The sequence below is a fragment of the Octopus bimaculoides genome, unplaced genomic scaffold (genome assembly GCF_046866305.1).
Source record: "Octopus bimaculoides isolate indiv1 unplaced genomic scaffold, ASM4686630v1 contig133, whole genome shotgun sequence".
In the NCBI taxonomy this organism is placed as follows: Eukaryota; Metazoa; Mollusca; class Cephalopoda; order Octopoda; family Octopodidae; genus Octopus; species Octopus bimaculoides.
In genome coordinates, this window is record NW_028315383.1 from 1 (window position 1) to 71379 (window position 71379).

The following is a 71379-nucleotide window of genomic DNA, read 5'->3' on the forward strand; positions in this document are numbered from 1 at the left end:
CGCTGTCCCCTTGTAGGAAATACAAAATTGGCGAAATGCTTAGCGGTATTTCGCCTGTCTTTCTGTTCCGGGTACAAATTCCCATGAGGCCGAATTTGCCTTTCATCCTTTCGGGGTCGCATTGAGGTCGATCTAATCGACTTAATCCCTTCCCCCAAAGTCGAGCACTTGTGCTTCCGGTAGAATGGATTATCATCGTCATTGTTTCATTCTCTCGGCGGCAAGCTGAAATAAGACCAGACCGAATTTACCTTTCATCCTTTTCGAGAAATACTCAGTTCCCTTTAATCGACTTCCCACTCCAACGAAACATTGCTGGCCCTGGGCCAAAATATGAAACCACAATCATCATTAATGTTATTTCGGCAATCTTTGTCAACTGACCGTTTTATCAGTGGCTTATAAAGAACAGGACAATACATATTAATGTTGTATTCTTCAATCGGTTTCCTCTCATTCTACTAATTAATTACGCCGTTTTTCTCTCATTTTACCAATTAATTTCCTTTATATCACATCTGACTATCGATCATCAGTTTTCATAAACAACATATAAACATTACATTTTCCAAGTTATTTAAGACCAGCAAATATATTTTCCTAATTATGTCTTCGCTTCGAAAAATAATTACTGTAACAACGAGAGGTTGGCATAATTCTATTGCTTACGTCATTTTTAGTCGTATTACTATCACCATTACGACCTGGAAGAAAATATTTCCTCAACTTACCACATTCGGATATAAACAGTCGAGTCAGTGATAACGCCCTTAATTAAGAAATTAATTGGACCTTCGTTCAAGTATTGTACAAATTATTTCCCTTGATGCGATTGTATTTCTTCAATTCTCGACTGTTTGGATCCATTCCAGTTTTTGTATTTATCCTGTTCTGTCAAGAACTTGCCTTCCACTTAATTCCAATTTTCACCAGATTATTCTAGCAAAGTCTATTAATATATTCTACTGGCAGCTTCTTCAGACTCGCATCGCTCCAATTAAATGAAATGCAATGAATAAAAAACTTTCTTCATCTCATTTTTTTATTCCTGTCGTCATTTCATTAATCTCTACACTTCTTTTTCCCCCTTTTTGACTCTTTTACTCATTTCAGTCATTTGACTGCGGCCATGCTGGAGCACCGCCTTTAGTCGTGCAGATTGACCCCAGGACTTATTCTTTGTAAGCCTAGTACTAATTCTATCGGTTAATTTTGCTGAACAGCTAAGTTACGGGGACGTAAACAAACAAGCATCGGTTGTGAAGTGATGTTGGGGGGACAAACACAGACACACAATCACATACATATACATATATACGACGGGCTTCTTTCAGTTTCCGTCTACCAAATCCACTCACAAGGCTTTGGTTGGCTTGAGGCTATAGTAGAAGACACTTGCCTAAGGTGCCACGCAGTGGGACTGAACCCGGAACCATGTGGTTCGTGAGCATATGCATGCATGTATGTGTGTGTATATATTTGTGTGTCTGTCACCCCAGCATCGCTTGACAAACAATGGTTGTGTGTTTTCCTCCCCAGGAAACACCATTTCCACTTGGCTATGGTGACACATCTGATGCTTCCCATGCCCAACTTTTCTCTCAGGGCGCTCACACTCTGTCATGTCTGCACACTGACATTACACATGCAGCAGAGCATAATGGGTGACTAGACTATAGTCGACACTGCCAGATATCTTAAGCATCTCTGCGGTGACTCCTGATGGGTCGGGGGCCTTCCCTGTCTTCACACCCTGAACTGCTTTATCTACCAAGGTGCTGTCAATTTGAATAGCTGGTCCCTCTGTTGGGGACCAGCGATGACAGTTACTTGTCGATATATGCATAACTGGAAGAACAAATCCCTTTTTGGCTTTAGTTAATATGTATATATCCGTGTACACTGTGGGTACCCACAGTGTACACGGATATAAACGAGGTAGGACCACTAAGGTTAAAGGAAGATGATGATGAAAACACAAGAAAGACCAAATCAATGTCACTTAAAATTTTTATTCATTATTCCCATTCTTTTCTTCTCTCCCAACAAATTCCTCAAATGTCCAGCACAATCCTCTTCAAAAATTCAAAGTCATTGCTGTGTTGATATATTTGGATATATACATAATACTAAAGTTGATATTCATAATATATTTTCATATTGATTCTGTTACACCTGTATGAATAATCAAATGTCTACTTAAGTGACCTTTTTCAGAGAATGATTTACCGCAGATATCACAATGATATGGCTTTTCTCCTGTATGAATACGTATATGACAAGTCAAATAACTACTTGAAGAGAAAGATTTACAATGATATGGCTTCTCTCTTGTATGTGTAAGATGGTGTTTAGTTAAGTCATTGCTTGCAAAGAATGATTTACCACAAATATCTCAATGATATGGCTTCTCTCCTGTATGAACACGTTTGGGAATAGTCAACTGACTATTCCAACTGTATGATTTAGAACAGATATTACAATGATATGGCTTCTCTCTTGTATAAGGTTTTTTTTGGTGTAGTTAAATGATTCATCATGAGAGAATAATTCGTCATACACATCACAATGATAGCATTTTCTTCATTTCTATGGATATATTTTTGTTCAGTTGAGTCTCTATTTTCAGGGAATAATTTAATGTTGTTTCTTTTATCTGAGATCTTGTTTAATATGTAAATCAGGATGTGAAAACTGTCCACTCCTTTGTAAAGTTATCCAAGCTTAAGTAACCGGCAAAGCAATCACCTCCTCTATATTCCAGACAGCAAAGACTTGAAATTGTTGCTGTGAATTCCATCGTCCAGAAGAAATATTTCGCAGTATTTTGTCATAGACTTTCTTCAGATAAAGAGGTTGATGTATTGATGAATGCTCCTTATAAATATATCGTCTTCCTTTAGTCAATAAAAGTTGATGAAAATATCAAAGGCACATCTGAATGAAGAAATTTCTTTTCTGTCAACAGGATGTGATATTCTGAAACAGAAAAAGAAACTAAGATAAAGAAGACAGTTAAATGACATAACAAATCAAGATTGTAAACATTCTTTTCTACTCTAATAACAAGGCCCAAAATTTGTGGGGAGGGGCGAGACAATTAGATCGACTCCTGTATGAAACTGGTACTCAGTTTATCGACCTCGTAAAGATGAAACACAAAACTCGTAAAGATGTACATAAAGACAGACGACACTGTCATTTATTTGATGTGGATTACATAAGAATGAAAAATCAAAGAACTTTCAAAACAATAATAAACGAAGTGGTAACGCTGTCTGGACAAAAAACATTTTAGTCAATGTGTATTAAAACAATATCTTTTACATACCTACTAAAATGACTGGATATATAGATCACAGGATGTATAAGACCTCCGCTGCAAAACAGTTTTGTTCTTTAGCAATTTTTCACACCAAAATTTTAAGTGCTTAACAAGTAGACTTCGATTTCTTGTGGAGAGAGAGCAGGAGAGAGTGAATGAGCAAAGGTATGTTTTGTCTTCACACCCTGAACTGCTTTATCTACCAACGTACTGTCAATTTGAATAGCTGGTCCCTCTGTTGGGGACCAGCGATGACAGTTACTTGTCGATATATGCATAACTGGAAGGACAAATCCCTTTTTGGCTTTAGTTAATATGTATATATCCGTGTACACTGTGGGTACATAAATGAGCTATCCATGGCTCCAATTGATGTTTTACTATTTAAACAAGGTAGGACCACTAAGGATAAAGGAAGATAATGATGAAAACACAAGAAAGACCAAATCAATGTCACTTAAAATTTTTATTCATTATTCCCATTCTTTTCTTCTCTCCCAACAAATTCCTCAAAAGTCCAGCACAATCCCTCTCTCTCTTTCGGAGAGGCACAAGCACATACACAGACATGTACACACATGGCATTAACTTCCGCCTACCAAATTCAATCACAAAGCTTCGGTCGGCCCGGGGTTATAGCAAAATACACTCGCCCAAGATGCCACGCGATGCGACTGAACCTGAAACCATGTAGCTGGGAAGCAAGCTTCCTAACCACACAGCCATCTCTTCAAAAATCAAAGTCATCGCTGTGTTGATATATTTGGATATATACATGATACTAAAGTTGATATTCATGAATTTCATGTTGACGTTCATGAAACTGAAGTTGTTAACATCAAGCTTGAGGAGGAATAAAGCCTGTGTTTTAGCAGACAAAATATTCATACTTGTTGCTATTTTGTAATAAATTTTTATATTGATTCTGTTACACCTGTGTATGAATAGTCAAATGTCTACTTAAGTTACCTTTTTGAGGGAATGATTTACCACAGTTGTTACAATGATATGGCTTCTCTCCTGTATGGACACGTTTGTGAATAGTCAACTGACTATGTCCAGAGAATGATTTACTGCAGATATCGCAATGATATGGCTTCTCTCATGTATGTGTAAGTTTGTGCTTAGTTAAGTAATTGCTATCAAAGAATGATTTACCACAAATATCGCAATGATATGGTGTTTCTCCAGTATGAATACGTTTGTGTCTAGTTAAGTCACTACTTTCAAAGTATGATTTACCACAGATGTCACAATGATATGGCTTCTCTCCTGTATGAACACGTTTGTGAATAGTCAACTGACTATTACAAATGTATGATTTACCACAGATTTCACAATGGTATGGCTTCTCTCCTGTATGTGTATCTTTGTGTGCTGTCAAGGCACCACTATGACAGAATGATGGTTTGTCACCTGTATCCGGGTTTTTCTCTTGAGTTAAATCATTCATCATGGGAGGGGAATTTCTCATACATATCACAAAGATAGTGCTTATTTCATATCTACGATCTTGTCAATTTTCGGATTTTGTGTATTATCGGATCTTGTGAAATTTCCGAAGTCCTTTCCCCACCCTCTCATTGCTTTGTGTACCTTTCCTTTTTTTTCATATTCATTTCCTACACATTGTTTTAAACCCATTTCCGTATATTTTTTGGATTTTCATTTCCGGGTCACACAGAGGCAAGAACAGGAACGGACACACAGACACAGAGACAAGAACAAGCACACACGCACACGCAGACACAGAGGCAAGAACAAGCACGCACACAGACACAGAGGCAAAAAGCGGTACGGACACACAGACACAGAGGCAAAAGCTGCACGGACGCGGAGGCTAGATTAAGCACACACGCACACGCAGACACAGAAGCAAGAACAAGCACGCACACAGACACAGCGTCATAAAGCAGCACGGACACACAGACACAGAAGCTAGGTTAAGCACACACGCACACGCAGACGCAGAAGCAAGAACAAGCACGCACACAGACACAGAGGCAAAAAGCAGCACGGACACACAGACACAGAGGCTAGATTAAGCACACACGCACACGCAGCCGCAGAAGCAAGAACAAGCACGCACACAGACACAGAGGCAAAAAGCAGCACGGACACACAGACACAGAGGCTAGATTAAGCACACACGCACACGCAGACGCAGAAGCAAGAACAAGCACGCACACAGACACAGAGGCAAAAAGCAGGACGGACACACAGACACAGAGGCTAGATTAAACACACACGCACACGCAGACGCAGAAGCAAGAACAAGCACGCACACAGACACAGAGGCAAAAAGCAGGACGGACACACAGACACAGAGGCTAGATTAAGCACACACGCACACGCAGACACAGATGCAAGAACAAGAACGGACACACAGACACAGAGGCAAGAACCAGTACGCCCTCACACAGACAAGAACAGGCACGCACACACAACCCGATAGCTTTCTTCTCCTCCACCCGTTTTAGCAGCCGTAACGAAGGTCACGGAGATATCCGAAGTGAACCGTCGAGTCATCACGGAAACAACCGTTCGTCTTCCACACGCAAATGCTGCTTATTACGTGCCATCGGCACAGTTTCGTGTCAGGCAGTAAATCTTTCCATGCTTCAATGGATTCTGACCACTGGAAACATTGACATTAAATAAATGACAGTCTCCGCTGTCTTTATGTTCATCTTTACGAGGTCGGCTTGGGGCTATAGCAGAAGACACTCGCCCAAGGTGCCACGTGATGGGACTGAACTTGAAACCATGTAGTCATTGCTGTGTTGATATATTTGGATATATATATGATACTAAACTTGATATTCATGAATTTCATGTTGATGTTCATGAAATAAAGCCTGTCTTTTAGCAGACAAAATATTCATAATTGTTCCTATGTTCTAATAAATTTTGATACTGATTATGTTACACCTGTATGAATAGTCAAATGTCTACTTAAGTGACCTTTTGTAGAAAATGATTTACCACAGGTGTCACAATGATATGGCTTCTCTCCTGTATGTGTATGTGTGTGTGATGTCAAAGGACTACTATTAGAGAGTGATTTACCACAGGTATCGCAATGATATGGCTTCTCACCTGTATGAATACGCTTGTGACTGTTCAAGACACAACTTTCAGAGAAACATTTACCACAGATATCACTACTATTTAAACGAGGTAGGACCATTAAGGTTAAAGGATGATGATGATGAAAACACAAGAAAGACCAAATCAACGTCACTTAAACTTTTTATTCATTATTCCCATTCTTTTCTTCTCTCCCAACAAATTCCTCAAAAGTCCAGCACAATCATCCTCAGAAATCAAAGTCATTGCTGTGTTGATATATTTGGATATATATATGATACTAAACTTGATATTCATGAATTTCATGTTGACATCCATGAAATAAAGCCTGTCTTTTAGCAGACAAAATATTCATAATTGTTGCTATGTTGTAATAAATTTTGATACTGATTATGCTACACATGTATGAATAGTCAAATGTCTACTTAAGTGACCTTTTTCAGAGAATGATTTACCGCAGATATCACAATGATATGGCTTCTCTCCTGTATGGACACGTTTGTGAATAGTCAAGAGATTATTCCAAATGTATGATTTACCACAGATATCACTGGGATATGGCTTTTCTCCTGTATGAATACGCTTGTGACTATTCCAGACACCACTTTGAGAGAAAGATTTACCACAGATATCACAATGATATGGCTTCACTCCTGTATGTATACGTTTGTGTTCAGGCAAGTCACAACTTCTAGAGAATGATTTACCACATATGTCACAATGATATGGCTTCTCTCCTGTATGAACACGTTTGTGAATAGTCAACTGACTATTCCAAGTGTATGATTTACCACAGATATTACGATGATATGGCTTCTCTCTTGTATAAAGGTTTTTTGGTGTAGTTAAATGATTCATCGTGAGAGAATAATTCGTCATACATATCACAAAGATAGCATTTTTTTCATTTCTATGAATATATTTTTGTTCAGTTGAGTCTCTATTTTCAGGGAATAATTTAATGTTGTTTCTTTTATCTGAGATCTTGTTTAATATGTAAATCAGGATGTGAAAACTGTCCACTCCTTTGTAAAGTTATCCAAGCTTAAGTAACCGGCAAAGCAATCACCTCCTCTATATTCCAGACAGCAAAGACTTGAAATTGTTGCTGTGAATTCCATCGTCCAGAAGAAATATTTCGCAGTATTTTGTCATAGACTTTCTTCAGATAAAGAGGTTGATGTATTGATGAATGCTCCTTATAAATATATCGTCTTCCTTTAGTCAATAAAAGTTGATGAAAATATCAAAGGCACGTCTGAATGAAGAAATTTCTTTTCTGTCAACAGGATGTGATATTCTGAAACAGAAAAAGAAACTAAGATAAAGAAGACAGTTAAATGACATAACAAATCAAGATTGCAAACATTCTTTTCTACTCTAATAACAAGGCCCAAAATTTGTGGGGAGGGGCGAGACAATTAGATCGACTCCTGTATGAAACTGGTACTCAGTTTATCGACCTCGTAAAGATGAAACACAAAACTCGTAAAGATGTACATAAAGACAGACGACACTGTCATTTATTTAATGTGGATTACATAAGAATGAAAAATCAAAGAACTTTCAAAACAATAATAAACGAAGTGGTAACGCTGTCTGGACAAAAAACATTTTAGTCAATGTGTATTAAAACAATATCTTTTACATACCTACTAAAATGACGGGATATATAGATCACAGGATGTATAAGACCTCCGCTGCAAAACAGTTTTGTTCTTTAGCAATTTTTCACACCAAAATTTTAAGTGCTTAACAAGTAGACTTCGATTTCTTGTGGAGAGAGAGCAGGAGAGAGTGAATGAGCAAAGGTATGTTTTGTCTTCACACCCTGAACTGCTTTATCTACCAACGTACTGTCAATTTGAATAGCTGGTCCCTCTGTTGGGGACCAGCGATAACAGTTACTTGTCGATATATGCATAACTGGAAGGACAAATCCCTTTTTGGCTTTAGTTAATATGTATATATCCGTGTACACTGTGGGTACATAAATGAGCTATCCATGGCTCCAATTGATGTTTTACTATTTAAACGAGGTAGGACCACTAAGGATAAAGGAAGATAATGATGAAAACACAAGAAAGACCAAATCAATGTCACTTAAAATTTTTATTCATTATTCCCATTCTTTTCTTCTCTCCCAACAAATTCCTCAAAAGTCCAGCACAATCCCTCTCTCTCTTTCGGAGAGGCACAAGCACATACACAGACATGTACACACATGGCATTAACTTCCGCCTACCAAATTCAATCACAAAGCTTCGGTCGGCCCGGGGTTATAGCAAAAGACACTCGCCCAAGATGCCACGCGATGCGACTGAACCTGAAACCATGTAGCTGGGAAGCAAGCTTCCTAACCACACAGCCATCTCTTCAAAAATCAAAGTCATCGCTGTGTTGATATATTTGGATATATACATGATACTAAAGTTGATATTCATGAATTTCATGTTGACGTTCATGAAACTGAAGTTGTTAACATCAAGCTTGAGGAGGAATAAAGCCTGTGTTTTAGCAGACAAAATATTCATACTTGTTGCTATTTTGTAATAAATTTTTATATTGATTCTGTTACACCTGTGTATGAATAGTCAAATGTCTACTTAAGTTACCTTTTTGAGGGAATGATTTACCACAGTTGTTACAATGATATGGCTTCTCTCCTGTATGGACACGTTTGTGAATAGTCAACTGACTATGTCCAGAGAATGATTTACTGCAGATATCGCAATGATATGGCTTCTCTCATGTATGTGTAAGTTTGTGCTTAGTTAAGTAATTGCTATCAAAGAATGATTTACCACAAATATCGCAATGATATGGTGTTTCTCCAGTATGAATACGTTTGTGTCTAGTTAAGTCACTACTTTCAAAGTATGATTTACCACAGATGTCACAATGATATGGCTTCTCTCCTGTATGAACACGTTTGTGAATAGTCAACTGACTATTACAAATGTATGATTTACCACAGATTTCACAATGGTATGGCTTCTCTCCTGTATGTGTATCTTTGTGTGCTGTCAAGGCACCACTATGACAGAATGATGGTTTGTCACCTGTATCCGGGTTTTTCTCTTGAGTTAAATCATTCATCATGGGAGGGGAATTTCTCATACATATCACAAAGATAGTGCTTATTTCATATCTACGATCTTGTCAATTTTCGGATTTTGTGTATTATCGGATCTTGTGAAATTTCCGAAGTCCTTTCCCCACCCTCTGATTGCTTTGTGTACCTTTCCTTTTTTTTCATATTCATTTCCTACACATTGTTTTAAACCCATTTCCGTATATTTTTTGGATTTTCATTTCCGGGTCACACAGAGGCAAGAACAGGAACGGACACACAGACACAGAGACAAGAACAAGCACACACGCACACGCAGACACAGAGGCAAGAACAAGCACGCACACAGACACAGAGGCAAAAAGCGGTACGGACACACAGACACAGAGGCAAAAGCTGCACGGACGCGGAGGCTAGATTAAGCACACACGCACACGCAGACACAGAAGCAAGAACAAGCACGCACACAGACACAGCGTCAAAAAGCAGCACGGACACACAGACACAGAAGCTAGGTTAAGCACACACGCACACGCAGACGCAGAAGCAAGAACGAGCACGCACACAGACACAGAGGCAAAAAGCAGCACGGACACACAGACACAGAGGCTAGATTAAGCACACACGCACACGCAGACGCAGAAGCAAGAACAAGCACGCACACAGACACAGAGGCAAAAAGCAGCACGGACACACAGACACAGAGGCTAGATTAAGCACACACGCACACGCAGACGCAGAAGCAAGAACAAGCACGCACACAGACACAGAGGCAAAAAGCAGCACGGACACACAGACACAGAGGCTAGATTAAGCACACACGCACACGCAGACGCAGAAGCAAGAACAAGCACGCACACAGACACAGAGGCAAAAAGCAGGACGGACACACAGACACAGAGGCTAGATTAAGCACACACGCACACGCAGACGCAGAAGCAAGAACAAGCACGCACACAGACACAGAGGCAAAAAGCAGCACGGACACACAGACACAGAGGCTAGATTAAGCACACACGCACACGCAGACGCAGAAGCAAGAACAAGCACGCACACAGACACAGAGGCAAAAAGCAGCACGGACACACAGACACAGAGGCTAGATTAAGCACACACGCACACGCAGACGCAGAAGCAAGAACAAGCACGCACACAGACACAGAGGCAAAAAGCAGCACGGACACACAGACACAGAGGCTAGATTAAGCACACACGCACACGCAGACACAGATGCAAGAACAAGAACGGACACACAGACACAGAGGCAAGAACCAGTACGCCCTCACACAGACAAGAACAGGCACGCACACACAACCCGATAGCTTTCTTCTCCTCCACCCGTTTTAGCAGCCGTAACGAAGGTCACGGAGATATCCGAAGTGAACCGTCGAGTCATCACGGAAACAACCGTTCGTCTTCCACACGCAAATGCTGCTTATTACGTGCCATCGGCACAGTTTCGTGTCAGGCAGTAAATCTTTCCATGCTTCAATGGATTCTGACCACTGGAAACATTGACATTAAATAAATGACAGTCTCCGCTGTCTTTATGTTCATCTTTACGAGGTCGGCTTGGGGCTATAGCAGAAGACACTCGCCCAAGGTGCCACGTGATGGGACTGAACTTGAAACCATGTAGTCATTGCTGTGTTGATATATTTGGATATATATATGATACTAAACTTGATATTCATGAATTTCATGTTGATGTTCATGAAATAAAGCCTGTCTTTTAGCAGACAAAATATTCATAATTGTTCCTATGTTCTAATAAATTTTGATACTGATTATGTTACACCTGTATGAATAGTCAAATGTCTACTTAAGTGACCTTTTGTAGAAAATGATTTACCACAGGTGTCACAATGATATGGCTTCTCTCCTGTATGTGTATGTGTGTGTGATGTCAAAGGACTACTATTAGAGAGTGATTTACCACAGGTATCGCAATGATATGGCTTCTCACCTGTATGAATACGCTTGTGACTGTTCAAGACACAACTTTGAGAGAAACATTTACCACAGATATCACTACTATTTAAACGAGGTAGGACCATTAAGGTTAAAGGATGATGATGATGAAAACACAAGAAAGACCAAATCAACGTCACTTAAACTTTTTATTCATTATTCCCATTCTTTTCTTCTCTCCCAACAAATTCCTCAAAAGTCCAGCACAATCATCCTCAGAAATCAAAGTCATTGCTGTGTTGATATATTTGGATATATATATGATACTAAACTTGATATTCATGAATTTCATGTTGACATCCATGAAATAAAGCCTGTCTTTTAGCAGACAAAATATTCATAATTGTTGCTATGTTGTAATAAATTTTGATACTGATTATGCTACACATGTATGAATAGTCAAATGTCTACTTAAGTGACCTTTTTCAGAGAATGATTTACCGCAGATATCACAATGATATGGCTTCTCTCCTGTATGGACACGTTTGTGAATAGTCAAGAGATTATTCCAAATGTATGATTTACCACAGATATCACTGGGATATGGCTTTTCTCCTGTATGAATACGCTTGTGACTATTCCAGACACCACTTTGAGAGAAAGATTTACCACAGATATCACAATGATATGGCTTCTCTCCTGTATGTATACGTTTGTGTTCAGGCAAGTCACAACTTCTAGAGAATGATTTACCACATATGTCACAATGATATGGCTTCTCTCCTGTATGAACACGTTTGTGAATAGTCAACTGACTATTCCAAGTGTATGATTTACCACAGATATTACGATGATATGGCTTCTCTCTTGTATAAAGGTTTTTTGGTGTAGTTAAATGATTCATCGTGAGAGAATAATTCGTCATACATATCACAAAGATAGCATTTTTTTCATTTCTATGAATATATTTTTGTTCAGTTGAGTCTCTATTTTCAGGGAATAATTTAATGTTGTTTCTTTTATCTGAGATCTTGTTTAATATGTAAATCAGGATGTGAAAACTGTCCACTCCTTTGTAAAGTTATCCAAGCTTAAGTAACCGGCAAAGCAATCACCTCCTCTATATTCCAGACAGCAAAGACTTGAAATTGTTGCTGTGAATTCCATCGTCCAGAAGAAATATTTCGCAGTATTTTGTCATAGACTTTCTTCAGATAAAGAGGTTGATGTATTGATGAATGCTCCTTATAAATATATCGTCTTCCTTTAGTCAATAAAAGTTGATGAAAATATCAAAGGCACGTCTGAATGAAGAAATTTCTTTTCTGTCAACAGGATGTGATATTCTGAAACAGAAAAAGAAACTAAGATAAAGAAGACAGTTAAATGACATAACAAATCAAGATTGCAAACATTCTTTTCTACTCTAATAACAAGGCCCAAAATTTGTGGGGAGGGGCGAGACAATTAGATCGACTCCTGTATGAAACTGGTACTCAGTTTATCGACCTCGTAAAGATGAAACACAAAACTCGTAAAGATGTACATAAAGACAGACGACACTGTCATTTATTTAATGTGGATTACATAAGAATGAAAAATCAAAGAACTTTCAAAACAATAATAAACGAAGTGGTAACGCTGTCTGGACAAAAAACATTTTAGTCAATGTGTATTAAAACAATATCTTTTACATACCTACTAAAATGACTGGATATATAGATCACAGGATGTATAAGACCTACGCTGCAAAACAGTTTTGTTCTTTAGCAATTTTTCACACCAAAATTTTAAGTGCTTAACAAGTAGACTTCGATTTCTTGTGGAGAGAGAGCAGGAGAGAGTGAATGAGCAAAGGTATGTTTTGTCTTCACACCCTGAACTGCTTTATCTACCAACGTACTGTCAATTTGAATAGCTGGTCCCTCTGTTGGGGACCAGCGATGACAGTTACTTGTAGATATATGCATAACTGGAAGGACAAATCCCTTTTTGGCTTTAGTTAATATGTATATATCCGTGTACACTGTGGGTACATAAATGAGCTATCCATGGCTCCAATTGATGTTTTACTATTTAAACGAGGTAGGACCACTAAGGATAAAGGAAGATAATGATGAAAACACAAGAAAGACCAAATCAACGTCACTTAAAATTTTTATTCATTATTCCCATTCTTTTCTTCTCTCCCAACAAATTCCTCAAAAGTCCAGCACAATCCCTCTCTCTCTTTCGGAGAGGCACAAGCACATACACAGACATGTACACACATGGCATTAACTTCCGCCTACCAAATTCAATCACAAAGCTTCGGTTGGCCCAGGGTTATAGCAAAAGACACTCGCCCAAAATGCCACGCGATGGGACTGAACCTGAAACCATGTAGCTGGGAAGCAAGCTTCCTAACCACACAGCCATCTCTTCAAAAATCAAAGTCATCGCTGTGTTGATATATTTGGATATATACATGATACTAAAGTTGATATTCATGAATTTCATGTTGACGTTCATGAAACTGAAGTTGTTAACATCAAGCTTGAGGAGGAATAAAGCCTGTGTTTTAGCAGACAAAATATTCATACTTGTTGCTATTTTGTAATAAATTTTTATATTGATTCTGTTACACCTGTGTATGAATAGTCAAATGTCTACTTAAGTTACCTTTTTGAGGGAATGATTTACCACAGTTGTTACAATGATATGGCTTCTCTCCTGTATGGACACGTTTGTGAATAGTCAACTGACTATGTCCAGACAATGATTTACTGCAGATATCGCAATGATATGGCTTCTCTCATGTATGTGTAAGTTTGTGCTTAGTTAAGTAATTGCTATCAAAGAATGATTTACCACAAATATCGCAATGATATGGTGTTTCTCCAGTATGAATACGTTTGTGTCTAGTTAAGTCACTACTTTCAAAGTATGATTTACCACAGATGTCACAATGATATGGCTTCTCTCCTGTATGAACACGTTTGTGAATAGTCAACTGACTATTACAAATGTATGATTTACCACAGATTTCACAATGGTATGGCTTCTCTCCTGTATGTGTATCTTTGTGTGCTGTCAAGGCACCACTATGACAGAATGATGGTTTGTCACCTGTATCCGGGTTTTTCTCTTGAGTTAAATCATTCATCATGGGAGGGGAATTTCTCATACATATCACAAAGATAGTGCTTATTTCATATCTACGATCTTGTCAATTTTCGGATTTTGTGTATTATCGGATCTTGTGAAATTTCCGAAGTCCTTTCCCCACCCTCTCATTGCTTTGTGCACCTTTTCTTTTTTTTCATATTCATTTCCTACACATTGTTTTAAACCCATTTCCGTATATTTTTTGGATTTTCATTTCCGGGTCACACAGAGGCAAGAACAGGAACGGACACACAGACACAGAGACAAGAACAAGCACACACGCACACGCAGACACAGAGGCAAGAACAAGCACGCACACAGACACAGGGACAAAAAGTGGCACGGACACACAGACACAGAAGCAAAAAGCAGCACGGACACAGAAGCTAGATTAAGCACACACGCACACGCAGACACAGAGGCAAGAACAAGCACACACACAGACACAGAGGCAAAAAGCGGTACGGACACACAGACACAGAGGCAAAAGATGCACGGACGCGGAGGCTAGATTAAGCACACACGCACACGCAGACACAGAAGCAAGAACAAGCACGCACACAGACACAGCGGCAAAAAGCAGCACGAACACACAGACACAGAAGCTAGATTAAGCACACACGCACACGCACACGCAGAAGCAAGAACAAGCACGCACACAGACACAGAGGCAAAAAGCAGCACGGACACACAGACACAGAGGCTAGATTAAGCACACACGCACACGCAGACGCAGAAGCAAGAACAAGCACGCACACAGACACAGAGGCAAAAAGCAGCACGGACACACAGACACAGAGGCAAGATTAAGCACACACGCACACGCAGACACAGATGCAAGAACAAGAACGGACACACAGACACAGAGGCAAGAACAAGTACGCCCACACACAGACAAGAACAGGCACGCACACACAACCCGTTAGCTTTCTTCTCCTCCTCCCGTTTTAGCAGCCGTAACGAAGGTCACGGAGATATCCGAAGTGAACCGTCGAGTCGTCACGGAAACAACCGTTCGTCTTCTGCTGCCTAGTCAACCACACTCAAATGCTGCTTATTACGTGCCATCGGCACAGTTTCGTGTCAGGCAGTAAATCTTTCCATGCTTCAATGGATTCTGATCACTGGAAACATTGACATTAAATAAATGACAGTCTCCGCTGTCTTTATGTTCATCTTTACGAGGTCGGCTTGGGGCTATAGCAGAAGACACTCGCCCAAGGTGCCACGTGATGGGACTGAACTTGAAACCATGTAGTCATTGCTGTGTTGATATATTTGGATATATATATGATACTAAACTTGATATTCATGAATTTCATGTTGATGTTCATGAAATAAAGCCTGTCTTTTAGCAGACAAAATATTCATAATTGTTCCTATGTTCTAATAAATTTTGATACTGATTATGTTACACCTGTATGAATAGTCAAATGTCTACTTAAGTGACCTTTTGTAGAAAATGATTTACCACAGGTGTCACAATGATATGGCTTCTCTCCTGTATGTGTATGTGTGTGTGATGTCAAAGGACTACTATTAGAGAGTGATTTACCACAGGTATCGCAATGATATGGCTTCTCACCTGTATGAATACGCTTGTGACTGTTCAAGACACAACTTTGAGAGAAACATTTACCACAGATATCACTACTATTTAAACGAGGTAGGACCATTAAGGTTAAAGGATGATGATGATGAAAACACAAGAAAGACCAAATCAACGTCACTTAAACTTTTTATTCATTATTCCCATTCTTTTCTTCTCTCCCAACAAATTCCTCAAAAGTCCAGCACAATCATCCTCAGAAATCAAAGTCATTGCTGTGTTGATATATTTGGATATATATATGATACTAAACTTGATATTCATGAATTTCATGTTGACATCCATGAAATAAAGCCTGTCTTTTAGCAGACAAAATATTCATAATTGTTGCTATGTTGTAATAAATTTTGATACTGATTATGCTACACATGTATGAATAGTCAAATGTCTACTTAAGTGACCTTTTTCAGAGAATGATTTACCGCAGATATCACAATGATATGGCTTCTCTCCTGTATGGACACGTTTGTGAATAGTCAAGAGATTATTCCAAATGTATGATTTACCACAGATATCACTGGGATATGGCTTTTCTCCTGTATGAATACGCTTGTGACTATTCCAGACACCACTTTGAGAGAAAGATTTACCACAGATATCACAATGATATGGCTTCTCTCCTGTATGTATACGTTTGTGTTCAGGCAAGTCACAACTTCTAGAGAATGATTTACCACATATGTCACAATGATATGGCTTCTCTCCTGTATGTATACGTTTGTGATTAGTCATGGCACCACTCTGAGAGAACGATTTACCACAGATATCACAATGATATGGCTTCTCTCCTGTATGTATACGTTTGTGTTCAGGCAAGTCACAACTTCTAGAGAATGATTTACCACATATGTCACAATGATATGGCTTCTCTCCTGTATGAACACGTTTGTGAATAGTCAACTGACTATTCCAAGTGTATGATTTACCACAGATATTACGATGATATGGCTTCTCGCTTGTATAATGGTTTTTTGGTGTAGTTAAATGATTCATCGTGAGAGAATAATTCGTCATACATATCACAAAGATAGCATTTTTTTCATTTCTATGAATATATTTTTGTTCAGTTGAGTCTCTATTTTCAGGGAATAATTTAATGTTGTTTCTTTTATCTGAGATCTTGTTTAATATGTAAATCAGGATGTGAAAACTGTCCACTCCTTTGTAAAGTTATCCAAGCTTAAGTAACCGGCAAAGCAATCACCTCCTCTATATTCCAGACAGCAAAGACTTGAAATTGTTGCTGTGAATTCCATCGTCCAGAAGAAATATTTCGCAGTATTTTGTCATAGACTTTCTTCAGATAAAGAGGTTGATGTATTGATGAATGCTCCTTATAAATATATCGTCTTCCTTTAGTCAATAAAAGTTGATGAAAATATCAAAGGCACATCTGAATGAAGAAATTTCTTTTCTGTCAACAGGATGTGATATTCTGAAACAGAAAAAGAAACTAAGATAAAGAAGACAGTTAAATGACATAACAAATCAAGATTGCAAACATTCTTTTCTACTCTAATAACAAGGCCCAAAATTTGTGGGGAGGGGCGAGACAATTAGATCGACTCCTGTATGAAACTGGTACTCAGTTTATCGACCTCGTAAAGATGAAACACAAAACTCGTAAAGATGTACATAAAGACAGACGACACTGTCATTTATTTAATGTGGATTACATAAGAATGAAAAATCAAAGAACTTTCAAAACAATAATAAACGAAGTGGTAACGCTGTCTGGACAAAAAACATTTTAGTCAATGTGTATTAAAACAATATCTTTTACATACCTACTAAAATGACGGGATATATAGATCACATGATGTATAAGACCTCCGCTGTAAAACAGTTTTGTTCTTTAGCAATTTTTCACACCAAAATTTTAAATGCTTAACAAGTAGACTTCGATTTCTTGTGGAGAGAGAGCAGGAGAGAGTGAATGAGCAAAGGTATGTTTTGTCTTCACACCCTGAACTGCTTTATCTACCAACGTACTGTCAATTTGAATAGCTGGTCCCTCTGTTGGGGACCAGCGATAACAGTTACTTGTCGATATATGCATAACTGGAAGGACAAATCCCTTTTTGGCTTTAGTTAATATGTATATATCCGTGTACACTGTGGGTACATAAATGAGCTATCCATGGCTCCAATTGATGTTTTACTATTTAAACGAGGTAGGACCACTAAGGATAAAGGAAGATAATGATGAAAACACAAGAAAGACCAAATCAATGTCACTTAAAATTTTTATTCATTATTCCCATTCTTTTCTTCTCTCCCAACAAATTCCTCAAAAGTCCAGCACAATTCCTCTCTCTCTTTCGGAGAGGCACAAGCACATACACAGACATGTACACACATGGCATTAACTTCCGCCTACCAAATTCAATCACAAAGCTTCGGTCGGCCCGGGGTTATAGCAAAAGACACTCGCCCAAGATGCCACGCGATGCGACTGAACCTGAAACCATGTAGCTGGGAAGCAAGCTTCCTAACCACACAGCCATCTCTTCAAAAATCAAAGTCATCGCTGTGTTGATATATTTGGATATATACATGATACTAAAGTTGATATTCATGAATTTCATGTTGACGTTCATGAAACTGAAGTTGTTAACATCAAGCTTGAGGAGGAATAAAGCCTGTGTTTTAGCAGACAAAATATTCATACTTGTTGCAATTTTGTAATAAATTTTTATATTGATTCTGTTACACCTGTGTATGAATAGTCAAATGTCTACTTAAGTTACCTTTTTGAGGGAATGATTTACCACAGTTGTTACAATGATATGGCTTCTCTCCTGTATGGACACGTTTGTGAATAGTCAACTGACTATGTCCAGAGAATGATTTACCGCAGATATCACAATGATATGGCTTCTCTCCTGTATGTGTACGTTTGTGCTTAGTTAAGTAATTACTATCAAAGAATGATTTACCACAGATATCACAATGGTATGGTCTTTCTCCAGTATGAATACGTTTGTGACGAGTCAAATGACTACTTTCAGAATATGATTTACCACAGATGTCACAATGATACTGTTTCTCTCCTGTATGAGTAAGTTTGTGTCTTGTCAACGTATAACTTTGAGAGAATGATTTACCACAGATGTCGCAATGATATGGCTTCTCTCCTGTATGTGTAAGTGTGTGTTTAGTCAAATGACCATTTTGAGAGAATGATTTACCACAAATATCACAACGATATGGCTTCTCTCCTGTATGAACACCTTTGTGAATAGTCAACTGACTATTATAAGAATATGATAAACCACAGATATTACAATGATATTGCTTCTCTCCTGTATGCGTAAGATTGTGTTTAGCCAAATGACCACTTTGAGAGAATGATTTACCACAGATATTACAACGATATGGCTTCTCTCCTGTATGTGTAAATTTTTGTTTAGTCAAGGTGCTAGTTAGAGAGAATGATTTACCACATATATCACAATGATATGGCTTCTCTCCTGTATGTCTACGTCTGTGCTTAGTTAAGTCACTACTTTCAAAGAATGATTTACCACAGATATCACAATGATATGGCTTATCTCCTCTATGTCTACGTTTGTGCTTAGTTAAGTAAATACTATCACAGAATGATTTACCACAAATATCACAACGATATGGCTTCTCTGCTGTATGTCTAAGCTTGTGTCTAGTCAACGTATAACTCTCAGAGAATGATTTACCACAAATGTCACAATGATATGGCTTCTCTCCTGTATGAACACCTTTGTGAATAGTCAACTGACTATTACAATTGTATGATTTACCACAGATTTCACAATGGTATGGCTTCTCACCTGTATGTGTAAGTTTGTGTTTAGTCAAGTTACTAGTTAGAGAGAATGATTTACCACATATATCACAATGATAGGGCTTCACTCCTGCATGCGTAACTTTGTGTTTAGTCAAGGTACTAGTTAGAGAGAATGATTTACCACATATATCACAATGGTAGGGCTTCTCTCCCGTATGTGTGCGAATGTGCTTAGTTAAGTAACTACTATGAGAGAATGATTTATCACAGATGTCACAATGATATGGCTTCTCTCCTGTATGAACGCGTTTGTGAATAGTTAGCTGAGTATTTCCAGAGAATGATTTACCGCAGATATCACAATGATATGGCTTCTCTCCTGTATGTGTACGTTTGTGTTTAGTTAAGTTACTACTTTGAGGGAATGTTTTACCACAGTTATTGCAATGATATGGTCTTTCTTCAGTATGAATACGTTTGTGGCCAGTCAAATGACGACTTTCAGAGAATGATTTATCACAAAGATCACAATGATATGGCTTCTCACCTGTATGTCTACGTTTGTGCTTAGTTAAGTAACTACTACGAGAGAATGATTTACCACAGACATCGCAATGATACGACTTCTCTCCTGTATGTGTATCTTTGTGTGTTGTCACGGCACCACTATGACAGAATGACGGTTTCTCACCTGTATTGGGGTTTTTCCCTTGAGTTAAATCATTCATCATGGGAGGGGAATTTCTCATACATATCACAAAGATAGTGCTTATTTCATTTCTAAGAGTTTGTTTGTGTTCAGTTGTGTCGCTATTTTCAGGGAATAATTGAATGCCGTTTCTTTCCTCTGAGATTTTGTTTAATATGTAAGTCAGGAGGTGAAGACTATCCACGCCTTTGTAAAGTTATCCAAGCATAATTAACCTGTAAAGCAATCACCTCCTCTATATTCCAGACAGCAAAGACTTGAAATTGTTGCTGCTAATTCCATCGTCCAGAAGAAATATTTCGCAGTATTTTGTCATAGACTTTCTTCAGATAAAGAGGTTGATGTATTGATGAATGCTCCTTATAAATATATCGTCTTCGTTTAGTCAATAAAAGTTGATGAAAATATCAAAGGCACATCTGAATGAAGAAATTTCTTTTCTGTCAACAGGATGTGATATTCTGAAATAGAAAAAGAAACTAAGATAAAGAAGACAGTTAAATGACATAACAAATCAAGATTGCAAACATTCTTTTCTACTCTACTAACAAGGCCCAAAATTTGTGGGGAGGGGGGAGACAATTAGATCGACCGCAGTATGCACCTGGTACTCAATTTATCGACCTCGTAAAGATGAACATAAAGACAGCCGACACTGTCATTTATTTAATGTCAATGTTTCCAGTGGTCAGAATCCATTGAAGCATGGAAAGATTTACTGCCTGACACGAAACTGTGCCGATGGCACGTAATAAGCAGCATTTGAGTGTGGTTGCCTAGGCAGCAGAAGATGAACGGTTGTTTCCGTGACGACTCGACGGTTCACTTCGGATATCTCCGTGACCTTAGTTACAGCTGCTAAAACGGGAGGAGGAGAAGAAAGCTAACGGGTTGTGTGTGCGTGCCTGTTCTTGTCTGTGTGTGGGCGTACTTCTTCTTGCCTCTGTGTCTGTGTGTCCGTTCCTGTTCTTACCTCTGTGTCTGTGTCAGTGCTTGTTCTTGCCTCTGTGTCTGCGTGTGCGTGTGTGCTTAATCTAGCCTCTGCGTCCGTGCTGCATTTTGCCACTGTGTCTGTGTGTCCGTACCGCTTTTTGCCTCTGTGTCTGCGTGCGTGCTTGTTCTTGATTCTGTGTCTGCGTGTGCGTGTGTGCTTAATCTAGCATCTGTGTCCGTGCTGCTTTTTGCCTCTGTGTCTGTGTGTCCGTTCCTGTTCTTACCTCTGTGTGTGTGTACGTACTTGTTCTTGCCTCTGTGTCTGCGTGTGCGTGTGTGCTTCTTCTTAACTCTGTGTCTGCGTGTGCGTGTGTGCTTCTTCTTAACTCTGTGTCTGCGTGTGCGTGTGTGCTTGTTCTTGCCTCTGTGTGACCCGGAAATGAAAATCCAAAAAATATACGGAAATGGGTTTAAAACAATGTGTAGGAAATGATTATGAAAAAAAAAAAAGGTGCACAAAGCAATAAGAGGGTGGGGAAAGGACTTCGGAAAATTCACAAGATCCGAATTTCGTGGGTCAAGATGTAGGGGTTAATGTTTAGTTTGGAGAAGGTTATGTATTTAACGTTATATTGTAAGCATGCAAGGTAAAAAGAAAAGTTCATTTCGACCTGTAAGTGTGTACACGTTCTCGTAGTAGTAACCCACAGATAAAGATAGAATGATGTTATAAGAGAAAAGAAATTCAGTTAATAAAAGTTATAGAATCGAGGGATTTTTGTGTCTCATAACTTTCTTTCTCCTTTTGTCCCCTAATGGTTTCTGTCACTGCGTTTTCACCTACTCCCTTCTTCGATAATAGAATTCGTTGGAAGTCTGTGATATCTATTCTAGCTATTGCTGAAATGGAAGAGGTTAGAAGGGTCAAGTGGCGAAGGCATTCTATTGCTTAGCTAAGGCATCTGGCAAATTTAACTGCTGTCACAGAAAAACTATTGTTTTCACATAAGAAAAGATCTTTTGAAGTGTTAATTGAAATTTGGCTATCACAATGATATGGCTTCTCTCCTGTATGTGTATATTTGTGTCTAGTCAAGTCCCCACTCTTAAAGAATGATTTACCACAGATATCACAACGATATGGGTTCTCCCCTGTATGTGTATGCTTGAGACTATTCAAGACGCCAATTTGAGAGAATGATTTACCACGGATATCACAATGATATGGCTTCTCTCCAGTATGTGTAAAGTTCTGTTTAGTCAAGGTACTACTATCAGAGAATGATTTTCCACAGGTAATGCAAACATATGGCTTCTCTCCTGTATGTGTACGCTTGTGTATAGTCAAGTGACTACTATGAAAGAATGATTTACCACAGATATCACAATGATATGGTCTTTCTCCAGTATGAATACGTTTGTGACAAGTCAAATAACTACTTGAAGAGAATGATTTACCACAGATATCACAATGATATGGCTTCTCTCCTGTATGTGTACGTTTGTGTATAGTGAAAACACTACTTTTAGAGAATGATTTACTGCAGATATCACAATGATATAGCTTCTCTCCTGTATGCATAAGTTTGTGTTGAGTTGAGGCAACACTTTGAGAGAATGATTTACTGCAGACATTACAATGATAAGGTTTCTCTCTTGTATGTGTGCGGATGTGCTTATTTAAGTCACTACTAGAAGAGACTGATTTACCACAGATTTTGCAATGATATGGCTTCTCTCCTGTATGAACGCATGTGTGAATAGACAAGTGACCTTTACAAGTGTATGATTTACCACAGATATCACAATGATATGGCTTCTCTCCTGTATGTGTACGCTTGTGACTATTCAAGACGCCACTTTGAGAGAAAGATTTACCACAGATATCACAATGATATGGTCTTTCTCCAGTATGAATACGTATGTGACTAGTCAAATGAACACTTTCAGAGAATGATTTCTGGCCTGTATGTGTAACAGTGTGTCTAGTCAAGTGACCGTTCTGAGTACTCAGTTTATCGACCTCGTAAAGATGAAACACAAAACTCGTAAAGATGTACATAAAGACAGACGACACTGTCATTTATTGAATGTGGATTACATAAGAATGAAAAATCAAAGAACTTTCAAAACAATAATAAACGAAGTGGTAACGATGTCTGGACAAAAAACATTTTAGTCAATGTGTATTAAAACAATATCATTTACATACCTACTAAAATGACTGGATATATAGATCACAGGATGTATAAGACCTACGCTGCAAAACAGTTTTGTTCTTTAGCAATTTTTCACACCAACATTTTAAGTGCTTAACAAGTAGACTTCGATTTCTTGTGGAGAGAGAGAAGGAGAGAGTGAATGAGCAAAGGTATGTTTTGTCTTCACACCCTGAACTGCTTTATCTACCAACGTACTGTCAATTTGAATAGCTGGTCCCTCTGTTGGGGACCAGCGATGACAGTTACTTGTGGATATATGCATAACTGGAAGGACAAATCCCTTTTTGGCTTTAGTTAATATGTTTATATCTGTGTACACTGTGGGTACATAGGTGAGCTATCCATGGCTCCAATTGATGTTTTACTATTTAAATGAGATAGGACCACTAAGGTTAAAGGAAGATGATGAGGAAAACACAAGAAAGACCAAATCAATGTCACTTAAAATTTTTATTCATTATTCCCATTCTTTTCTTCTCTCCCAACAAATTCCTCAAAAGTCCAGAACAATCTCTCTCTCTCTCTTTCGGAGAGGCACAAGCACATACACAGACATGTACACACACGGCAGTAACTTCCGCCTACCAAATTCAATCACAAAGCTTAGGTCGGCTTGCGGCTATAGCAGAAGACACTCGCCCAAGGTTCCACACAGTGGAACTGAACCTGAAACCATGTAGTCATTGCTGTGTTGATATATTTGGATATTTATATGATACTAAAGTTGACATTCATGAATTTCATGTTCATAGCAGACAAAATATTCATAATTGTTCTTATGTTGTAATAAATTTTGATATTGATTCTATTACACCTGTATGAATAGTCAAATGTCTACTTAAGTGACTATTTCAGAGAATGATTTACCAGATATCACAATGATATGGCTTCTCTCTTGTATGCTTAAGTCTGTGTCTAGTTAAGCCACTACTTCCAGAGAATAATTTACCACAGATATCACAATGATATGGCTTCTCTCCTGTATGTACACGTTTGTGTTCAGTCAAGTTACTACTCTGAGAGAATGATTTTCCACATGTATTGCAAAGATATGGCTTCTCTCCTGTATGAATACGTTTGTGCCTACTGAAGGTACCACTATCAGAGAATGATTTACCACAGATATTACAATCATATGGCTTCTCTCCTGTATGCGTACGCTTGTATTTAGTCAAGTGACTACTTCCAAAGAATGATTTACCACTTATATCACAATGATATGGCTTCTCTCCGGTATGTGTAAGTTTGTGTTTAGTCAAGGTACTACGATCAGAGAATGATTTTCCACAGATATCACAATGATATGGCTTCTCTCCTGTATGTGTATATTTGTGTGTAGTCAAGTCCCCACTCTTAAAGAATGATTTACCACAGATATCACAACGATATGGGTTCTCCCCTGTATGTGTACGCTTGAGACTATTCAAGACGCCAATTTGAGAGAATGATTTACCACGGATATCACAATGATATGGCTTCTCTCCAGTATGTGTAAAGTTCTGTTTAGTCAAGGTACTACTATCAGAGAATGATTTTCCACAAGTAATGCAAATATATGGCTTCTCTCCTGTATGTGTACGCTTGTGTATAGTCAAGTGACTACTATGAAAGAATGATTTACCACAGATATCACAATGATATGGTCTTTCTCCAGTATGACTACGTTTGTGACAAGTCAAATAACTACTTGAAGAGAATGATTTACCACAGATATCACAATGATATGGCTTCTCTCCGGTATGTGTACGTTTGTGTATAGTGAAAGCACTACTTTTAGAGAATGATTTACTGCAGATATCACAATGATATAGCTTCTCTCCTGTATGCATAAGTTTGTGTTGAGTTAGGGCAACACTTTGAGAGAATGATTTACTGCAGACATTACAATGATAAGGTTTCTCTCTTGTATGTGTGCGGATGTGCTTATTTAAGTCACTACTAGAAGAGACTGATTTACCACAGATTTTGCAATGATATGGCTTCTCTCCTGTATGAACGCGTGTGTGAATAGACAAGTGACCTTTACAAGTGTATGATTTACCACAGACATCACAATGATATGGCTTCTCTCCTGTATGTGTACGCTTGTGACTATTCAAGACGCCACTTTGAGAGAAAGATTTACCACAGATATCACAATGATATGGTCTTTCTCCAGTATGAATACGTATGTGACTAGTCAAATGAACACTTTCAGAGAATGATTTCTGGCCTGTATGTGTAACAGTGTGTCTAGTCAAGTGACCGTTCTGAGTACTCAGTTTATCGACCTCGTAAAGATGAAACACAAAACTCGTAAAGATGTACATAAAGACAGACGACACTGTCATTTATTGAATGTGGATTACATAAGAATGAAAAATCAAAGAACTTTCAAAACAATAATATCCGGGTTTTTCTCTTGAGTTAAATCATTCATCATGGGAGGGGAATTTCTCATACATATCACAAAGATAGTGCTTATTTCATATCTACGATCTTGTCAATTTTCGGATTTTGTGTATTATCGGATCTTGTGAAATTTCCGAAGTCCTTTCCCCACCCTCTCATTGCTTTGTGCACCTTTTCTTTTTTTTCATATTCATTTCCTACACATTGTTTTAAACCCATTTCCGTATATTTTTTGGATTTTCATTTCCGGGTCACACAGAGGCAAGAACAGGAACGGACACACAGACACAGAGACAAGAACAAGCACACGCAGACACAGAGGCAAGAACAAGCACGCACACAGACACAGGGACAAAAAGTGGCACGGACACACAGACACAGAAGCTAGATTAAGCACACATGCACACGCAGACGCAGAAGCAAGAACAAGCACGCACACAGACACAGAGGCAAAAAGCAGCACGGACACACAGACACAGAGGCTAGATTAAGCACACACGCACACGCAGACGCAGAAGCAAGAACAAGCACGCACACAGACACAGAGGCAAAAAGCAGCACGGACACACAGACACAGAGGCTAGATTAAGCACACACGCACACGCAGACACAGATGCAAGAACAAGAACGGACACACAGACACAGAGGCAAGAACAAGTACGCCCACACACAGACAAGAACAGGCACGCACACACAACCCGTTAGCTTTCTTCTCCTCCTCCCGTTTTAGCAGCCGTAACGAAGGTCACGGAGATATCCGAAGTGAACCGTCGAGTCGTCACGGAAACAACCGTTCGTCTTCTGCTGCCTAGTCAACCACACTCAAATGCTGCTTATTACGTGCCATCGGCACAGTTTCGTGTCAGGCAGTAAATCTTTCCATGCTTCAATGGATTCTGACCACTGGAAACATTGACATTAAATAAATGACAGTCTCCGCTGTCTTTATGTTCATCTTTACGAGGTCGGCTTGGGGCTATAGCAGAAGACACTCGCCCAAGGTGCCACGTGATGGGACTGAACTTGAAACCATGTAGTCATTGCTGTGTTGATATATTTGGATATATATATGATACTAAACTTGATATTCATGAATTTCATGTTGATGTTCATGAAATAAAGCCTGTCTTTTAGCAGACAAAATATTCATAATTGTTCCTATGTTCTAATAAATTTTGATACTGATTATGTTACACCTGTATGAATAGTCAAATGTCTACTTAAGTGACCTTTTGTAGAAAATGATTTACCACAGGTGTCACAATGATATGGCTTCTCTCCTGTATGTGTATGTGTGTGTGATGTCAAAGGACTACTATTAGAGAGTGATTTACCACAGGTATCGCAATGATATGGCTTCTCACCTGTATGAATACGCTTGTGACTGTTCAAGACACAACTTTGAGAGAAACATTTACCACAGATATCACTACTATTTAAACGAGGTAGGACCATTAAGGTTAAAGGATGATGATGATGAAAACACAAGAAAGACCAAATCAACGTCACTTAAACTTTTTATTCATTATTCCCATTCTTTTCTTCTCTCCCAACAAATTCCTCAAAAGTCCAGCACAATCATCCTCAGAAATCAAAGTCATTGCTGTGTTGATATATTTGGATATATATATGATACTAAACTTGATATTCATGAATTTCATGTTGACATCCATGAAATAAAGCCTGTCTTTTAGCAGACAAAATATTCATAATTGTTGCTATGTTGTAATAAATTTTGATACTGATTATGCTACACATGTATGAATAGTCAAATGTCTACTTAAGTGACCTTTTTCAGAGAATGATTTACCGCAGATATCACAATGATATGGCTTCTCTCCTGTATGGACACGTTTGTGAATAGTCAAGAGATTATTCCAAATGTATGATTTACCACAGATATCACTGGGATATGGCTTTTCTCCTGTATGAATACGCTTGTGACTATTCCAGACACCACTTTGAGAGAAAGATTTACCACAATGATATGGCTTCTCTCCTGTATGTATACGTTTGTGTTCAGGCAAGTCACAACTTCTAGAGAATGATTTACCACATATGTCACAATGATATGGCTTCTCTCCTGTATGAACACGTTTGTGAATAGTCAACTGACTATTCCAAGTGTATGATTTACCACAGATATTACGATGATATGGCTTCTCTCTTGTATAAAGGTTTTTTGGTGTAGTTAAATGATTCATCGTGAGAGAATAATTCGTCATACATATCACAAAGATAGCATTTTTTTCATTTCTATGAATATATTTTTGTTCAGTTGAGTCTCTATTTTCAGGGAATAATTTAATGTTGTTTCTTTTATCTGAGATCTTGTTTAATATGTAAATCAGGATGTGAAAACTGTCCACTCCTTTGTAAAGTTATCCAAGCTTAAGTAACTGGCAAAGCAATCACCTCCTCTATATTCCAGACAGCAAAGACTTGAAATTGTTGCTGTGAATTCCATCGTCCAGAAGAAATATTTCGCAGTATTTTGTCATAGACTTTCTTCAGATAAAGAGGTTGATGTATTGATGAATGCTCCTTATAAATATATCGTCTTCCTTTAGTCAATAAAAGTTGATGAAAATATCAAAGGCACGTCTGAATGAAGAAATTTCTTTTCTGTCAACAGGATGTGATATTCTGAAACAGAAAAAGAAACTAAGATAAAGAAGACAGTTAAATGACATAACAAATCAAGATTGCAAACATTCTTTTCTACTCTAATAACAAGGCCCAAAATTTGTGGGGAGGGGCGAGACAATTAGATCGACTCCTGTATGAAACTGGTACTCAGTTTATCGACCTCGTAAAGATGAAACACAAAACTCGTAAAGATGTACATAAAGACAGACGACACTGTCATTTATTTAATGTGGATTACATAAGAATGAAAAATCAAAGAACTTTCAAAACAATAATAAACGAAGTGGTAACGCTGTCTGGACAAAAAACATTTTAGTCAATGTGTATTAAAACAATATCTTTTACATACCTACTAAAATGACGGGATATATAGATCACAGGATGTATAAGACCTCCGCTGCAAAACAGTTTTGTTCTTTAGCAATTTTTCACACCAAAATTTTAAGTGCTTAACAAGTAGACTTCGATTTCTTGTGGAGAGAGAGCAGGAGAGAGTGAATGAGCAAAGGTATGTTTTGTCTTCACACCCTGAACTGCTTTATCTACCAACGTACTGTCAATTTGAATAGCTGGTCCCTCTGTTGGGGACCAGCGATAACAGTTACTTGTCGATATATGCATAACTGGAAGGACAAATCCCTTTTTGGCTTTAGTTAATATGTATATATCCGTGTACACTGTGGGTACATAAATGAGCTATCCATGGCTCCAATTGATGTTTTACTATTTAAACGAGGTAGGACCACTAAGGATAAAGGAAGATAATGATGAAAACACAAGAAAGACCAAATCAATGTCACTTAAAATTTTTATTCATTATTCCCATTCTTTTCTTCTCTCCCAACAAATTCCTCAAAAGTCCAGCACAATTCCTCTCTCTCTTTCGGAGAGGCACAAGCACATACACAGACATGTACACACATGGCATTAACTTCCGCCTACCAAATTCAATCACAAAGCTTCGGTCGGCCCGGGGTTATAGCAAAAGACACTCGCCCAAGATGCCACGCGATGCGACTGAACCTGAAACCATGTAGCTGGGAAGCAAGCTTCCTAACCACACAGCCATCTCTTCAAAAATCAAAGTCATCGCTGTGTTGATATATTTGGATATATACATGATACTAAAGTTGATATTCATGAATTTCATGTTGACGTTCATGAAACTGAAGTTGTTAACATCAAGCTTGAGGAGGAATAAAGCCTGTGTTTTAGCAGACAAAATATTCATACTTGTTGCTATTTTGTAATAAATTTTTATATTGATTCTGTTACACCTGTGTATGAATAGTCAAATGTCTACTTAAGTTACCTTTTTGAGGGAATGATTTACCACAGTTGTTACAATGATATGGCTTCTCTCCTGTATGGACACGTTTGTGAATAGTCAACTGACTATGTCCAGAGAATGATTTACTGCAGATATCGCAATGATATGGCTTCTCTCATGTATGTGTAAGTTTGTGCTTAGTTAAGTAATTGCTATCAAAGAATGATTTACCACAAATATCGCAATGATATGGTGTTTCTCCAGTATGAATACGTTTATGTCTAGTTAAGTCACTACTTTCAAAGTATGATTTACCACAGATGTCACAATGATATGGCTTCTCTCCTGTATGAACACGTTTGTGAATAGTCAACTGACTATTACAAATGTATGATTTACCACAGATTTCACAATGGTATGGCTTCTCTCCTGTATGTGTATCTTTGTGTGCTGTCAAGGCACCACTATGACAGAATGATGGTTTGTCACCTGTATCCGGGTTTTTCTCTTGAGTTAAATCATTCATCATGGGAGGGGAATTTCTCATACATATCACAAAGATAGTGCTTATTTCATATCTACGATCTTGTCAATTTTCGGATTTTGTGTATTATCGGATCTTGTGAAATTTCCGAAGTCCTTTCCCCACCCTCTGATTGCTTTGTGTACCTTTCCTTTTTTTTCATATTCATTTCCTACACATTGTTTTAAACCCATTTCCGTATATTTTTTGGATTTTCATTTCCGGGTCACACAGAGGCAAGAACAGGAACGGACACACAGACACAGAGACAAGAACAAGCACACACGCACACGCAGACACAGAGGCAAGAACAAGCACGCACACAGACACAGAGGCAAAAAGCGGTACGGACACACAGACACAGAGGCAAAAGCTGCACGGACGCGGAGGCTAGATTAAGCACACACGCACACGCAGACACAGACGCAAGAACAAGCACGCACACAGACACAGCGTCAAAAAGCAGCACGGACACACAGACACAGAAGCTAGGTTAAGCACACACGCACACGCAGACGCAGAAGCAAGAACAAGCACGCACACAGACACAGAGGCAAAAAGCAGCACGGACACACAGACACAGAGGCTAGATTAAGCACACACGCACACGCAGCCGCAGAAGCAAGAACAAGCACGCACACAGACACAGAGGCAAAAAGCAGCACGGACACACAGACACAGAGGCTAGATTAAGCACACACGCACACGCAGACGCAGAAGCAAGAACAAGCACGCACACAGACACAGAGGCAAAAAGCAGGACGGACACACAGACACAGAGGCTAGATTAAGCACACACGCACACGCAGACGCAGAAGCAAGAACAAGCACGCACACAGACACAGAGGCAAAAAGCAGCACGGACACACAGACACAGAGGCTAGATTAAGCACACACGCACACGCAGACGCAGAAGCAAGAACAAGCACGCACACAGACACAGAGGCAAAAAGCAGGACGGACACACAGACACAGAGGCTAGATTAAGCACACACGCACACGCAGCCGCAGAAGCAAGAACAAGCACGCACACAGACACAGAGGCAAAAAGCAGGACGGACACACAGACACAGAGGCTAGATTAAGCACACACGCACACGCAGACACAGATGCAAGAACAAGAACGGACACACAGACACAGAGGCAAGAACCAGTACGCCCTCACACAGACAAGAACAGGCACGCACACACAACCCGATAGCTTTCTTCTCCTCCACCCGTTTTAGCAGCCGTAACGAAGGTCACGGAGATATCCGAAGTGAACCGTCGAGTCATCACGGAAACAACCGTTCGTCTTCCACACTCAAATGCTGCTTATTACGTGCCATCGGCACAGTTTCGTGTCAGGCAGTAAATCTTTCCATGCTTCAATGGATTCTGACCACTGGAAACATTGACATTAAATAAATGACAGTCTCCGCTGTCTTTATGTTCATCTTTACGAGGTCGGCTTGGGGCTATAGCAGAAGACACTCGCCCAAGGTGCCACGTGATGGGACTGAACTTGAAACCATGTAGTCATTGCTGTGTTGATATATTTGGATATATATATGATACTAAACTTGATATTCATGAATTTCATGTTGATGTTCATGAAATAAAGCCTGTCTTTTAGCAGACAAAATATTCATAATTGTTCCTATGTTCTAATAAATTTTGATACTGATTATGTTACACCTGTATGAATAGTCAAATGTCTACTTAAGTGACCTTTTGTAGAAAATGATTTACCACAGGTGTCACAATGATATGGCTTCTCTCCTGTATGTGTATGTGTGTGTGATGTCAAAGGACTACTATTAGAGAGTGATTTACCACAGGTATCGCAATGATATGGCTTCTCACCTGTATGAATACGCTTGTGACTGTTCAAGACACAACTTTGAGAGAAACATTTACCACAGATATCACTACTATTTAAACGAGGTAGGACCATTAAGGTTAAAGGATGATGATGATGAAAACACAAGAAAGACCAAATCAACGTCACTTAAACTTTTTATTCATTATTCCCATTCTTTTCTTCTCTCCCAACAAATTCCTCAAAAGTCCAGCACATTCATCCTCAGAAATCAAAGTCATTGCTGTGTTGATATATTTGGATATATATATGATACTAAACTTGATATTCATGAATTTCATGTTGACATCCATGAAATAAAGCCTGTCTTTTAGCAGACAAAATATTCATAATTGTTGCTATGTTGTAATAAATTTTGATACTGATTATGCTACACATGTATGAATAGTCAAATGTCTACTTAAGTGACCTTTTTCAGAGAATGATTTACCGCAGATATCACAATGATATGGCTTCTCTCCTGTATGGACACGTTTGTGAATAGTCAAGAGATTATTCCAAATGTATGATTTACCACAGATATCACTGGGATATGGCTTTTCTCCTGTATGAATACGCTTGTGACTATTCCAGACACCACTTTGAGAGAAAGATTTACCACAGATATCACAATGATATGGCTTCTCTCCTGTATGTATACGTTTGTGTTCAGGCAAGTCACAACTTCTAGAGAATGATTTACCACATATGTCACAATGATATGGCTTCTCTCCTGTATGAACACGTTTGTGAATAGTCAACTGACTATTCCAAGTGTATGATTTACCACAGATATTACGATGATATGGCTTCTCTCTTGTATAAAGGTTTTTTGGTGTAGTTAAATGATTCATCGTGAGAGAATAATTCGTCATACATATCACAAAGATAGCATTTTTTTCATTTCTATGAATATATTTTTGTTCAGTTGAGTCTCTATTTTCAGGGAATAATTTAATGTTGTTTCTTTTATCTGAGATCTTGTTTAATATGTAAATCAGGATGTGAAAACTGTCCACTCCTTTGTAAAGTTATCCAAGCTTAAGTAACCGGCAAAGCAATCACCTCCTCTATATTCCAGACAGCAAAGACTTGAAATTGTTGCTGTGAATTCCATCGTCCAGAAGAAATATTTCGCAGTATTTTGTCATAGACTTTCTTCAGATAAAGAGGTTGATGTATTGATGAATGCTCCTTATAAATATATCGTCTTCCTTTAGTCAATAAAAGTTGATGAAAATATCAAAGGCACGTCTGAATGAAGAAATTTCTTTTCTGTCAACAGGATGTGATATTCTGAAACAGAAAAAGAAACTAAGATAAAGAAGACAGTTAAATGACATAACAAATCAAGATTGCAAACATTCTTTTCTACTCTAATAACAAGGCCCAAAATTTGTGGGGAGGGGCGAGACAATTAGATCGACTCCTGTATGAAACTGGTACTCAGTTTATCGACCTCGTAAAGATGAAACACAAAACTCGTAAAGATGTACATAAAGACAGACGACACTGTCATTTATTTAATGTGGATTACATAAGAATGAAAAATCAAAGAACTTTCAAAACAATAATAAACGAAGTGGTAACGCTGTCTGGACAAAAAACATTTTAGTCAATGTGTATTAAAACAATATCTTTTACATACCTACTAAAATGACTGGATATATAGATCACAGGATGTATAAGACCTACGCTGCAAAACAGTTTTGTTCTTTAGCAATTTTTCACACCAAAATTTTAAGTGCTTAACAAGTAGACTTCGATTTCTTGTGGAGAGAGAGCAGGAGAGAGTGAATGAGCAAAGGTATGTTTTGTCTTCACACCCTGAACTGCTTTATCTACCAACGTACTGTCAATTTGAATAGCTGGTCCCTCTGTTGGGGACCAGCGATGACAGTTACTTGTAGATATATGCATAACTGGAAGGACAAATCCCTTTTTGGCTTTAGTTAATATGTATATATCCGTGTACACTGTGGGTACATAAATGAGCTATCCATGGCTCCAATTGATGTTTTACTATTTAAACGAGGTAGGACCACTAAGGATAAAGGAAGATAATGATGAAAACACAAGAAAGACCAAATCAACGTCACTTAAAATTTTTATTCATTATTCCCATTCTTTTCTTCTCTCCCAACAAATTCCTCAAAAGTCCAGCACAATCCCTCTCTCTCTTTCGGAGAGGCACAAGCACATACACAGACATGTACACACATGGCATTAACTTCCGCCTACCAAATTCAATCACAAAGCTTCGGTTGGCCCAGGGTTATAGCAAAAGACACTCGCCCAAAATGCCACGCGATGGGACTGAACCTGAAACCATGTAGCTGGGAAGCAAGCTTCCTAACCACACAGCCATCTCTTCAAAAATCAAAGTCATCGCTGTGTTGATATATTTGGATATATACATGATACTAAAGTTGATATTCATGAATTTCATGTTGACGTTCATGAAACTGAAGTTGTTAACATCAAGCTTGAGGAGGAATAAAGCCTGTGTTTTAGCAGACAAAATATTCATACTTGTTGCTATTTTGTAATAAATTTTTATATTGATTCTGTTACACCTGTGTATGAATAGTCAAATGTCTACTTAAGTTACCTTTTTGAGGGAATGATTTACCACAGTTGTTACAATGATATGGCTTCTCTCCTGTATGGACACGTTTGTGAATAGTCAACTGACTATGTCCAGACAATGATTTACTGCAGATATCGCAATGATATGGCTTCTCTCATGTATGTGTAAGTTTGTGCTTAGTTAAGTAATTGCTATCAAAGAATGATTTACCACAAATATCGCAATGATATGGTGTTTCTCCAGTATGAATACGTTTGTGTCTAGTTAAGTCACTACTTTCAAAGTATGATTTACCACAGATGTCACAATGATATGGCTTCTCTCCTGTATGAACACGTTTGTGAATAGTCAACTGACTATTACAAATGTATGATTTACCACAGATTTCACAATGGTATGGCTTCTCTCCTGTATGTGTATCTTTGTGTGCTGTCAAGGCACCACTATGACAGAATGATGGTTTGTCACCTGTATCCGGGTTTTTCTCTTGAGTTAAATCATTCATCATGGGAGGGGAATTTCTCATACATATCACAAAGATAGTGCTTATTTCATATCTACGATCTTGTCAATTTTCGGATTTTGTGTATTATCGGATCTTGTGAAATTTCCGAAGTCCTTTCCCCACCCTCTCATTGCTTTGTGCACCTTTTCTTTTTTTTCATATTCATTTCCTACACATTGTTTTAAACCCATTTCCGTATATTTTTTGGATTTTCATTTCCGGGTCACACAGAGGCAAGAACAGGAACGGACACACAGACACAGAGACAAGAACAAGCACACACGCACACGCAGACACAGAGGCAAGAACAAGCACGCACACAGACACAGGGACAAAAAGTGGCACGGACACACAGACACAGAAGCAAAAAGCAGCACGGACACAGAAGCTAGATTAAGCACACACGCACACGCAGACACAGAGGCAAGAACAAGCACACACACAGACACAGAGGCAAAAAGCGGTACGGACACACAGACACAGAGGCAAAAGATGCACGGACGCGGAGGCTAGATTAAGCACACACGCACACGCAGACACAGAAGCAAGAACAAGCACGCACACAGACACAGCGGCAAAAAGCAGCACGAACACACAGACACAGAAGCTAGATTAAGCACACACGCACACGCACACGCAGAAGCAAGAACAAGCACGCACACAGACACAGAGGCAAAAAGCAGCACGGACACACAGACACAGAGGCTAGATTAAGCACACACGCACACGCAGCCGCAGAAGCAAGAACAAGCACGCACACAGACACAGAGGCAAAAAGCAGCACGGACACACAGACACAGAGGCTAGATTAAGCACACACGCACACGCAGACACAGATGCAAGAACAAGAACGGACACACAGACACAGAGGCAAGAACAAGTACGCCCACACACAGACAAGAACAGGCACGCACACACAACCCGTTAGCTTTCTTCTCCTCCTCCCGTTTTAGCAGCCGTAACGAAGGTCACGGAGATATCCGAAGTGAACCGTCGAGTCGTCACGGAAACAACCGTTCGTCTTCTGCTGCCTAGTCAACCACACTCAAATGCTGCTTATTACGTGCCATCGGCACAGTTTCGTGTCAGGCAGTAAATCTTTCCATGCTTCAATGGATTCTGATCACTGGAAACATTGACATTAAATAAATGACAGTCTCCGCTGTCTTTATGTTCATCTTTACGAGGTCGGCTTGGGGCTATAGCAGAAGACACTCGCCCAAGGTGCCACGTGATGGGACTGAACTTGAAACCATGTAGTCATTGCTGTGTTGATATATTTGGATATATATATGATACTAAACTTGATATTCATGAATTTCATGTTGATGTTCATGAAATAAAGCCTGTCTTTTAGCAGACAAAATATTCATAATTGTTCCTATGTTCTAATAAATTTTGATACTGATTATGTTACACCTGTATGAATAGTCAAATGTCTACTTAAGTGACCTTTTGTAGAAAATGATTTACCACAGGTGTCACAATGATATGGCTTCTCTCCTGTATGTGTATGTGTGTGTGATGTCAAAGGACTACTATTAGAGAGTGATTTACCACAGGTATCGCAATGATATGGCTTCTCACCTGTATGAATACGCTTGTGACTGTTCAAGACACAACTTTGAGAGAAACATTTACCACAGATATCACTACTATTTAAACGAGGTAGGACCATTAAGGTTAAAGGATGATGATGATGAAAACACAAGAAAGACCAAATCAACGTCACTTAAACTTTTTATTCATTATTCCCATTCTTTTCTTCTCTCCCAACAAATTCCTCAAAAGTCCAGCACAATCATCCTCAGAAATCAAAGTCATTGCTGTGTTGATATATTTGGATATATATATGATACTAAACTTGATATTCATGAATTTCATGTTGACATCCATGAAATAAAGCCTGTCTTTTAGCAGACAAAATATTCATAATTGTTGCTATGTTGTAATAAATTTTGATACTGATTATGCTACACATGTATGAATAGTCAAATGTCTACTTAAGTGACCTTTTTCAGAGAATGATTTACCGCAGATATCACAATGATATGGCTTCTCTCCTGTATGGACACGTTTGTGAATAGTCAAGAGATTATTCCAAATGTATGATTTACCACAGATATCACTGGGATATGGCTTTTCTCCTGTATGAATACGCTTGTGACTATTCCAGACACCACTTTGAGAGAAAGATTTACCACAGATATCACAATGATATGGCTTCTCTCCTGTATGTATACGTTTGTGTTCAGGCAAGTCACAACTTCTAGAGAATGATTTACCACATATGTCACAATGATATGGCTTCTCTCCTGTATGTATACGTTTGTGATTAGTCATGGCACCACTCTGAGAGAACGATTTACCACAGATATCACAATGATATGGCTTCTCTCCTGTATGTATACGTTTGTGTTCAGGCAAGTCACAACTTCTAGAGAATGATTTACCACATATGTCACAATGATATGGCTTCTCTCCTGTATGAACACGTTTGTGAATAGTCAACTGACTATTCCAAGTGTATGATTTACCACAGATATTACGATGATATGGCTTCTCGCTTGTATAATGGTTTTTTGGTGTAGTTAAATGATTCATCGTGAGAGAATAATTCGTCATACATATCACAAAGATAGCATTTTTTTCATTTCTATGAATATATTTTTGTTCAGTTGAGTCTCTATTTTCAGGGAATAATTTAATGTTGTTTCTTTTATCTGAGATCTTGTTTAATATGTAAATCAGGATGTGAAAACTGTCCACTCCTTTGTAAAGTTATCCAAGCTTAAGTAACCGGCAAAGCAATCACCTCCTCTATATTCCAGACAGCAAAGACTTGAAATTGTTGCTGTGAATTCCATCGTCCAGAAGAAATATTTCGCAGTATTTTGTCATAGACTTTCTTCAGATAAAGAGGTTGATGTATTGATGAATGCTCCTTATAAATATATCGTCTTCCTTTAGTCAATAAAAGTTGATGAAAATATCAAAGGCACATCTGAATGAAGAAATTTCTTTTCTGTCAACAGGATGTGATATTCTGAAACAGAAAAAGAAACTAAGATAAAGAAGACAGTTAAATGACATAACAAATCAAGATTGCAAACATTCTTTTCTACTCTAATAACAAGGCCCAAAATTTGTGGGGAGGGGCGAGACAATTAGATCGACTCCTGTATGAAACTGGTACTCAGTTTATCGACCTCGTAAAGATGAAACACAAAACTCGTAAAGATGTACATAAAGACAGACGACACTGTCATTTATTTAATGTGGATTACATAAGAATGAAAAATCAAAGAACTTTCAAAACAATAATAAACGAAGTGGTAACGCTGTCTGGACAAAAAACATTTTAGTCAATGTGTATTAAAACAATATCTTTTACATACCTACTAAAATGACGGGATATATAGATCACATGATGTATAAGACCTCCGCTGTAAAACAGTTTTGTTCTTTAGCAATTTTTCACACCAAAATTTTAAATGCTTAACAAGTAGACTTCGATTTCTTGTGGAGAGAGAGCAGGAGAGAGTGAATGAGCAAAGGTATGTTTTGTCTTCACACCCTGAACTGCTTTATCTACCAACGTACTGTCAATTTGAATAGCTGGTCCCTCTGTTGGGGACCAGCGATAACAGTTACTTGTCGATATATGCATAACTGGAAGGACAAATCCCTTTTTGGCTTTAGTTAATATGTATATATCCGTGTACACTGTGGGTACATAAATGAGCTATCCATGGCTCCAATTGATGTTTTACTATTTAAACGAGGTAGGACCACTAAGGATAAAGGAAGATAATGATGAAAACACAAGAAAGACCAAATCAATGTCACTTAAAATTTTTATTCATTATTCCCATTCTTTTCTTCTCTCCCAACAAATTCCTCAAAAGTCCAGCACAATTCCTCTCTCTCTTTCGGAGAGGCACAAGCACATACACAGACATGTACACACATGGCATTAACTTCCGCCTACCAAATTCAATCACAAAGCTTCGGTCGGCCCGGGGTTATAGCAAAAGACACTCGCCCAAGATGCCACGCGATGCGACTGAACCTGAAACCATGTAGCTGGGAAGCAAGCTTCCTAACCACACAGCCATCTCTTCAAAAATCAAAGTCATCGCTGTGTTGATATATTTGGATATATACATGATACTAAAGTTGATATTCATGAATTTCATGTTGACGTTCATGAAACTGAAGTTGTTAACATCAAGCTTGAGGAGGAATAAAGCCTGTGTTTTAGCAGACAAAATATTCATACTTGTTGCAATTTTGTAATAAATTTTTATATTGATTCTGTTACACCTGTGTATGAATAGTCAAATGTCTACTTAAGTTACCTTTTTGAGGGAATGATTTACCACAGTTGTTACAATGATATGGCTTCTCTCCTGTATGGACACGTTTGTGAATAGTCAACTGACTATGTCCAGAGAATGATTTACCGCAGATATCACAATGATATGGCTTCTCTCCTGTATGTGTACGTTTGTGCTTAGTTAAGTAATTACTATCAAAGAATGATTTACCACAGATATCACAATGGTATGGTCTTTCTCCAGTATGAATACGTTTGTGACGAGTCAAATGACTACTTTCAGAATATGATTTACCACAGATGTCACAATGATACTGTTTCTCTCCTGTATGAGTAAGTTTGTGTCTTGTCAACGTATAACTTTGAGAGAATGATTTACCACAGATGTCGCAATGATATGGCTTCTCTCCTGTATGTGTAAGTGTGTGTTTAGTCAAATGACCATTTTGAGAGAATGATTTACCACAAATATCACAACGATATGGCTTCTCTCCTGTATGAACACCTTTGTGAATAGTCAACTGACTATTATAAGAATATGATAAACCACAGATATTACAATGATATTGCTTCTCTCCTGTATGCGTAAGATTGTGTTTAGCCAAATGACCACTTTGAGAGAATGATTTACCACAGATATTACAACGATATGGCTTCTCTCCTGTATGTGTAAATTTTTGTTTAGTCAAGGTGCTAGTTAGAGAGAATGATTTACCACATATATCACAATGATATGGCTTCTCTCCTGTATGTCTACGTCTGTGCTTAGTTAAGTCACTACTTTCAAAGAATGATTTACCACAGATATCACAATGATATGGCTTATCTCCTCTATGTCTACGTTTGTGCTTAGTTAAGTAAATACTATCACAGAATGATTTACCACAAATATCACAACGATATGGCTTCTCTGCTGTATGTCTAAGCTTGTGTCTAGTCAACGTATAACTCTCAGAGAATGATTTACCACAAATGTCACAATGATATGGCTTCTCTCCTGTATGAACACCTTTGTGAATAGTCAACTGACTATTACAATTGTATGATTTACCACAGATTTCACAATGGTATGGCTTCTCACCTGTATGTGTAAGTTTGTGTTTAGTCAAGTTACTAGTTAGAGAGAATGATTTACCACATATATCACAATGATAGGGCTTCACTCCTGCATGCGTAACTTTGTGTTTAGTCAAGGTACTAGTTAGAGAGAATGATTTACCACATATATCACAATGGTAGGGCTTCTCTCCCGTATGTGTGCGAATGTGCTTAGTTAAGTAACTACTATGAGAGAATGATTTATCACAGATGTCACAATGATATGGCTTCTCTCCTGTATGAACGCGTTTGTGAATAGTTAGCTGAGTATTTCCAGAGAATGATTTACCGCAGATATCACAATGATATGGCTTCTCTCCTGTATGTGTACGTTTGTGTTTAGTTAAGTTACTACTTTGAGGGAATGTTTTACCACAGTTATTGCAATGATATGGTCTTTCTTCAGTATGAATACGTTTGTGGCCAGTCAAATGACGACTTTCAGAGAATGATTTATCACAAAGATCACAATGATATGGCTTCTCACCTGTATGTCTACGTTTGTGCTTAGTTAAGTAACTACTACGAGAGAATGATTTACCACAGACATCGCAATGATACGACTTCTCTCCTGTATGTGTATCTTTGTGTGTTGTCACGGCACCACTATGACAGAATGACGGTTTCTCACCTGTATTGGGGTTTTTCCCTTGAGTTAAATCATTCATCATGGGAGGGGAATTTCTCATACATATCACAAAGATAGTGCTTATTTCATTTCTAAGAGTTTGTTTGTGTTCAGTTGTGTCGCTATTTTCAGGGAATAATTGAATGCCGTTTCTTTCCTCTGAGATTTTGTTTAATATGTAAGTCAGGAGGTGAAGACTATCCACGCCTTTGTAAAGTTATCCAAGCATAATTAACCCGTAAAGCAATCACCTCCTCTATATTCCAGACAGCAAAGACTTGAAATTGTTGCTGCTAATTCCATCGTCCAGAAGAAATATTTCGCAGTATTTTGTCATAGACTTTCTTCAGATAAAGAGGTTGATGTATTGATGAATGCTCCTTATAAATATATCGTCTTCGTTTAGTCAATAAAAGTTGATGAAAATATCAAAGGCACATCTGAATGAAGAAATTTCTTTTCTGTCAACAGGATGTGATATTCTGAAACAGAAAAAGAAACTAAGATAAAGAAGACAGTTAAATGACATAACAAATCAAGATTGCAAACATTCTTTTCTACTCTACTAACAAGGCCCAAAATTTGTGGGGAGGGGGGAGACAATTAGATCGACCGCAGTATGCACCTGGTACTCAATTTATCGACCTCGTAAAGATGAACATAAAGACAGCCGACACTGTCATTTATTTAATGTCAATGTTTCCAGTGGTCAGAATCCATTGAAGCATGGAAAGATTTACTGCCTGACACGAAACTGTGCCGATGGCACGTAATAAGCAGCATTTGAGTGTGGTTGCCTAGGCAGCAGAAGATGAACGGTTGTTTCCGTGACGACTCGACGGTTCACTTCGGATATCTCCGTGACCTTAGTTACAGCTGCTAAAACGGGAGGAGGAGAAGAAAGCTAACGGGTTGTGTGTGCGTGCCTGTTCTTGTCTGTGTGTGGGCGTACTTCTTCTTGCCTCTGTGTCTGTGTGTCCGTTCCTGTTCTTACCTCTGTGTCTGTGTCAGTGCTTGTTCTTGCCTCTGTGTCTGCGTGTGCGTGTGTGCTTAATCTAGCCTCTGCGTCCGTGCTGCTTTTTGCCACTGTGTCTGTGTGTCCGTACCGCTTTTTGCCTCTGTGTCTGCGTGCGTGCTTGTTCTTGATTCTGTGTCTGCGTGTGCGTGTGTGCTTAATCTAGCATCTGTGTCCGTGCTGCTTTTTGCCTCTGTGTCTGTGTGTCCGTTCCTGTTCTTACCTCTGTGTGTGTGTACGTACTTGTTCTTGCCTCTGTGTCTGCGTGTGCGTGTGTGCTTCTTCTTAACTCTGTGTCTGCGTGTGCGTGTGTGCTTGTTCTTGCCTCTGTGTGACCCGGAAATGAAAATCCAAAAAATATACGGAAATGGGTTTAAAACAATGTGTAGGAAATGATTATGAAAAAAAAAAAAGGTGCACAAAGCAATAAGAGGGTGGGGAAAGGACTTCGGAAAATTCACAAGATCCGAATTTCGTGGGTCAAGATGTAGGGGTTAATGTTTAGTTTGGAGAAGGTTATGTATTTAACGTTATATTGTAAGCATGCAAGGTAAAAAGAAAAGTTCATTTCGACCTGTAAGTGTGTACACGTTCTCGTAGTAGTAACCCACAGATAAAGATAGAATGATGTTATAAGAGAAAAGAAATTCAGTTAATAAAAGTTATAGAATCGAGGGATTTTTGTGTCTCATAACTTTCTTTCTCCTTTTGTCCCCTAATGGTTTCTGTCACTGCGTTTTCACCTACTCCCTTCTTCGATAATAGAATTCGTTGGAAGTCTGTGATATCTATTCTAGCTATTGCTGAAATGGAAGAGGTTAGAAGGGTCAAGTGGCGAAGGCATTCTATTGCTTAGCTAAGGCATCTGGCAAATTTAACTGCTGTCACAGAAAAACTATTGTTTTCACATAAGAAAAGATCTTTTGAAGTGTTAATTGAAATTTGGCTATCACAATGATATGGCTTCTCTCCTGTATGTGTATATTTGTGTCTAGTCAAGTCCCCACTCTTAAAGAATGATTTACCACAGATATCACAACGATATGGGTTCTCCCCTGTATGTGTATGCTTGAGACTATTCAAGACGCCAATTTGAGAGAATGATTTACCACGGATATCACAATGATATGGCTTCTCTCCAGTATGTGTAAAGTTCTGTTTAGTCAAGGTACTACTATCAGAGAATGATTTTCCACAGGTAATGCAAACATATGGCTTCTCTCCTGTATGTGTACGCTTGTGTATAGTCAAGTGACTACTATGAAAGAATGATTTACCACAGATATCACAATGATATGGTCTTTCTCCAGTATGAATACGTTTGTGACAAGTCAAATAACTACTTGAAGAGAATGATTTACCACAGATATCACAATGATATGGCTTCTCTCCTGTATGTGTACGTTTGTGTATAGTGAAAACACTACTTTTAGAGAATGATTTACTGCAGATATCACAATGATATAGCTTCTCTCCTGTATGCATAAGTTTGTGTTGAGTTGAGGCAACACTTTGAGAGAATGATTTACTGCAGACATTACAATGATAAGGTTTCTCTCTTGTATGTGTGCGGATGTGCTTATTTAAGTCACTACTAGAAGAGACTGATTTACCACAGATTTTGCAATGATATGGCTTCTCTCCTGTATGAACGCATGTGTGAATAGACAAGTGACCTTTACAAGTGTATGATTTACCACAGATATCACAATGATATGGCTTCTCTCCTGTATGTGTACGCTTGTGACTATTCAAGACGCCACTTTGAGAGAAAGATTTACCACAGATATCACAATGATATGGTCTTTCTCCAGTATGAATACGTATGTGACTAGTCAAATGAACACTTTCAGAGAATGATTTCTGGCCTGTATGTGTAACAGTGTGTCTAGTCAAGTGACCGTTCTGAGTACTCAGTTTATCGACCTCGTAAAGATGAAACACAAAACTCGTAAAGATGTACATAAAGACAGACGACACTGTCATTTATTGAATGTGGATTACATAAGAATGAAAAATCAAAGAACTTTCAAAACAATAATAAACGAAGTGGTAACGCTGTCTGGACAAAAAACATTTTAGTCAATGTGTATTAAAACAATATCATTTACATACCTACTAAAATGACTGGATATATAGATCACAGGATGTATAAGACCTACGCTGCAAAACAGTTTTGTTCTTTAGCAATTTTTCACACCAACATTTTAAGTGCTTAACAAGTAGACTTCGATTTCTTGTGGAGAGAGAGAAGGAGAGAGTGAATGAGCAAAGGTATGTTTTGTCTTCACACCCTGAACTGCTTTATCTACCAACGTACTGTCAATTTGAATAGCTGGTCCCTCTGTTGGGGACCAGCGATGACAGTTACTTGTGGATATATGCATAACTGGAAGGACAAATCCCTTTTTGGCTTTAGTTAATATGTTTATATCTGTGTACACTGTGGGTACATAGGTGAGCTATCCATGGCTCCAATTGATGTTTTACTATTTAAATGAGATAGGACCACTAAGGTTAAAGGAAGATGATGAGGAAAACACAAGAAAGACCAAATCAATGTCACTTAAAATTTTTATTCATTATTCCCATTCTTTTCTTCTCTCCCAACAAATTCCTCAAAAGTCCAGAACAATCTCTCTCTCTCTCTTTCGGAGAGGCACAAGCACATACACAGACATGTACACACACGGCAGTAACTTCCGCCTACCAAATTCAATCACAAAGCTTAGGTCGGCTTGCGGCTATAGCAGAAGACACTCGCCCAAGGTTCCACACAGTGGAACTGAACCTGAAACCATGTAGTCATTGCTGTGTTGATATATTTGGATATTTATATGATACTAAAGTTGACATTCATGAATTTCATGTTCATAGCAGACAAAATATTCATAATTGTTCTTATGTTGTAATAAATTTTGATATTGATTCTATTACACCTGTATGAATAGTCAAATGTCTACTTAAGTGACTATTTCAGAGAATGATTTACCAGATATCACAATGATATGGCTTCTCTCTTGTATGCTTAAGTCTGTGTCTAGTTAAGCCACTACTTCCAGAGAATAATTTACCACAGATATCACAATGATATGGCTTCTCTCCTGTATGTACACGTTTGTGTTCAGTCAAGTTACTACTCTGAGAGAATGATTTTCCACATGTATTGCAAAGATATGGCTTCTCTCCTGTATGAATACGTTTGTGCCTACTGAAGGTACCACTATCAGAGAATGATTTACCACAGATATTACAATCATATGGCTTCTCTCCTGTATGCGTACGCTTGTATTTAGTCAAGTGACTACTTCCAAAGAATGATTTACCACTTATATCACAATGATATGGCTTCTCTCCGGTATGTGTAAGTTTGTGTTTAGTCAAGGTACTACGATCAGAGAATGATTTTCCACAGATATCACAATGATATGGCTTCTCTCCTGTATGTGTATATTTGTGTGTAGTCAAGTCCCCACTCTTAAAGAATGATTTACCACAGATATCACAACGATATGGGTTCTCCCCTGTATGTGTACGCTTGAGACTATTCAAGACGCCAATTTGAGAGAATGATTTACCACGGATATCACAATGATATGGCTTCTCTCCAGTATGTGTAAAGTTCTGTTTAGTCAAGGTACTACTATCAGAGAATGATTTTCCACAAGTAATGCAAATATATGGCTTCTCTCCTGTATGTGTACGCTTGTGTATAGTCAAGTGACTACTATGAAAGAATGATTTACCACAGATATCACAATGATATGGTCTTTCTCCAGTATGACTACGTTTGTGACAAGTCAAATAACTACTTGAAGAGAATGATTTACCACAGATATCACAATGATATGGCTTCTCTCCGGTATGTGTACGTTTGTGTATAGTGAAAGCACTACTTTTAGAGAATGATTTACTGCAGATATCACAATGATATAGCTTCTCTCCTGTATGCATAAGTTTGTGTTGAGTTAGGGCAACACTTTGAGAGAATGATTTACTGCAGACATTACAATGATAAGGTTTCTCTCTTGTATGTGTGCGGATGTGCTTATTTAAGTCACTACTAGAAGAGACTGATTTACCACAGATTTTGCAATGATATGGCTTCTCTCCTGTATGAACGCGTGTGTGAATAGACAAGTGACCTTTACAAGTGTATGATTTACCACAGACATCACAATGATATGGCTTCTCTCCTGTATGTGTACGCTTGTGACTATTCAAGACGCCACTTTGAGAGAAAGATTTACCACAGATATCACAATGATATGGTCTTTCTCCAGTATGAATACGTATGTGACTAGTCAAATGAACACTTTCAGAGAATGATTTCTGGCCTGTATGTGTAACAGTGTGTCTAGTCAAGTGACCGTTCTGAGTACTCAGTTTATCGACCTCGTAAAGATGAAACACAAAACTCGTAAAGATGTACATAAAGACAGACGACACTGTCATTTATTGAATGTGGATTACATAAGAATGAAAAATCAAAGAACTTTCAAAACAATAATATCCGGGTTTTTCTCTTGAGTTAAATCATTCATCATGGGAGGGGAATTTCTCATACATATCACAAAGATAGTGCTTATTTCATATCTACGATCTTGTCAATTTTCGGATTTTGTGTATTATCGGATCTTGTGAAATTTCCGAAGTCCTTTCCCCACCCTCTCATTGCTTTGTGCACCTTTTCTTTTTTTTCATATTCATTTCCTACACATTGTTTTAAACCCATTTCCGTATATTTTTTGGATTTTCATTTCCGGGTCACACAGAGGCAAGAACAGGAACGGACACACAGACACAGAGACAAGAACAAGCACACGCAGACACAGAGGCAAGAACAAGCACGCACACAGACAAAGGGACAAAAAGTGGCACGGACACACAGACACAGAAGCTAGATTAAGCACACATGCACACGCAGACGCAGAAGCAAGAACAAGCACGCACACAGACACAGAGGCAAAAAGCAGCACGGACACACAGACACAGAGGCTAGATTAAGCACACACGCACACGCAGACGCAGAAGCAAGAACAAGCACGCACACAGACACAGAGGCAAAAAGCAGCACGGACACACAGACACAGAGGCTAGATTAAGCACACACGCACACGCAGACGCAGAAGCAAGAACAAGCACGCACACAGACACAGAGGCAAAAAGCAGCACGGACACACAGACACAGAAGCTAGATTAAGCACACACGCACACGCAGACACAGAAGCAAGAACAAGCACGCACACAGACACAGCGGCAAAAAGCAGCACGGACACACAGACACAGAGGCTAGATTAAGCACACACGCACACGCAGACGCAGAAGCAAGAACAAGCACGCACACAGACACAGAGGCAAAAAGCAGCACGGACACACAGACACAGAGGCTAGATTAAGCACACACGCACACGCAGACGCAGAAGCAAGAACAAGCACGCACACAGACACAGAGGCAAAAAGCAGCACGGACACACAGACACAGAGGCTAGATTAAGCACACACGCACACGCAGACACAGAGGCAAGAACAAGTACGCCCACACACAGACAAGAACAGGCACGCACACACAACCCGTTAGCTTTCTTCTCCTCCTCCCGTTTTAGCAGCCGTAACGAAGGTCACGGAGATATCCGAAGTGAACCGTCGAGTCGTCACGGAAACAACCGTTCGTCTTCTGCTGCCTAGTCAACCACACTCAAATGCTGCTTATTACGTGCCATCGGCACAGTTTCGTGTCAGGCAGTAAATCTTTCCATGCTTCAATGGATTCTGACCACTGGAAACATTGACATTAAATAAATGACAGTCTCCGCTGTCTTTATGTTCATCTTTACGAGGTCGGCTTGGGGCTATAGCAGAAGACACTCGCCCAAGGTGCCACGTGATGGGACTGAACTTGAAACCATGTAGTCATTGCTGTGTTGATATATTTGGATATATATATGATACTAAACTTGATATTCATGAATTTCATGTTGATGTTCATGAAATAAAGCCTGTCTTTTAGCAGACAAAATATTCATAATTGTTCCTATGTTCTAATAAATTTTGATACTGATTATGTTACACCTGTATGAATAGTCAAATGTCTACTTAAGTGACCTTTTGTAGAAAATGATTTACCACAGGTGTCACAATGATATGGCTTCTCTCCTGTATGTGTATGTGTGTGTGATGTCAAAGGACTACTATTAGAGAGTGATTTACCACAGGTATCGCAATGATATGGCTTCTCACCTGTATGAATACGCTTGTGACTGTTCAAGACACAACTTTGAGAGAAACATTTACCACAGATATCACTACTATTTAAACGAGGTAGGACCATTAAGGTTAAAGGATGATGATGATGAAAACACAAGAAAGACCAAATCAACGTCACTTAAACTTTTTATTCATTATTCCCATTCTTTTCTTCTCTCCCAACAAATTCCTCAAAAGTCCAGCACAATCATCCTCAGAAATCAAAGTCATTGCTGTGTTGATATATTTGGATATATATATGATACTAAACTTGATATTCATGAATTTCATGTTGACATCCATGAAATAAAGCCTGTCTTTTAGCAGACAAAATATTCATAATTGTTGCTATGTTGTAATAAATTTTGATACTGATTATGCTACACATGTATGAATAGTCAAATGTCTACTTAAGTGACCTTTTTCAGAGAATGATTTACCGCAGATATCACAATGATATGGCTTCTCTCCTGTATGGACACGTTTGTGAATAGTCAAGAGATTATTCCAAATGTATGATTTACCACAGATATCACTGGGATATGGCTTTTCTCCTGTATGAATACGCTTGTGACTATTCCAGACACCACTTTGAGAGAAAGATTTACCACAGATATCACAATGATATGGCTTCTCTCCTGTATGTATACGTTTGTGTTCAGGCAAGTCACAACTTCTAGAGAATGATTTACCACATATGTCACAATGATATGGCTTCTCTCCTGTATGAACACGTTTGTGAATAGTCAACTGACTATTCCAAGTGTATGATTTACCACAGATATTACGATGATATGGCTTCTCTCTTGTATAAAGGTTTTTTGGTGTAGTTAAATGATTCATCGTGAGAGAATAATTCGTCATACATATCACAAAGATAGCATTTTTTTCATTTCTATGAATATATTTTTGTTCAGTTGAGTCTCTATTTTCAGGGAATAATTTAATGTTGTTTCTTTTATCTGAGATCTTGTTTAATATGTAAATCAGGATGTGAAAACTGTCCACTCCTTTGTAAAGTTATCCAAGCTTAAGTAACTGGCAAAGCAATCACCTCCTCTATATTCCAGACAGCAAAGACTTGAAATTGTTGCTGTGAATTCCATCGTCCAGAAGAAATATTTCGCAGTATTTTGTCATAGACTTTCTTCAGATAAAGAGGTTGATGTATTGATGAATGCTCCTTATAAATATATCGTCTTCCTTTAGTCAATAAAAGTTGATGAAAATATCAAAGGCACGTCTGAATGAAGAAATTTCTTTTCTGTCAACAGGATGTGATATTCTGAAACAGAAAAAGAAACTAAGATAAAGAAGACAGTTAAATGACATAACAAATCAAGATTGCAAACATTCTTTTCTACTCTAATAACAAGGCCCAAAATTTGTGGGGAGGGGCGAGACAATTAGATCGACTCCTGTATGAAACTGGTACTCAGTTTATCGACCTCGTAAAGATGAAACACAAAACTCGTAAAGATGTACATAAAGACAGACGACACTGTCATTTATTTAATGTGGATTACATAAGAATGAAAAATCAAAGAACTTTCAAAACAATAATAAACGAAGTGGTAACGCTGTCTGGACAAAAAACATTTTAGTCAATGTGTATTAAAACAATATCTTTTACATACCTACTAAAATGACGGGATATATAGATCACAGGATGTATAAGACCTCCGCTGCAAAACAGTTTTGTTCTTTAGCAATTTTTCACACCAAAATTTTAAGTGCTTAACAAGTAGACTTCGATTTCTTGTGGAGAGAGAGCAGGAGAGAGTGAATGAGCAAAGGTATGTTTTGTCTTCACACCCTGAACTGCTTTATCTACCAACGTACTGTCAATTTGAATAGCTGGTCCCTCTGTTGGGGACCAGCGATAACAGTTACTTGTCGATATATGCATAACTGGAAGGACAAATCCCTTTTTGGCTTTAGTTAATATGTATATATCCGTGTACACTGTGGGTACATAAATGAGCTATCCATGGCTCCAATTGATGTTTTACTATTTAAACGAGGTAGGACCACTAAGGATAAAGGAAGATAATGATGAAAACACAAGAAAGACCAAATCAATGTCACTTAAAATTTTTATTCATTCTTCCCATTCTTTTCTTCTCTCCCAACAAATTCCTCAAAAGTCCAGCACAATTCCTCTCTCTCTTTCGGAGAGGCACAAGCACATACACAGACATGTACACACATGGCATTAACTTCCGCCTACCAAATTCAATCACAAAGCTTCGGTCGGCCCGGGGTTATAGCAAAAGACACTCGCCCAAGATGCCACGCGATGCGACTGAACCTGAAACCATGTAGCTGGGAAGCAAGCTTCCTAACCACACAGCCATCTCTTCAAAAATCGAAGTCATCGCTGTGTTGATATATTTGGATATATACATGATACTAAAGTTGATATTCATGAATTTCATGTTGACGTTCATGAAACTGAAGTTGTTAACATCAAGCTTGAGGAGGAATAAAGCCTGTGTTTTAGCAGACAAAATATTCATACTTGTTGCTATTTTGTAATAAATTTTTATATTGATTCTGTTACACCTGTGTATGAATAGTCAAATGTCTACTTAAGTTACCTTTTTGAGGGAATGATTTACCACAGTTGTTACAATGATATGGCTTCTCTCCTGTATGGACACGTTTGTGAATAGTCAACTGACTATGTCCAGAGAATGATTTACTGCAGATATTGCAATGATATGGCTTCTCTCATGTATGTGTAAGTTTGTGCTTAGTTAAGTAATTGCTATCAAAGAATGATTTACCACAAATATCGCAATGATATGGTGTTTCTCCAGTATGAATGAATACGTTTGTGTCTAGTTAAGTCACTACTTTCAAAGTATGATTTACCACAGATGTCACAATGATATGGCTTCTCTCCTGTATGAACACGTTTGTGAATAGTCAACTGACTATTACAAATGTATGATTTACCACAGATTTCACAATGGTATGGCTTCTCTCCTGTATGTGTATCTTTGTGTGCTGTCAAGGCACCACTATGACAGAATGATGGTTTGTCACCTGTATCCGGGTTTTTCTCTTGAGTTAAATCATTCATCATGGGAGGGGAATTTCTCATACATATCACAAAGATAGTGCTTATTTCATATCTACGATCTTGTCAATTTTCGGATTTTGTGTATTATCGGATCTTGTGAAATTTCCGAAGTCCTTTCCCCACCCTCTGATTGCTTTGTGTACCTTTCCTTTTTTTTCATATTCATTTCCTACACATTGTTTTAAACCCATTTCCGTATATTTTTTGGATTTTCATTTCCGCGTCACACAGAGGCAAGAACAGGAACGGACACACAGACACAGAGACAAGAACAAGCACACACGCACACGCAGACACAGAGGCAAGAACAAGCACGCACACAGACACAGAGGCAAAAAGCGGTACGGACACACAGACACAGAGGCAAAAGCTGCACGGACGCGGAGGCTAGATTAAGCACACACGCACACGCAGACACAGAAGCAAGAACAAGCACGCACACAGACACAGCGTCAAAAAGCAGCACGGACACACAGACACAGAAGCTAGGTTAAGCACACACGCACACGCAGACGCAGAAGCAAGAACAAGCACGCACACAGACACAGAGGCAAAAAGCAGCACGGACACACAGACACAGAGGCTAGATTAAGCACACACGCACACGCAGACGCAGAAGCAAGAACAAGCACGCACACAGACACAGAGGCAAAAAGCAGGACGGACACACAGACACAGAGGCTAGATTAAGCACACACGCACACGCAGACACAGATGCAAGAACAAGAACGGACACACAGACACAGAGGCAAGAACCAGTACGCCCTCACACAGACAAGAACAGGCACGCACACACAACCCGATAGCTTTCTTCTCCTCCACCCGTTTTAGCAGCCGTAACGAAGGTCACGGAGATATCCGAAGTGAACCGTCGAGTCATCACGGAAACAACCGTTCGTCTTCCACACTCAAATGCTGCTTATTACGTGCCATCGGCACAGTTTCGTGTCAGGCAGTAAATCTTTCCATGCTTCAATGGATTCTGACCACTGGAAACATTGACATTAAATAAATGACAGTCTCCGCTGTCTTTATGTTCATCTTTACGAGGTCGGCTTGGGGCTATAGCAGAAGACACTCGCCCAAGGTGCCACGTGATGGGACTGAACTTGAAACCATGTAGTCATTGCTGTGTTGATATATTTGGATATATATATGATACTAAACTTGATATTCATGAATTTCATGTTGATGTTCATGAAATAAAGCCTGTCTTTTAGCAGACAAAATATTCATAATTGTTCCTATGTTCTAATAAATTTTGATACTGATTATGTTACACCTGTATGAATAGTCAAATGTCTACTTAAGTGACCTTTTGTAGAAAATGATTTACCACAGGTGTCACAATGATATGGCTTCTCTCCTGTATGTGTATGTGTGTGTGATGTCAAAGGACTACTATTAGAGAGTGATTTACCACAGGTATCGCAATGATATGGCTTCTCACCTGTATGAATACGCTTGTGACTGTTCAAGACACAACTTTGAGAGAAACATTTACCACAGATATCACTACTATTTAAACGAGGTAGGACCATTAAGGTTAAAGGATGATGATGATGAAAACACAAGAAAGACCAAATCAACGTCACTTAAACTTTTTATTCATTATTCCCATTCTTTTCTTCTCTCCCAACAAATTCCTCAAAAGTCCAGCACAATCATCCTCAGAAATCAAAGTCATTGCTGTGTTGATATATTTGGATATATATATGATACTAAACTTGATATTCATGAATTTCATGTTGACATCCATGAAATAAAGCCTGTCTTTTAGCAGACAAAATATTCATAATTGTTGCTATGTTGTAATAAATTTTGATACTGATTATGCTACACATGTATGAATAGTCAAATGTCTACTTAAGTGACCTTTTTCAGAGAATGATTTACCGCAGATATCACAATGATATGGCTTCTCTCCTGTATGGACACGTTTGTGAATAGTCAAGAGATTATTCCAAATGTATGATTTACCACAGATATCACTGGGATATGGCTTTTCTCCTGTATGAATACGCTTGTGACTATTCCAGACACCACTTTGAGAGAAAGATTTACCACAGATATCACAATGATATGGCTTCTCTCCTGTATGTATACGTTTGTGTTCAGGCAAGTCACAACTTCTAGAGAATGATTTACCACATATGTCACAATGATATGGCTTCTCTCCTGTATGAACACGTTTGTGAATAGTCAACTGACTATTCCAAGTGTATGATTTACCACAGATATTACGATGATATGGCTTCTCTCTTGTATAAAGGTTTTTTGGTGTAGTTAAATGATTCATCGTGAGAGAATAATTCGTCATACATATCACAAAGATAGCATTTTTTTCATTTCTATGAATATATTTTTGTTCAGTTGAGTCTCTATTTTCAGGGAATAATTTAATGTTGTTTCTTTTATCTGAGATCTTGTTTAATATGTAAATCAGGATGTGAAAACTGTCCACTCCTTTGTAAAGTTATCCAAGCTTAAGTAACCGGCAAAGCAATCACCTCCTCTATATTCCAGACAGCAAAGACTTGAAATTGTTGCTGTGAATTCCATCGTCCAGAAGAAATATTTCGCAGTATTTTGTCATAGACTTTCTTCAGATAAAGAGGTTGATGTATTGATGAATGCTCCTTATAAATATATCGTCTTCCTTTAGTCAATAAAAGTTGATGAAAATATCAAAGGCACATCTGAATGAAGAAATTTCTTTTCTGTCAACAGGATGTGATATTCTGAAACAGAAAAAGAAACTAAGATAAAGAAGACAGTTAAATGACATAACAAATCAAGATTGCAAACATTCTTTTCTACTCTAATAACAAGGCCCAAAATTTGTGGGGAGGGGCGAGACAATTAGATCGACTCCTGTATGAAACTGGTACTCAGTTTATCGACCTCGTAAAGATGAAACACAAAACTCGTAAAGATGTACATAAAGACAGACGACACTGTCATTTATTTAATGTGGATTACATAAGAATGAAAAATCAAAGAACTTTCAAAACAATAATAAACGAAGTGGTAACGCTGTCTGGACAAAAAACATTTTAGTCAATGTGTATTAAAACAATATCTTTTACATACCTACTAAAATGACGGGATATATAGATCACAGGATGTATAAGACCTCCGCTGTAAAACAGTTTTGTTCTTTAGCAATTTTTCACACCAAAATTTTAAATGCTTAACAAGTAGACTTCGATTTCTTGTGGAGAGAGAGCAGGAGAGAGTGAATGAGCAAAGGTATGTTTTGTCTTCACACCCTGAACTGCTTTATCTACCAACGTACTGTCAATTTGAATAGCTGGTCCCTCTGTTGGGGACCAGCGATAACAGTTACTTGTCGATATATGCATAACTGGAAGGACAAATCCCTTTTTGGCTTTAGTTAATATGTATATATCCGTGTACACTGTGGGTACATAAATGAGCTATCCATGGCTCCAATTGATGTTTTACTATTTAAACGAGGTAGGACCACTAAGGATAAAGGAAGATAATGATGAAAACACAAGAAAGACCAAATCAATGTCACTTAAAATTTTTATTCATTATTCCCATTCTTTTCTTCTCTCCCAACAAATTCCTCAAAAGTCCAGCACAATTCCTCTCTCTCTTTCGGAGAGGCACAAGCACATACACAGACATGTACACACATGGCATTAACTTCCGCCTACCAAATTCAATCACAAAGCTTCGGTCGGCCCGGGGTTATAGCAAAAGACACTCGCCCAAGATGCCACGCGATGCGACTGAACCTGAAACCATGTAGCTGGGAAGCAAGCTTCCTAACCACACAGCCATCTCTTCAAAAATCAAAGTCATCGCTGTGTTGATATATTTGGATATATACATGATACTAAAGTTGATATTCATGAATTTCATGTTGACGTTCATGAAACTGAAGTTGTTAACATCAAGCTTGAGGAGGAATAAAGCCTGTGTTTTAGCAGACAAAATATTCATACTTGTTGCAATTTTGTAATAAATTTTTATATTGATTCTGTTACACCTGTGTATGAATAGTCAAATGTCTACTTAAGTTACCTTTTTGAGGGAATGATTTACCACAGTTGTTACAATGATATGGCTTCTCTCCTGTATGGACACGTTTGTGAATAGTCAACTGACTATGTCCAGAGAATGATTTACCGCAGATATCACAATGATATGGCTTCTCTCCTGTATGTGTACGTTTGTGCTTAGTTAAGTAATTACTATCAAAGAATGATTTACCACAGATATCACAATGGTATGGTCTTTCTCCAGTATGAATACGTTTGTGACGAGTCAAATGACTACTTTCAGAATATGATTTACCACAGATGTCACAATGATACTGTTTCTCTCCTGTATGAGTAAGTTTGTGTCTTGTCAACGTATAACTTTGAGAGAATGATTTACCACAGATGTCGCAATGATATGGCTTCTCTCCTGTATGTGTAAGTGTGTGTTTAGTCAAATGACCATTTTGAGAGAATGATTTACCACAAATATCACAACGATATGGCTTCTCTCCTGTATGAACACCTTTGTGAATAGTCAACTGACTATTATAAGAATATGATAAACCACAGATATTACAATGATATTGCTTCTCTCCTGTATGCGTAAGATTGTGTTTAGCCAAATGACCACTTTGAGAGAATGATTTACCACAGATATTACAACGATATGGCTTCTCTCCTGTATGTGTAAATTTTTGTTTAGTCAAGGTGCTAGTTAGAGAGAATGATTTACCACATATATCACAATGATATGGCTTCTCTCCTGTATGTCTACGTCTGTGCTTAGTTAAGTCACTACTTTCAAAGAATGATTTACCACAGATATCACAATGATATGGCTTATCTCCTCTATGTCTACGTTTGTGCTTAGTTAAGTAAATACTATCACAGAATGATTTACCACAAATATCACAACGATATGGCTTCTCTGCTGTATGTCTAAGCTTGTGTCTAGTCAACGTATAACTCTCAGAGAATGATTTACCACAAATGTCACAATGATATGGCTTCTCTCCTGTATGAACACCTTTGTGAATAGTCAACTGACTATTACAATTGTATGATTTACCACAGATTTCACAATGGTATGGCTTCTCACCTGTATGTGTAAGTTTGTGTTTAGTCAAGTTACTAGTTAGAGAGAATGATTTACCACATATATCACAATGATAGGGCTTCACTCCTGCATGCGTAACTTTGTGTTTAGTCAAGGTACTAGTTAGAGAGAATGATTTACCACAAATGTCACAATGATAGGGCTTCTCTCCCGTATGTGTGCGAATGTGCTTAGTTAAGTAACTACTATGAGAGAATGATTTATCACAGATGTCACAATGATATGGCTTCTCTCCTGTATGAACGCGTTTGTGAATAGTTAGCTGAGTATTTCCAGAGAATGATTTACCGCAGATATCACAATGATATGGCTTCTCTCCTGTATGTGTACGTTTGTGTTTAGTTAAGTTACTACTTTGAGGGAATGATTTACCACAGGTATTGCAATGATATGGTCTTTCTTCAGTATGAATACGTTTGTGGCCAGTCAAATGACGACTTTCAGAGAATGATTTATCACAAAGATCACAATGATATGGCTTCTCACCTGTATGTCTACGTTTGTGCTTAGTTAAGTAACTACTACGAGAGAATGATTTACCACAGACATCGCAATGATACGACTTCTCTCCTGTATGTGTATCTTTGTGTGTTGTCACGGCACCACTATGACAGAATGACGGTTTCTCACCTGTATTGGGGTTTTTCCCTTGAGTTAAATCATTCATCATGGGAGGGGAATTTCTCATACATATCACAAAGATAGTGCTTATTTCATTTCTAAGAGTTTGTTTGTGTTCAGTTGTGTCGCTATTTTCAGGGAATAATTGAATGCCGTTTCTTTCCTCTGAGATTTTGTTTAATATGTAAGTCAGGAGGTGAAGACTATCCACGCCTTTGTAAAGTTATCCAAGCATAATTAACCTGTAAAGCAATCACCTCCTCTATATTCCAGACAGCAAAGACTTGAAATTGTTGCTGCTAATTCCATCGTCCAGAAGAAATATTTCGCAGTATTTTGTCATAGACTTTCTTCAGATAAAGAGGTTGATGTATTGATGAATGCTCCTTATAAATATATCGTCTTCCTTTAGTCAATAAAAGTTGATGAAAATATCAAAGGCACATCTGAATGAAGAAATTTCTTTTCTGTCAACAGGATGTGATATTCTGAAACAGAAAAAGAAACTAAGATAAAGAAGACAGTTAAATGACATAACAAATCAAGATTGCAAACATTCTTTTCTACTCTACTAACAAGGCCCAAAATTCGTGGGGAGGGGGGAGACAATTAGATCGACCGCAGTATGCAACTGGTACTCAATTTATCGACCTCGTAAAGATGAACATAAAGACAGCCGACACTGTCATTTATTTAATGTCAATGTTTCCAGTGGTCAGAATCCATTGAAGCATGGAAAGATTTACTGCCTGACACGAAACTGTGCCGATGGCACGTAATAAGCAGCATTTGAGTGTGGTTGCCTAGGCAGCAGAAGATGAACGGTTGTTTCCGTGACGACTCGACGGTTCACTTCGGATATCTCCGTGACCTTCGTTACAGCTGCTAAAACGGGAGGAGGAGAAGAAAGCTAACGGGTTGTGTGTGCGTGCCTGTTCTTGTCTGTGTGTGGGCGTACTTCTTCTTGCCTCTGTGTCTGTGTGTCCGTTCCTGTTCTTACCTCTGTGTCTGTGTCAGTGCTTGTTCTTGCCTCTGTGTCTGCGTGTGCGTGTGTGCTTAATCTAGCCTCTGCGTCCGTGCTGCTTTTTGCCACTGTGTCTGTGTGTCCGTACCGCTTTTTGCCTCTGTGTCTGCGTGCGTGCTTGTTCTTGATTCTGTGTCTGCGTGTGCGTGTGTGCTTAATCTAGCCTCTGTGTCTGTGTGTCCGTGCTGCTTTTTGCCTCTGTGTCTGTGTGTCCGTTCCTGTTCTTACCTCTGTGTGTGTGTACGTGCTTGTTCTTGCCTCTGTGTCTGCGTGTGCGTGTGTGCTTCTTCTTAACTCTGTGTCTGCGTGTGCGTGTGTGCTTGTTCTTGCCTCTGTGTGACCCGGAAATGAAAATCCAAAAAATATACGGAAATGGGTTTAAAACAATGTGTAGGAAACGATTATGAAAAAAAAAAAAGGTGCACAAAGCAATAAGAGGGTGGGGAAAGGACTTCGGAAAATTCACAAGATCCGAATTTCGTGGGTCAAGATGTAGGGGTTAATGTTTAGTTTGGAGAAGGTTATGTATTTAACGTTATATTGTAAGCATGCAAGGTAAAAAGAAAAGTTCATTTCGACCTGTAAGTGTGTACACGTTCTCGTAGTAGTAACCCACAGATAAAGATAGAATGATGTTATAAGAGAAAAGAAATTCAGTTAATAAAAGTTATAGAATCGAGGGATTTTTGTGTCTCATAACTTTCTTTCTCCTTTTGTCCCCTAATGGTTGCTGTCACTGCGTTTTCACCTACTCCCTTCTTCGATAATAGAATTCGTTGGAAGTCTGTGATATCTATTCTAGCTATTGCTGAAATGGAAGAGGTTAGAAGGGTCAAGTGGCGAAGGCATTCTATTGCTTAGCTAAGGCATCTGGCAAATTTAACTGCTGTCACAGAAAAACTATTGTTTTCACATAAGAAAAGATCTTTTGAAGTGTTAATTGAAATTTGGCTATCACAATGATATGGCTTCTCTCCAGTACGTGTAAATTTCTGTTTAGTCAAGGTACTACTATCAGAGAATGATTTTCCACAGGTAATGCAAACATATGGCTTCTCTCCTGTATGTGTACGCTTGTGTATAGTCAAGTGACTACTATGAAAGAATGATTTACCACAGATATCACAATGATATGGTCTTTCTCCAGTATGAATACGTTTGTGACAAGTCAAATAACTACTTGAAGAGAATGATTTACCACAGATATCACAATGATATGGCTTCTCTCCTGTATGTGTACGTTTGTGTATAGTGAAAACACTACTTTTAGAGAATGATTTACTGCAGATATCACAATGATATAGCTTCTCTCCTGTATGCATAAGTTTGTGTTGAGTTAAGGCAACACTTTGAGAGAATGATTTACTGCAGACATTACAATGATAAGGTTTCTCTCTTGTATGTGTGCGGATGTGCTTATTTAAGTCACTACTAGAAGAGACTGATTTACCACAGATTTTGCAATGATATGGCTTCTCTCCTGTATGAACGCATGTGTGAATAGACAAGTGACCTTTACAAGTGTATGATTTACCACAGATATCACAATGATATGGCTTCTCTCCTGTATGTGTACGCTTGTGACTATTCAAGACGCCACTTTGAGAGAAAGATTTACCACAGATATCACAATGATATGGTCTTTCTCCAGTATGAATACGTATGTGACTAGTCAAATGAACACTTTCAGAGAATGATTTCTGGCCTGTATGTGTAACAGTGTGTCTAGTCAAGTGACCGTTCTGAGTACTCAGTTTATCGACCTCGTAAAGATGAAACACAAAACTCGTAAAGATGTACATAAAGACAGACGACACTGTCATTTATTGAATGTGGATTACATAAGAATGAAAAATCAAAGAACTTTCAAAACAATAATAAACGAAGTGGTAACGATGTCTGGACAAAAAACATTTTAGTCAATGTGTATTAAAACAATATCATTTACATACCTACTAAAATGACTGGATATATAGATCACAGGATGTATAAGACCTACGCTGCAAAACAGTTTTGTTCTTTAGCAATTTTTCACACCAACATTTTAAGTGCTTAACAAGTAGACTTCGATTTCTTGTGGAGAGAGAGAAGGAGAGAGTGAATGAGCAAAGGTATGTTTTGTCTTCACACCCTGAACTGCTTTATCTACCAACGTACTGTCAATTTGAATAGCTGGTCCCTCTGTTGGGGACCAGCGATGACAGTTACTTGTGGATATATGCATAACTGGAAGGACAAATCCCTTTTTGGCTTTAGTTAATATGTATATATCTGTGTACACTGTGGGTACATAGGTGAGCTATCCATGGCTCCAATTGATGTTTTACTATTTAAATGAGATAGGACCACTAAGGTTAAAGGAAGATGATGAGGAAAACACAAGAAAGACCAAATCAATGTCACTTAAAATTTTTATTCATTATTCCCATTCTTTTCTTCTCTCCCAACAAATTCCTCAAAAGTCCAGAACAATCTCTCTCTCTCTCTTTCGGAGAGGCACAAGCACATACACAGACATGTACACACACGGCAGTAACTTCCGCCTACCAAATTCAATCACAAAGCTTAGGTCGGCTTGCGGCTATAGCAGAAGACACTCGCCCAAGGTTCCACACAGTGGAACTGAACCTGAAACCATGTAGTCATTGCTGTGTTGATATATTTGGATATTTATATGATACTAAAGTTGACATTCATGAATTTCATGTTCATAGCAGACAAAATATTCATAATTGTTCTTATGTTGTAATAAATTTTGATATTGATTCTATTACACCTGTATGAATAGTCAAATGTCTACTTAAGTGACTATTTCAGAGAATGATTTACCAGATATCACAATGATATGGCTTCTCTCTTGTATGCTTAAGTCTGTGTCTAGTTAAGCCACTACTTCCAGAGAATAATTTACCACAGATATCACAATGATATGGCTTCTCTCCTGTATGTACACGTTTGTGTTCAGTCAAGTTACTACTCTGAGAGAATGATTTTCCACAGGTATTGCAAAGATATGGCTTCTCTCCTGTATGAATACGTTTGTGCCTACTGAAGGTACCACTATCAGAGAATGATTTACCACAGATATTACAATCATATGGCTTCTCTCCTGTATGCGTACGCTTGTATTTAGTCAAGTGACTACTTCCAAAGAATGATTTACCACTTATATCACAATGATATGGCTTCTCTCCGGTATGTGTAAGTTTGTGTTTAGTCAAGGTACTACGATCAGAGAATGATTTTCCACAGATATCACAATGATATGGCTTCTCTCCTGTATGTGTATATTTGTGTGTAGTCAAGTCCCCACTCTTAAAGAATGATTTACCACAGATATCACAACGATATGGGTTCTCCCCTGTATGTGTACGCTTGAGACTATTCAAGACGCCAATTTGAGAGAATGATTTACCACGGATATCACAATGATATGGCTTCTCTCCAGTATGTGTAAAGTTCTGTTTAGTCAAGGTACTACTATCAGAGAATGATTTTCCACAAGTAATGCAAATATATGGCTTCTCTCCTGTATGTGTACGCTTGTGTATAGTCAAGTGACTACTATGAAAGAATGATTTACCACAGATATCACAATGATATAGCTTCTCTCCTGTATGCATAAGTTTGTGTTGAGTTAGGGCAACACTTTGAGAGAATGATTTACTGCAGACATTACAATGATAAGGTTTCTCTCTTGTATGTGTGCGGATGTGCTTATTTAAGTCACTACTAGAAGAGACTGATTTACCACAGATTTTGCAATGATATGGCTTCTCTCCTGTATGAACGCGTGTGTGAATAGACAAGTGACCTTTACAAGTGTATGATTTACCACAGACATCACAATGATATGGCTTCTCTCCTGTATGTGTACGCTTGTGACTATTCAAGACGCCACTTTGAGAGAAAGATTTACCACAGATATCACAATGATATGGTCTTTCTCCAGTATGAATACGTATGTGACTAGTCAAATGAACACTTTCAGAGAATGATTTCTGGCCTGTATGTGTAACAGTGTGTCTAGTCAAGTGACCGTTCTGAGTACTCAGTTTATCGACCTCGTAAAGATGAAACACAAAACTCGTAAAGATGTACATAAAGACAGACGACACTGTCATTTATTGAATGTGGATTACATAAGAATGAAAAATCAAAGAACTTTCAAAACAATAATATCCGGGTTTTTCTCTTGAGTTAAATCATTCATCATGGGAGGGGAATTTCTCATACATATCACAAAGATAGTGCTTATTTCACATCTACGATCTTGTCAATTTTCGGATTTTGTGTATTATCGGATCTTGTGAAATTTCCGAAGTCCTTTCCCCACCCTCTCATTGCTTTGTGCACCTTTTCTTTTTTTTCATATTCATTTCCTACACATTGTTTTAAACCCATTTCCGTATATTTTTTGGATTTTCATTTCCGGGTCACACAGAGGCAAGAACAGGAACGGACACACAGACACAGAGACAAGAACAAGCACACACGCACACGCAGACACAGAGGCAAGAACAAGCACGCACACAGACACAGGGACAAAAAGTGGCACGGACACACAGACACAGAAGCTAGATTAAGCACACATGCACACGCAGACGCAGAAGCAAGAACAAGCACGCACACGGACACAGAGGCAAAAAGCAGCACGGACACACAGACACAGAGGCTAGATTAAGCACACACGCACACGCAGACGCAGAAGCAAGAACAAGCACGCACACAGACACAGAGGCAAAAAGCAGCACGGACACACAGACACAGAGGCTAGATTAAGCACACACGCACACGCAGACGCAGAAGCAAGAACAAGCACGCACACAGACACAGAGGCAAAAAGCAGCACGGACACACAGAAACAGAAGCTAGATTAAGCACACACGCACACGCAGACACAGAAGCAAGAACAAGCACGCACACAGACACAGCGGCAAAAAGCAGCACGGACACACAGACACAGAGGCTAGATTAAGCACACACGCACACGCAGACGCAGAAGCAAGAACAAGCACGCACACAGACACAGAGGCAAAAAGCAGCACGGACACACAGACACAGAGGCTAGATTAAGCACACACGCACACGCAGACGCAGAAGCAAGAACAAGCACGCACACAGACACAGAGGCAAAAAGCAGCACGGACACACAGACACAGAGGCTGGATTAAGCACACACGCACACGCAGACACAGATGCAAGAACAAGAACGGACACACAGACACAGAGGCAAGAACAAGTACGCCCACACACAGACAAGAACGGGCACGCACACACAACACGTTAGCTTTCTTCTCCTCCTCCCGTTTTAGCAGCTGTAACGAAGGTCACGGAGATATCCGAAGTGAACCGTCGAGTCGTCACGGAAACAACCGTTCGTCTTCTGCTGCCTAGTCAACCACACTCAAATGCTGCTTATTACGTGCCATCGGCACAGTTTCGTGTCAGGCAGTAAATCTTTCCATGCTTCAATGGATTCTGACCACTGGAAACATTGACATTAAATAAATGACAGTCTCCGCTGTCTTTATGTTCATCTTTACGAGGTCGGCTTGGGGCTATAGCAGAAGACACTCGCCCAAGGTGCCACGTGATGGGACTGAACTTGAAACCATGTAGTCATTGCTGTGTTGATATATTTGGATATATATATGATACTAAACTTGATATTCATGAATTTCATGTTGATGTTCATGAAATAAAGCCTGTCTTTTAGCAGACAAAATATTCATAATTGTTCCTATGTTCTAATAAATTTTGGTACTGATTATGTTACACCTGTATGAATAGTCAAATGTCTACTTAAGTGACCTTTTGTAGAAAATGATTTACCACAGGTGTCACAATGATATGGCTTCTCTCCTGTATGTGTATGTGTGTGTGATGTCAAAGGACTACTATTAGAGAGTGATTTACCACAGGTATCGCAATGATATGGCTTCTCACCTGTATGAATACGCTTGTGACTGTTCAAGACACAACTTTGAGAGAAACATTTACCACAGATATCACTACTATTTAAACGAGGTAGGACCATTAAGGTTAAAGGATGATGATGATGAAAACACAAGAAAGACCAAATCAACGTCACTTAAAATTTTTATTCATTATTCCCATTCTTTTCTTCTCTCCCAACAAATTCCTCAAAAGTCCAGCACAATCATCCTCAGAAATCAAAGTCATTGCTGTGTTGATATATTTGGATATATATATGATACTAAACTTGATATTCATGAATTTCATGTTGACATCCATGAAATAAAGCCTGTCTTTTAGCAGACAAAATATTCATAATTGTTGCTATGTTGTAATAAATTTTGATACTGATTATGCTACACATGTATGAATAGTCAAATGTCTACTTAAGTGACCTTTTTCAGAGAATGATTTACCGCAGATATCACAATGATATGGCTTCTCTCCTGTATGGACACGTTTGTGAATAGTCAAGAGATTATTCCAAATGTATGATTTACCACAGATATCACTGGGATATGGCTTTTCTCCTGTATGAATACGCTTGTGACTATTCCAGACACCACTTTGAGAGAAAGATTTACCACAGATATCACAATGATATGGCTTCTCTCCTGTATGTATACGTTTGTGTTCAGGCAAGTCACAACTTCTAGAGAATGATTTACCACATATGTCACAATGATATGGCTTCTCTCCTGTATGAACACGTTTGTGAATAGTCAACTGACTATTCCAAGTGTATGATTTACCACAGATATTACGATGATATGGCTTCTCTCTTGTATAAAGGTTTTTTGGTGTAGTTAAATGATTCATCGTGAGAGAATAATTCGTCATACATATCACAAAGATAGCATTTTTTTCATTTCTATGAATATATTTTTGTTCAGTTGAGTCTCTATTTTCAGGGAATAATTTAATGTTGTTTCTTTTATCTGAGATCTTGTTTAATATGTAAATCAGGATGTGAAAACTGTCCACTCCTTTGTAAAGTTATCCAAGCTTAAGTAACCGGCAAAGCAATCACCTCCTCTATATTCCAGACAGCAAAGACTTGAAATTGTTGCTGTGAATTCCATCGTCCAGAAGAAATATTTCGCAGTATTTTGTCATAGACTTTCTTCAGATAAAGAGGTTGATGTATTGATGAATGCTCCTTATAAATATATCGTCTTCCTTTAGTCAATAAAAGTTGATGAAAATATCAAAGGCACATCTGAATGAAGAAATTTCTTTTCTGTCAACAGGATGTGATATTCTGAAACAGAAAAAGAAACTAAGATAAAGAAGACAGTTAAATGACATAACAAATCAAGATTGCAAACATTCTTTTCTACTCTAATAACAAGGCCCAAAATTTGTGGGGAGGGGCGAGACAATTAGATCGACTCCTGTATGAAACTAGTACTCAGTTTATCGACCTCGTAAAGATGAAACACAAAACTCGTAAAGATGTACATAAAGACAGACGACACTGTCATTTATTTAATGTGGATTACATAAGAATGAAAAATCAAAGAACTTTCAAAACAATAATAAACGAAGTGGTAACGCTGTCTGGACAAAAAACATTTTAGTCAATGTGTATTAAAACAATATCTTTTACATACCTACTAAAATGACTGGATATATAGATCACAGGATGTATAAGACCTCCGCTGCAAAACAGTTTTGTTCTTTAGCAATTTTTCACACCAAAATTTTAAGTGCTTAACAAGTAGACTTCGATTTCTTGTGGAGAGAGAGCAGGAGAGAGTGAATGAGCAAAGGTATGTTTTGTCTTCACACCCTGAACTGCTTTATCTACCAACGTACTGTCAATTTGAATAGCTGGTCCCTCTGTTGGGGACCAGCGATAACAGTTACTTGTCGATATATGCATAACTGGAAGGACAAATCCCTTTTTGGCTTTAGTTAATATGTATATATCCGTGTACACTGTGGTTACATAAATGAGCTATCCATGGCTCCAATTGATGTTTTACTATTTAAACGAGGTAGGACCACTAAGGATAAAGGAAGATAATGATGAAAACACAAGAAAGACCAAATCAATGTCACTTAAAATTTTTATTCATTATTCCCATTCTTTTCTTCTCTCCCAACAAATTCCTCAAAAGTCCAGCACAATCCCTCTCTCTCTTTCGGAGAGGCACAAGCACATACACAGACATGTACACACATGGCATTAACTTCCGCCTACCAAATTCAATCACAAAGCTTCGGTCGGCCCGGGGTTATAGCAAAAGACACTCGCCCAAGATGCCACGCGATGCGACTGAACCTGAAACCATGTAGCTGGGAAGCAAGCTTCCTAACCACACAGCCATCTCTTCAAAAATCAAAGTCATCGCTGTGTTGATATATTTGGATATATACATGATACTAAAGTTGATATTCATGAATTTCATGTTGACGTTCATGAAACTGAAGTTGTTAACATCAAGCTTGAGGAGGAATAAAGCCTGTGTTTTAGCAGACAAAATATTCATACTTGTTGCTATTTTGTAATAAATTTTTATATTGATTCTGTTACACCTGTGTATGAATAGTCAAATGTCTACTTAAGTTACCTTTTTGAGGGAATGATTTACCACAGTTGTCACAATGATATGGCTTCTCTCCTGTATGGACACGTTTGTGAATAGTCAACTGACTATGTCCAGAGAATGATTTACCGCAGATATCACAATGATATGGCTTCTCTCCTGTATGTGTACGTTTGTGCTTAGTTAAGTAATTACTATCAAAGAATGATTTACCACAGATATCACAATGGTATGGTCTTTCTCCAGTATGAATACGTTTGTGACGAGTCAAATGACTACTTTCAGAATATGATTTACCACAGATGTCACAATGATACTGTTTCTCTCCTGTATGAGTAAGTTTGTGTCTTGTCAACGTATAACTTTGAGAGAATGATTTACCACAGATATCGCAATGATATGGCTTCTCTCCTGTATGTGTAAGTGTGTGTTTAGTCAAATGACCATTTTGAGAGAATGATTTACCACAAATATCACAACGATATGGCTTCTCTCCTGTATGAACACCTTTGTGAATAGTCAACTGACTATTATAAGAATATGATAAACCACAGATATTACAATGATATTGCTTCTCTCCTGTATGTGTAAGATTGTGTTTAGCCAAATGACCACTTTGAGAGAATGATTTACCACAGATATTACAACGATATGGCTTCTCTCCTGTATGTGTAAATTTTTGTTTAGTCAAGGTGCTAGTTAGAGAGAATGATTTACCACATATATCACAATGATATGGCTTCTCTCCTGTATGTCTACGTCTGTGCTTAGTTAAGTCACTACTTTCAAAGAATGATTTACCACAGATATCACAATGATATGGCTTATCTCCTCTATGTCTACGTTTGTGCTTAGTTAAGTAAATACTATCACAGAATGATTTACCACAAATATCACAACGATATGGCTTCTTTGCTGTATGTCTAAGCTTGTGTCTAGTCAACGTATAACTCTCAGAGAATGATTTACCACAAATGTCACAATGATATGGCTTCTCTCCTGTATGAACACCTTTGTGAATAGTCAACTGACTATTACAATTGTATGATTTACCACAGATTTCACAATGGTATGGCTTCTCACCTGTATGTGTAAGTTTGTGTTTAGTCAAGTTACTAGTTAGAGAGAATGATTTACCACATATATCACAATGATAGGGCTTCACTCCTGCATGCGTAACTTTGTGTTTAGTCAAGGTACTAGTTAGAGAGAATGATTTACCACATATATCACAATGGTAGGGCTTCTCTCCCGTATGTGTGCGAATGTGCTTAGTTAAGTAACTACTATGAGAGAATGATTTATCACAGATGTCACAATGATATGGCTTCTCTCCTATATGAACGCGTTTGTGAATAGTTAGCTGAGTATTTCCAGAGAATGATTTACCGCAGATATCACAATGATATGGCTTCTCTCCTGTATGTGTACGTTTGTGTTTAGTTAAGTTACTACTTTGAGGGAATGATTTACCACAGGTATTGCAATGATATGGTCTTTCTTCAGTATGAATACGTTTGTGGCCAGTCAAATGACGACTTTCAGAGAATGATTTATCACAAATATCACAATGATATGGCTTCTCACCTGTATGTCTACGTTTGTGCTTAGTTAAGTAACTACTACGAGAGAATGATTTACCACAGACATCGCAATGATACGACTTCTCTCCTGTATGTGTATCTTTGTGTGCTGTCACGGCACCACTATGACAGAATGACGGTTTCTCACCTGTATTGGGGTTTTTCCCTTGAGTTAAATCATTCATCATGGGAGGGGAATTTCTCATACATATCACAAAGATAGTGCTTATTTCATTTCTAAGAGTTTGTTTCTGTTCAGTTGTGTCGCTATTTTCAGGGAATAATTGAATGCCGTTTCTTTCCTCTGAGCTTTTGTTTAATATGTAAGTCAGGAGGTGAAGACTATCCACGCCTCTGTAAAGTTATCCAAGCTTAATTAACCTGTAAAGCAATCACCTCCTCTATATTGCAGACAGCAAAGACTTGAAATTGTTGCTGCTAATTCCATCGTCCAGAAGAAATATTTCGCAGTATTTTGTCATAGACTTTCTTCATATAAAGAGGTTGACGTATTGATGAATGCTCCTTATAAATATATCGTCTTCGTTTAGTCAATAAAAGTTGATGAAAATATCAAAGGCACATCTGAATGAAGAAATTTCTTTTCTGTCAACAGGATGTGATATTCTGAAATAGAAAAAGAAACTAAGATAAAGAAGACAGTTAAATGACATAACAAATCAAGATTGCAAATATTCTTTTCTACTCTACTAACAAGGCCCAAAATTTGTGGGGAGGGGCGAGACAATTAGATCGACTCCTGTATGAAACTGGTACTCAGTTTATCGACCTCGTAAAGATGAACATAAAGACAGCGGAGACTGTCATTTATTTAATGTCAATGTTTCCAGTGGTCAGAATCCATTGAAGCATGGAAAGATTTACTGCCTGACACGAAACTGTGCCGATGGCACGTAATAAGCAGCATTTGAGTGTGGTTGCCTAGGCAGCAGAAGACGAACGGTTGTTTCCGTGACGACTCGACGGTTCACTTCGGATATCTCCGTGACCTTCGTTACGGCTGCTAAAACGGGAGGAGGAGAAGAAAGCTAACGGGTTGTGTGTGCGTGCCTGTTCTTGTCTGTGTGTGGGCGTACTCGTTCTTGCCTCTGTGTCTGCGTGTGCGTGTGTGCTTGTTCTTGCCTCTGTGTCTGTGTGTCCGTTCCTGTTCTTACCTCTGTGTCTGTGTCAGTGCTTGTTCTTGCCTCTGTGTCTGCGTGTGCGTGTGTGCTTAATCTAGCATCTGTGTCCGTGCTGCTTATTGCCTCTGTGTCTGTGTGTCTGTTCCTGTTCTTACCTCTGTGTGTGTGTGCGTGCTTGTTCTTGCCTCTGTGTCTGTGTGTGCTTGTTCTTGCCTCTGTGTCTGCGTGTGCGTGTGTGCTTGTTCTTGCATCTGTGTGCCCCGGAAATGAAAATCCAAAAAATATACGGAAATGGGTTTAAAACAATGTGTAGGAAACGATTATGAAAAAAGAAAGGTGCACAAAGCAATAAGAGGGTGGGGAAATGATGTTATAAGAGAAAAGAAATTCAGTTAATAAAAGTTATAGAATCGAGGGATTTTTGTGTCTCATAACTTTCTTTCTCCTTTTGTCCCCTAATGGTCGCTGTCACTGCGTTTTCACCTACTCCCTTCTTCGATAATAGAATTCGTTGGAAGTCTGTGATATCTATTCTAGCTATTGGTGAAATAGAAGAGGTTAGAAGAGTCAAGTGGCGAAGGCATTCTATTGCTTAGCTAAGGCATCTGGCAAATTTAACCGCTGTCACAGAAAAACTATTGTTTTCACATAAGAAAAGATCTTTTGAAGTGTTAATTGAAATTTGGCTATCTTTTTTTAAGAAATGCACTTTTGAAGGGGAGGTGCGAAAGTGCATCAGCCCCTTTCTTCACACGTATTTTAAGATGACATTTTATAGAGTGTGGAATACATAAGAATGAAAAATCAAAGAACTTTGAAAACGAAGTGGTAACAAACCATTTTAGTCAATGTGTATTAAAACAATATCTTTTACATACCTACTAAAATGACTGGATATATAGATCACAGGATGTATAAGACCTAAGCTGCAAAACAGTTTTGTTCTTTAGCAATGTTTCACGCCAAAATTTTAACTGCGAAACTCTCATTCTACTAATTAATTACGCCGTTTTTCTCTCCATTTTACCAATTAATTTGCTTTATCTCACATCTAACTATCGATCATCAATTTTTATAAACAATCGATAATAGTGATGAATGCTCCTTATAAATATATCGTCTTCCTTTAGTCAATAAATGTTGATGAAAATATCAAAGGCACATCTGAATGAAGAAATTTCTTTTCTGTCAACAGGATGTGATATTCTGAAATAGAAAAAGAAACTAAGATAAAGAAGACAGTTAAATGACATAACAAATCAAGATTGCAAATATTCTTTTCTACTCTACTAACAAGGCCCAAAATTTGTGGGGAGGGGCGAGACAATTAGATCGACCGCAGTATGCAACTGGTACTCAATTTATCGACCTCGTAAAG

General features: G+C 38.4%; 13 protein-coding genes across 19 annotated transcripts in view; all 13 read right to left on the reverse strand.

Annotated features, from left to right (window-relative positions):
- Positions 1-1992: 1992 nt before the first annotated feature.
- On the reverse strand, positions 1993-4971 carry LOC149129148 (uncharacterized). The gene is made up of 2 exons (XM_089346741.1): positions 3332-4971; positions 1993-2979 (listed from the first exon to the last, which is right to left on the reverse strand). The coding sequence occupies exon 1, from the start codon at positions 4797-4799 to the stop codon at positions 4428-4430; it is 372 nt and encodes a 123-aa protein (XP_089202867.1). The 5' UTR covers positions 4800-4971; the 3' UTR covers positions 1993-2979; positions 3332-4427.
- Positions 4972-6559: 1588 nt separating this feature from the next.
- Positions 6560-9020, reverse strand: LOC149129149 (uncharacterized). Its single transcript, XM_089346740.1, has 2 exons — positions 8068-9020; positions 6560-7715 (listed from the first exon to the last, which is right to left on the reverse strand). The coding sequence occupies exon 2, from the start codon at positions 7292-7294 to the stop codon at positions 6806-6808; it is 489 nt and encodes a 162-aa protein (XP_089202866.1). The 5' UTR covers positions 7295-7715; positions 8068-9020; the 3' UTR covers positions 6560-6805.
- Positions 9021-11589: 2569 nt separating this feature from the next.
- Positions 11590-14805, reverse strand: LOC149129150 (uncharacterized). The gene is made up of 2 exons (XM_089346744.1): positions 13098-14805; positions 11590-12745 (listed from the first exon to the last, which is right to left on the reverse strand). The coding sequence occupies exon 2, from the start codon at positions 12322-12324 to the stop codon at positions 11836-11838; it is 489 nt and encodes a 162-aa protein (XP_089202870.1). The 5' UTR covers positions 12325-12745; positions 13098-14805; the 3' UTR covers positions 11590-11835.
- A 1461-nt stretch (positions 14806-16266) lies between these two features.
- Positions 16267-24029, reverse strand: LOC149129151 (uncharacterized). Of its 3 annotated transcripts, none has more exons than XR_016240334.1 (3): positions 23776-24029; positions 17943-21091; positions 16267-17590 (listed from the first exon to the last, which is right to left on the reverse strand). XR_016240334.1 is itself a non-coding variant. In XM_089346759.1 (3 exons), exon 3 carries the CDS (start codon positions 20668-20670, stop codon positions 18865-18867), a length of 1806 nt encoding a protein of 601 aa, XP_089202885.1. In that variant the 5' UTR covers positions 20671-21091; positions 21848-21987; positions 23776-24029; the 3' UTR covers positions 18386-18864. The 3 variants fall into 3 exon arrangements, 2 of the variants coding, with proteins under 2 accessions (XP_089202885.1, XP_089202886.1); XM_089346759.1 differs by lacking the exon at positions 16267-17590 and adding an exon at positions 21848-21987 and having other exon boundaries at positions 18386-21091; XM_089346760.1 differs by lacking the exons at positions 16267-17590; positions 23776-24029 and adding exons at positions 21604-21682; positions 21848-21987 and having other exon boundaries at positions 18386-21091.
- On the reverse strand, positions 16513-17169 carry LOC149129152 (uncharacterized). The gene has a single exon (XM_089346762.1). It carries the CDS (start codon positions 17167-17169, stop codon positions 16513-16515), a length of 657 nt encoding a protein of 218 aa, XP_089202888.1.
- Positions 24030-24535: 506 nt separating the features above from the next.
- On the reverse strand, positions 24536-26267 carry LOC149129153 (uncharacterized). The gene has a single exon (XM_089346761.1). It carries the CDS (start codon positions 26113-26115, stop codon positions 24649-24651), a length of 1467 nt encoding a protein of 488 aa, XP_089202887.1. The 5' UTR covers positions 26116-26267; the 3' UTR covers positions 24536-24648.
- An 11008-nt stretch (positions 26268-37275) lies between these two features.
- On the reverse strand, positions 37276-44934 carry LOC149129154 (uncharacterized). Its single transcript, XM_089346742.1, has 3 exons — positions 44749-44934; positions 38952-42100; positions 37276-38599 (listed from the first exon to the last, which is right to left on the reverse strand). Exon 2 carries the CDS (start codon positions 41677-41679, stop codon positions 39874-39876), a length of 1806 nt encoding a protein of 601 aa, XP_089202868.1. The 5' UTR covers positions 41680-42100; positions 44749-44934; the 3' UTR covers positions 37276-38599; positions 38952-39873.
- Positions 37522-38178, reverse strand: LOC149129155 (uncharacterized). The gene has a single exon (XM_089346743.1). It carries the CDS (start codon positions 38176-38178, stop codon positions 37522-37524), a length of 657 nt encoding a protein of 218 aa, XP_089202869.1.
- A 4074-nt stretch (positions 44935-49008) lies between the features above and the next one.
- LOC149129156 (uncharacterized) lies at positions 49009-50709 on the reverse strand. The gene is made up of 2 exons (XM_089346745.1): positions 50517-50709; positions 49009-50164 (listed from the first exon to the last, which is right to left on the reverse strand). The coding sequence occupies exon 2, from the start codon at positions 49741-49743 to the stop codon at positions 49255-49257; it is 489 nt and encodes a 162-aa protein (XP_089202871.1). The 5' UTR covers positions 49744-50164; positions 50517-50709; the 3' UTR covers positions 49009-49254.
- A 2843-nt stretch (positions 50710-53552) lies between these two features.
- On the reverse strand, positions 53553-61269 carry LOC149129157 (uncharacterized). 3 transcript variants are annotated; one of them, XM_089346749.1, is made up of 4 exons: positions 60698-61192; positions 58974-59077; positions 55061-58209; positions 53553-54708 (listed from the first exon to the last, which is right to left on the reverse strand). In XM_089346749.1, the coding sequence occupies exon 3, from the start codon at positions 57786-57788 to the stop codon at positions 55983-55985; it is 1806 nt and encodes a 601-aa protein (XP_089202875.1). In that variant the 5' UTR covers positions 57789-58209; positions 58974-59077; positions 60698-61192; the 3' UTR covers positions 53553-54708; positions 55061-55982. The 3 variants fall into 3 exon arrangements, with proteins under 3 accessions (XP_089202875.1, XP_089202874.1, XP_089202872.1); XM_089346748.1 differs by lacking the exon at positions 58974-59077 and having other exon boundaries at positions 60698-61269; XM_089346746.1 differs by lacking the exon at positions 60698-61192 and having other exon boundaries at positions 55061-59459.
- On the reverse strand, positions 59603-60568 carry LOC149129158 (uncharacterized). The gene has a single exon (XM_089346750.1). The coding sequence runs from the start codon at positions 60566-60568 to the stop codon at positions 59603-59605; it is 966 nt and encodes a 321-aa protein (XP_089202876.1).
- A 188-nt stretch (positions 61270-61457) lies between the features above and the next one.
- Positions 61458-62428, reverse strand: LOC149129159 (uncharacterized). Its single transcript, XM_089346751.1, has one exon. It carries the CDS (start codon positions 62366-62368, stop codon positions 61571-61573), a length of 798 nt encoding a protein of 265 aa, XP_089202877.1. The 5' UTR covers positions 62369-62428; the 3' UTR covers positions 61458-61570.
- Positions 62429-66780: 4352 nt separating this feature from the next.
- LOC149129160 (uncharacterized) overlaps positions 66781-71379 on the reverse strand; it is a 6156-nt gene continuing 1557 nt past the window's right edge. Inside the window, exons 1-3 of one of the 3 annotated variants that reach the window (XM_089346754.1) lie at positions 70880-71379; positions 70157-70252; positions 66781-69486 (exon numbers count right to left, since the gene is read on the reverse strand). The exon at positions 70880-71379 is cut by the window's right edge and continues 1557 nt beyond it. In XM_089346754.1, coding sequence (XP_089202880.1) covers positions 67260-69065 — 1806 coding nt within the window. In that variant the 5' untranslated portion in view covers positions 69066-69486; positions 70157-70252; positions 70880-71379 and the 3' untranslated portion in view covers positions 66781-67259. Of the gene's footprint in view, positions 69487-70156 lie in introns of all 3 variants that reach the window. The other 2 variants (XM_089346753.1, XM_089346752.1) reach the window with 2 other exon arrangements.

Excerpts from the sequence above, each read along its gene's own strand:
- LOC149129150 (XM_089346744.1), bottom strand. The coding sequence starts at position 12,324 with ATGACGAATTATTCTCTCACGATGAATCATTTAACTACACCAAAAAAC.
- LOC149129151 (XM_089346759.1), bottom strand. The coding sequence starts at position 20,670 with ATGAGAAATTCCCCTCCCATGATGAATGATTTAACTCAAGGGAAAAAC.
- LOC149129152 (XM_089346762.1), bottom strand. The coding sequence starts at position 17,169 with ATGACGAATTATTCTCTCACGATGAATCATTTAACTACACCAAAAAAC.
- LOC149129155 (XM_089346743.1), bottom strand. The coding sequence starts at position 38,178 with ATGACGAATTATTCTCTCACGATGAATCATTTAACTACACCAAAAAAC.
- LOC149129157 (XM_089346748.1), bottom strand. The coding sequence starts at position 57,788 with ATGAGAAATTCCCCTCCCATGATGAATGATTTAACTCAAGGGAAAAAC.
- LOC149129153 (XM_089346761.1), bottom strand. The coding sequence starts at position 26,115 with ATGACAGTGTCGTCTGTCTTTATGTACATCTTTACGAGTTTTGTGTTT.
- LOC149129156 (XM_089346745.1), bottom strand. The coding sequence starts at position 49,743 with ATGACGAATTATTCTCTCACGATGAATCATTTAACTACACCAAAAAAC.
- LOC149129159 (XM_089346751.1), bottom strand. The coding sequence starts at position 62,368 with ATGCATACAGGAGAGAAGCTATATCATTGTGATATCTGTGGTAAATCA.
- LOC149129154 (XM_089346742.1), bottom strand. The coding sequence starts at position 41,679 with ATGAGAAATTCCCCTCCCATGATGAATGATTTAACTCAAGGGAAAAAC.
- LOC149129149 (XM_089346740.1), bottom strand. The coding sequence starts at position 7,294 with ATGACGAATTATTCTCTCACGATGAATCATTTAACTACACCAAAAAAC.
- LOC149129158 (XM_089346750.1), bottom strand. The coding sequence starts at position 60,568 with ATGACAGTGTCGTCTGTCTTTATGTACATCTTTACGAGTTTTGTGTTT.
- LOC149129148 (XM_089346741.1), bottom strand. The coding sequence starts at position 4,799 with ATGAGAAATTCCCCTCCCATGATGAATGATTTAACTCAAGAGAAAAAC.